Source organism: Leptodactylus fuscus, chromosome 7 (genome assembly GCF_031893055.1).
Source record: "Leptodactylus fuscus isolate aLepFus1 chromosome 7, aLepFus1.hap2, whole genome shotgun sequence".
Lineage (NCBI taxonomy): Eukaryota > Metazoa > Chordata > Amphibia > Anura > Leptodactylidae > Leptodactylus > Leptodactylus fuscus.
In genome coordinates this window covers 139,921,991-139,989,745 of record NC_134271.1, presented here as the reverse complement: position 1 = coordinate 139,989,745, position 67,755 = coordinate 139,921,991, and the positions used below count along the sequence as shown (strand labels likewise).

General features: G+C 45.0%; 2 protein-coding genes across 2 annotated transcripts; both read left to right on the top strand.

Moving 5' to 3' along the window:
- Positions 1–7,347: 7,347 nt before the first annotated feature.
- HJV (hemojuvelin BMP co-receptor) lies at positions 7,348–36,048 on the top strand. The gene is made up of 4 exons (XM_075283180.1): positions 7,348–7,702; positions 31,377–31,521; positions 31,719–32,209; positions 33,546–36,048. Exons 2-4 carry the CDS (start codon positions 31,431–31,433, stop codon positions 34,158–34,160), a joined length of 1,197 nt encoding a protein of 398 aa, XP_075139281.1. The 5' UTR covers positions 7,348–7,702; positions 31,377–31,430; the 3' UTR covers positions 34,161–36,048.
- Positions 36,049–61,663: 25,615 nt separating this feature from the next.
- Positions 61,664–66,141, top strand: TXNIP (thioredoxin interacting protein). The gene is made up of 8 exons (XM_075283174.1): positions 61,664–62,035; positions 62,683–62,755; positions 62,856–63,003; positions 63,258–63,360; positions 63,472–63,728; positions 63,851–64,010; positions 64,101–64,252; positions 64,363–66,141. The coding sequence occupies exons 1-8, from the start codon at positions 61,786–61,788 to the stop codon at positions 64,393–64,395; spliced, it is 1,176 nt and encodes a 391-aa protein (XP_075139275.1). The 5' UTR covers positions 61,664–61,785; the 3' UTR covers positions 64,396–66,141.
- The last annotated feature ends 1,614 nt before the right edge of the window (positions 66,142–67,755 follow it).

Sequence of the window (67,755 nt, the reverse complement as noted above, 5' to 3'; positions counted from 1 at the left end):
ACACGGAGGGCTGTTGTGGGACACTGTACTGTCACGGGGATCTTTGGCGTGAATATGGCGGGTGGGGCTTTCTGAACAGCCTGTTGTCCATGGATTCCTTAATCTTCCCCTGAGCAGATCCACTTATTGTTGGTTTACCTTCCTCTATTACCATCTGAGAATTGGGGATTTTCAACCAAAACTAAGTCTGTTGGAAAAAGTAAGGGTTTGGTGTTGGTATTGCACCTATTTACTTACAATGGGACTGAGATGTAATACCAGTCACGGACAAGTGTGGCGCCATTTTTGGAAAAAAGTACAACCGCTTTAAAGGAAACAGGTGAACACTTATCACTGGGCTCAGGAACCTCATTAATGACCTTTTTCCTATCCGAATATTCTGTCTTGGTGCCGCCATCTTGAGACATTTCCTCATAAGACTTCTACATTTTTACCTTGCTATGGTGACAACCATGCTGGGAGTTGTCAGAGCCCCGCCCCTTTAGAGGACCATGATGATGGGACTTCAGTCTGCACCTTCCATATCACACAGGCTGGACGGGCTGATGCTATACTAGTCTGTGGACATGTCTTTAGGAGTTTCTGCTGTGGATGAGTAGTCAAGATGGTGCAAGACGAATACTCAAGATCTGTAGGTTGCAGACCCTTGGAGTTATGTAAATACCCTTGTAGAGGCTGATAAGTCAGGGACCCATCACCCCTATGGTCATGAGGGGAAGGGATCGGAATCCCACCACACCCTGATAGGTCCTACGATCTGCTGTGCGTTCCTTGGATACTCTACGATCCGCTGGACCTCCTATGATTTCTTCGATCTCTTGGACATCCCACAATTCCTTGGACATTCTGCAATCTGCTGCACATCCCTTGATCTATTGTGCATGCTATGATCTCCTGCACGCCCTAGGATCTCTTGTACGTCCACGACCACTTTGGACATCCTCCGATCTGCTGCACACCCTACTATCTTCTGCACCTTCTGTATGTCTTAGGATCTTGTTGGTCCCACAATCCCTTGGATGTCTTAAGATCTGCCGCACATCCCTCAATCGATTGTACGTGCTACGATCTGCTGTACGACCTGCAATCTGCCACACAAGATCTGTATTTCCTAGGATCTCTTTTATGCCCTATGTCCTATGACCCCTTAGGCAATCTACGATCTCCTGCACCGTCTACGAGCTACCACTCGTCTTACGATCCCGTGGACATCCTATGATCTTCCGCATGTCCTACAATCCCTTGCACATCGTATGATCTTCTTTGCAGAGTACCAGGAATAGGAATTGGAGGGAGCTGGGAATATTTTTTTGTCAACACATTGCCTGTGGTTCACATTTAGGATGACCCGCTCCTCCATCTTGTCCTCACTGGTCTGGCAGTTCAGTGACTATGGCTTAGTGCCTGACCACAGAGCATTGTAGAAGCCGCCGGCTGTGGTTATAGCCTCAAGTAACTCAGCAGACTAATCCCTGTATAATAACTTCTGCAGCATCGATACAGGCCCAGTATTAACATGAGCTAAAATGTCAGGGTATTGCTTGATGTGCAACTCCGAGTCCTTATGTTATGGTTGGAGCAGAACTTGTGGATGATAGAAGAATTGGCAGAACCCCGTGCCATCCTCTGCAGTGTTGGGCTACTTTCACACTTTGCAACTGCACCCTGGCCAAGGGTCGCCATTGAGGAGGCTGAAACCGTATAACATGGAGACCAGTGCTGACAACTTGAAAGGGGTTAGCCAGGAATAGAGAAGGGCCGACTTCTCAGGATTCGTTTTGTTTTGGATTTGACGGCTCTGGTCCATGATTCGTTCTGGGTTGAACAAGTTTGTTGCAAACTACACCATAAATTGGCTTAAAACACTATGTTTTATAGATAGGTTCCTAGGAGCCCTAAGAGTATTCTACACTGTTTTATAGATAGGTTCCTAAGAGCATTCTACAATATGTATAAAACATAGTGTAGAACACTGTCAGGACTCATAGGAACCTATCTATAATACATAGTGTATGACACTGTCAGGGCTCCTAGGAACCTATCTATAATACATAGTGTATGACACTGTCAGGCCTCCTAGGAACCTATCTATAAAACATAGTGTAGAATACTGTCAGGGCTCCTGGGAACCTATCTATAAAACATAGTGTAGAACACTGTCAGGGCTCCTAGGAAGCTATCTATAAAACATAGTGTATAACACTGTCAGGGCTCCTAGGAACCTATCTATAAAACATGGTGTAGAACACTGTCAGGGCTCCTGGGAACCTATCTATAATACATAGTGTAGAACACTGTCAGGGCTCCTGGGAACCTATCTATAAAACATAGTGTATAACACTGTCAGGGCTCCTAGGAACCTATCTATAAAACATGGTGTATGACAATGTCAGGACTCCTAGGAACCTATCTACACTCACCGGCCACTTTATTAGGTACACCTGTCCAACTGCTCGTTAACACTTAATTTCTAATCAGCCAATCACATGGCGGCAACTCAGTGCATTTAGGCATGTAGACATGGTCAAGACAATCTCCTGCAGTTCAAACCGAGCATCAGTATGGGGAAGAAAGGTGATTTGAGTGCCTTTGAACGTGGCATGGTTGTTGGTGCCAGAAGGGCTGGTCTGAGTATTTCAGAAACTGCTGATCTACTGGGATTTTCACGCACAACCATCTCTAGGGTTTACAGAGAATGGTCCGAATAAGAAAAAACATCCAGTGAGCGGCAGTTCTGTGGGCGGAAATGCGTTGTTGATGCCAGAGGTCAGAGGAGAATGGCCAGACTGGTTCGAGCTGATAGAAAGGCAACAGTGACTCAAACAGCCACCCGTTACAACCAAGGTAGCCAGAAGAGCATCTCTGAACGCACAGTACGTCGAACTTTGAGGCAGATGAGCTACAGCAGCAGAAGACCACACCGGGTGCCACTCCTTTCAGCTAAGAACAGGAAACTGAGGCTACAATTTGCACAAGCTCATTGAAATTGGACAATTGAAGATTGGAAAAACGTTGCCTGGTCTGATGAGTCTCGATTTCTGCTGCGACATTCGGATGGTAGGGTCAGAATTTGGCGTCAACAACATGAAAGCATGGATCCATCCTGCCTTGTATCGGTAACGGTTCAGGCTGGTGGTGGTGGTGTCATGGTGTGGGGAATATTTTCTTGGCACTCTTTGGGCCCCTTGGTACCAATTGAGCATCGTTGCAACACCAAAGCCTACCTGAGTATTGTTGCTGACCATGTCCATCCCTTTATGACCACAATGTACCCAACATCTGATGGCTACTTTCAGCAGGATAATGCAATGCCATGTCATAAAGCTGGAATCATCTCAGACTGGTTTCTTGAACATGACAATGAGTTCACTGTACTCCAATGGCCTCCACAGTCACCAGATCTCAATCCAATAGAGGAGCATCTTTGGGATGTGGTGGAACGGGAGATTCGCATCATGGATGTGCAGCCGACAAATCTGCGGCAACTGTGTGATGCCATCATGTCAATATGGACCAAAATCTCTGAGGAATGCTTCCAGCACCTTGTTGTATCTATGCCACGAAGAATTGAGGCAGTTCTGAAGGCAAAAGGGGGTCCAACCCGTTACTAGCATGGTGTACCTAATATAGTGGCCGGTGAGTGTATAAAACATAGTGTATGACACTGTCAGGCCTCCTAGGAACCTATCTATAAAACATAGTGTAGAACACTGTCAGGGCTCCTGGGAACCTATCTATAATACATAGTGTAGAATACTGTCAGGGCTCCTAGGAACCTATCTATAAAACATGGTGTATGACACTGTCAGGGCTCCTAGGAACCTATCTATAAAACATAGTGTATGACAATGTCAGGACTCCTAGGAACCTATCTATAAAACATAGTGTATAACACTGTCAGGCCTCCTAGGAACCTATCTATAAAACATAGTGTAGGACACTGTCAGGGCTCCTAGGAACCTATCTATAAAACATAGTGTAGAATATTGTCAGGGCTCCTGGGAACCTATCTATAAAACATAGTGTAGAACACTGTCAGGGCTCCTGGGAACCTATCTATAATACATAGTGTAGAATACTGTCAGGGCTCCTAGGAACCTATCTATAAAACATAGTGTAGAACACTGTCAGGGCTCCTAGGAACCTATCTATAATACATAGTGTAGAATATTCTTAGGGTTCTACACTGTTTTATAGATTGGTTCCTAGGAGTGTTCTATACTATGTTTTATAGATTTAAAATAATGCTTGAAGGGGTTGTCCAGGCAAAAATGTACAACCTCTTTAAATTTTAAATAGGGTGAGGGTAGCTAAAAAATAAAAAAAAATCATACTCTCCTGTCCACAGTGCTCCGGTGCCTCCTTGCGTAGTCCGGTCCCACACGTGACCATTGAGACCAATCAGCAGCCTCAATGAAGGGCATGCAATGTCTGTACCTGTGACATCTCGGGTCTCTTCCTGAGGCTGCTGACTGGCAGTTTCACTTTTCGAAGACACTAGAGCAGGAGGACCGAAACACACCGTGAGGACATCAGAGGACAGATGAGAATGTTTTTTTTTTTTCACCGCCCCCAGTTGTCCAGGCAAAATAATTCCTGGACAACTTTTTTTTCCCCCCATAAGGGGTTTGAAGCCGTGATCTTTACATACTATATATCCACAGACTATAAAACTATACAGTATAAAAAACCTCGGATTTGGGGCCCGCTGAGTGCTGATGCAATAGTACGGGACATTTTGCAATGCGGTTGTTCAAGAATTAAAAAACGCTGCTCTTATTTTTTATTATTTTTTTTTTGCAACAGCGCCACACCTGTCCACAGGCTGTGCCTAGTATTGCAGCTCAGCTGCCATACTCCCGTTGTCTTAGATATCACACATTTTAATAACCAGTGGATCGCTACTTACAGAGGGTCGCGTTGCCCCTTGTAGGGTTGGCTATATTCTACGTTCCTGATACCTGCGCTTCCATCTGTTTACATCCAAATCTTTCCACATGAGATCATTTTATCAGCAGCTTTGGGGGGGTGTGGAGCGGAGTCCTGTGGATTTTCCACCTGTGGGGGGAAAGAATATTAAAAATAAATTTTTTTGAGAGAACGGGTCAAGACATCTCTACGAGGAATTTTATTTTTTGTTGCTTTTGTATAAAATTGTGACTAAAAGTCTAAAAATACATCCCATGAAGGAAGCTTCGTAGAAAGATCGGGGGGTCCCGGGCGCACAAACACTGCGAGATGAAAGGACGCTGTAGAAATAGAAGGATTCTTCAGGAAGGGAAAGTTCATGTTTGGAAAGTGATGGGGGATCTGCGGGAACAAAAATCACAGGATAAATGAAAAAAAAAAAAAAGTTTATTAAAGGGGTGCTCCACAAATTTTAAAAAAAATTCACACAGTGGAAAGTGACTTCTGCCTCAAAATCCTCTCCACTTTCTGCACCCTCCAGCCTTCCGTGGTGACTTGTACTAGCAGATAAGACGCTGGGCGTAATCGGAGGAATGTCTCGCACCTCGGGAATCTGTGGTAACATTGAGTAAGACACATTTGTTTTTCAGCATTCCGCTACAATCTCTTTTTCCCATTCAATACAATGGGAGGCAGAATCGGGGTGGAAATTGGAGCGGATTTTGAGGCAGAATCCATATATACATATATAATACGTGTATATCCCATATTTGGAGGTGTTGTGTCCCACTCGCACCTCAAGGAGGCGCTAGTATCTCTGCAGGATGTCAGTGGGGGGGTCACAGGGCCTAGGGCAGTGATGGCGAACCTTTTAGAGACCAAGTGCCCAAACTGCAACCCGAAACCCACTAATTTGTCACAAAGTGCCAACACGGCAATTTAACCTTAATACTGTGCGGATCGACAATTACAGACCTGCAAAACATGGTCATACGAATGGGGCTTTATAGAGCTTTCTGCTCCACTGTGACCCCCACACAGTACAATTTGCTGCACAGTAACCCCACACAGTGCAATTTGCTGCACAGTGGTCCCCACACAGTACAATTTGCTGCACAGTGAACCCCACACAGTACAATTTGCTGCACAATGGCCCACACACAGTACAATTTGCTGCACAATGGCCCACACACAGTACAATTTGCTGCACAGTGGTACCCACACAGTACAATTTGCGGCACAGTAACCCCCCCACACAGTACAATTTGCTGCACAGTGGCCCACACACAGTACAGTTTGCTGCACAGTGGCCCACACACAGTACAATTTGCTGCACAGTGGTCCCCACACAGTACAATTTGCTGCACAGTGGTCCCCACACAGTACAATTTGCTGCACAGTGACCCCCACACAGTACAATTTGCTGCACAATGGCCCACACAATTTGCTGCACAGTGGTCCCCACACAGTACAATTTGCGGCACAGTAACCACCCCACACAGTACAATTTGCTGCACAGTGACCCCCACACAGTACAATTTGCTGCACAGTGGTCCCCACACAGTACAGTTTGCTGCACAGTGGTCCCCACACAGTACAATTTGCTGCACAATGGCCCACAAACAGTACAATTTGCTGCACAGTGACCCCCACACAGTACAATTTGCTGCACAGTGACCCCCACACAGTATTTTCTGCTGCACAGTGGCCCCCACACAGTACAATTTGCTCCACGGTGGCCCTCACGCAGTATAATCTGTTCCATGGAAGGGTGCCCAAAGAGATGACTCTGAGTGCCACCTCTGGCACCCGTGCCATAGGTTCGCCATCACGGGCCTAGAGAGTAAAGTGCTTGTCATGACTTATACTTGATGCACATCTTCTATGTAGAGAGGGGTCGGAGTTACTGACATGAACACATCAGTGACCTGACTCCTTATTGGCTCGAACTTCTCTACTGGCAAGGCCCAAAAATCCTAATGGACTCTTCATAGACCCTGTGGAGAATATATCAGGATGGTTTATACATGGGCTCGAGGCCCAATGTTCAATGAAAAGAATAACGTATACGACCAGAAAGCCATAGGCGCCACCTAGTGGTGACTACGGGCACCCAGATTTTTTCTCTTAACCCCGTCTATGTGGGGGCTTTGGAGCTGTATATCAGAGCTATATAGGGTGACATTCTGGCACCATCAATAATGCTCCTAGATGGAGGATCATCGTCTACCCCAAATCATCTATACCGTAAACATAAATAAAGCTTGTCCCTCCGCATCCTCCGTTCGCTCCTTGCATCATCCCCTTCCAGAAATGTCACTTGCATGACTTTAGCCTGAGCTCCAGAAAGGCTTGACATATTGAGCTCGCTGGCTTCCCCTACATCTGTTTCAGTCTTTTTTTAGACCCCTCCAGTCTCTCCCCCTTCGCTCTCGCTCACACACCCTATACTGTGCTCCTTCCATCCTGCAAGTAACATATGCAGCGAGCACCGAGGAGGCCAAACACAGTTGTTCAAGCAAAGAGCAGGTGCCAATGTCTACTGATTTATCTCCCCTCTGGTATCTCCGGAGCCCTGCTGAGACCCCCTGCACCCACCCTCTGAAAAATAGGTGGTCCCACCAGAGGGTACAGAGCAGGGAGAAGAGCACTGGCCTCATTTGATATCACCCTACTTCTAGAGTATTGGGGGACACCATGCAGATTTAATGCGTTCCATTCATTGCTACATGACTCAAGGACACGTCAAGTATCATGGGCAAGTGACGGCGGCAGCCCGACTACAGAGTGCCAGGTAAGTGCAGTGTGTGCGTCAGCAAGAGCGACTAACCTGCACCCGTAGTTTTTTTAGTTTCTACACATTTTTTTTTTTTTTCGCTTGAGTTTTTTTAATCCAATTTTTTGGATTTCGTGAACATAAATTGGAATATATATGTTTTTGGGGGGGTTTTTAAAATTTCTGTTGTATTTTTTTTGTATTTCTATATAATTTTTTTCTCCATTTGCGTTTGTGATATCGAAAAACTTTTTGGATTTCGTGAACACAAATTGGATGTATATATATATATATATATATATATATATATATATATATATATTTTATTTCTGTTGTATCTTTTGTGTTTCTATGTCATTTTTTTCCCCATTTGCGTTCATGAAATCCGAAAAGTTTTTCGATTTCATGGACACCCCAAAAAAAAAAAAATCTTTAAATATATTTTATTTATAATATTTATATATACTTTTTTTTCCATTTGTGTTCATGAAATAGAAAAAAACTTTTTGGATTTCATAAACATGGAAAAAAAAAATATATATATTTAATTTTTTTATTTATTTTTTAAAAAAGAAAAAAGTTTTACATTTTTAAAAGTAACTTTTTTTATTTCTTAAAATATGTAAAATTCATTAATTTTTATTTATTAATTGCACATATATTAAATGTAATAATATTTAAGAGCAACTTGTATATCAGATTTATTCCAAACAGTGAATATATTGTCATGCTAACGTTAAATCTCCCAAAAATTTTTGTCTTTCACATAAAAAAGTGTGTGTGTGTGTGTGTGTGTATATATATATATATAGAGAGAGAGAGAGAAAAAGAGAGAGAAAAAAAAAAATTTTTACCTACACCAACCTGTAGCTAAATCTTCCAGCTTCAAAAAGTTTGTGTAATTTTTTTTTTTTCTGGGATTAACGCTGAAAAAAATAAATAATTTAAATTCCAAAAAATATGTAAACTAAATTTATTTCAATTTTCAAAATTTCGTAAAATTTAAAAAGGTTTTCAGTTCATATTTTCATTCGTTAAATAAAATCCTGTCCTCATTTTCCACGTGGAGGATTATAAGCTGATCTATTGGACGGTGCCCTTGTTATTTCAGTGGTGATGACCAATTTTGTAAAATATTTGTGAAAATTTTGGAAAAATAGAAAAAAAAAACCCTAAGTGGTGTGTAGTGGTTGTGCTGGGAGCTGTAGTCCTCCAGTGTGTGACAGCCATTATCGGCAGGTTCTCTTGCTCTTTCCTCCTCTTGTTATCCTTGGACTATGTGAGGGCTCTGCGGCTCGGATGTCACACATGCGGCCCCGATGGTGTGGTCTCTACCCCAGCTGCCCATGAAACCGCAGAAACAACCAAGCTGTGAATTTTCCCTTCACACCAGTCACTTTGTTCTTCTCCCTATTTGTACAGGAGCTTACAAGCAAACATGAAAACAGCTGTGACCAGGGGGCTGCATTCTACCACCAAAGGGCATTTACACCCAAAAAATGTTTTAATTATATCCATTGTTACCTCCGGCAGCAGCAAATCTGCTCATTTACTACATCACAAGGCCAATATACCATTCAGAAAGCTGGGTGACAATAAAGACTGGGGCGATGGCCATGATTTGGTGAGCGGGGTAAATGCCCTTTGGGTCTTGTCAATGTTTTTTGAGGAATAGTAGAGTCCGGCCATTCAGGGTGGCACAGCAGCTGAGGGGCAACATGGCAGGAATTTGACCCATGGGGGGGTACGACCACAAACTACGAGAGAGGTGACACATGGATCACACCGAGCTGCAAAACCTGCCACAGACAATATGGCACTTAGATGTAAAGAGGATGGAGACCTGAGGACACCTGGTGCCATAACATTACAGTAGTCTACTAGACTACTTGCAGTTTTATCACATTTTAATTGGCTGGGGTGATATGCTGGTTCTAGTGACACTAACCTATCTATCTGCAGGGCTGGGTGATATGCTGGTTCTGGTGACACTAACCTATCAATCTGCAGGGCTGGGGTGATATGCTGGTTCTGGTGACACTAACCTATCTATCTGCAGGGCTGGGGTGATATGCTGGTTCTAGTGACACTAACCTATCTATCTGCAGGGCTGGGGTGATATGCTGGATCTGGTGACAGTAACCTATCTATCTGCAGGGCTGGGTGATATGCTGGTTCTGGTGACAGTAACCTATCTATCTGCAGGGCTGGAGTGATATGCTGGTTCTGGTGACACTAACCTATCAATCTGCAGGGCTGGAGTGATATGCTGGTTCTGGTGACAGTAACCTATCTATCTGCAGGGCTGGGGTGATATGCTGGTTCTGGTGACATTAACCTATCTATCTGCAGGGCTGGGGTGATATGCTGGTTCTGGTGACACTAACCTATCTATCTGCAGGACTGGGGTGATATGCTGGTTCTGGTGACAGTAACCGATCTATCTGCAGGGCTGGGGTGATATGCTGGTTCTGGTGACACTAACCTATCTTTCTGCAGGGCTGGGGTGATATGCTGGTTCTGGTGACACTAACCTATCTATCTGCTGGGCTGGGGTGATATGCTGGTTCTGGTGACAGTAACCTATCTATCTGCAGGGCTGGGGTGATATCTGGGTTCTGGTGACCCTAACCTATCTATCTGCAGGGCTGGGGTGATATACTGGGTTCTGGTGACACTAACCTATCTATCTGCTGGGCTGGGGTGATATGCTGGTTCTGGTGACACTAACCTATCTATCTGCTGGGCTGGGGTGATATGCTGGTTCTGGTGACAGTAACCTATCTATCTGCAGGACTGGGGTGATATGCTGGTTCTGGTGACAGTAACCTATCTATCTGCAGGGCTGGGGTGATATGCTGGTTCTGGTCACATTAACCTATCTATCTGCAGGACTGGGGTGATATGCTGGTTCTGGTGACACTAACCTATCTATCTGCTGGGCTGGGGTGATATGCTGGTTCTGGTGACACTAACCTATCTATCTGCAGGGCTGGGGTGATATGCTGGGTTTGGTTATAGTAACCTATCTATCTGCAGGGCTGGGGTGATATGCTGGTTCTGGTGACACTAACCTATCTATCTGCAGGGCTGGGGTGATATGCTGGTTCTAGTGACACTAACCTATCTATCTGCAGGGCTGGGTGATATGCTGGTTCTGGTGACAGTAACCTATCTATCTGCAGGGCTGGAGTGATATGCTGGTTCTGGTGACACTAACCTATCAATCTGCAGGGCTGGAGTGATATGCTGGTTCTGGTGACAGTAACCTATCTATCTGCAGGGCTGGGGTGATATGCTGGTTCTGGTGACACTAACCTATCTATCTGCAGGACTGGGGTGATATGCTGGTTCTGGTGACACTAACCTATCTATCTGCAGGGCTGGGGTGATATGCTGGTTCTGGTGACAGTAACCTATCTGCAGGACTGGGGTGATATGCTGGTTCTGGTGACACTAACCTATCTATCTGCAGGGCTGGGGTGATATGCTGGTTCTGGTGACACTAACCTATCTATCTGCAGGGCTGGGGGGATATGCTGGTTCTGGTGACACTAACCTATCTATCTGCAGGGCTGGGGTGATATGCTGGTTCTGGTGACACTAACCTATCTATCTGCAGGGCTGGGGGGATATGCTGGTTCTGGTGACAGTAACCTATCTATCTGCAGGACTGGGGTGATATGCTGGTTCTGGTGACAGTAACCTATCTATCTGCAGGGCTGGGGTGATATGCTGGTTCTGGTGACACTAACCTATCTTTCTGCAGGGCTGGGGTGATATGCTGGTTCTGGTGACACTAACCTATCTATCTGCTGGGCTGGGGTGATATGCTGGTTCTGGTGACAGTAACCTATCTATCTGCAGGGCTGGGGTGATATCTGGGTTCTGGTGACCCTAACCTATCTATCTGCAGGGCTGGGGTGATATACTGGGTTCTGGTGACACTAACCTATCTATCTGCTGGGCTGGGGTGATATACTGGTTCTGGTGACACTAACCTATCTATCTGCAGGGCTGGGGTGATATGCTGGTTCTGGTAACACTAACCTATCTATCTGCTGGGCTGGGGTGATATGCTGGTTCTGGTGACACTAACCTATCTATCTGCAGGGCTGGGGTGATATGCTGGTTCTGGTGACACTAACCTATCTATCTGCAGGGCTGGGGGGATATGCTGGTTCTGGTGACACTAACCTATCTATCTGCAGGGCTGGGGTGATATGCTGGGTTTGGTTATAGTAACCTATCTATCTGCAGGGCTGGGGTGATATGCTGGTTCTGGTGACACTAACCTATCTATCTGCAGGGCTGGGGTGATATGCTGGTTCTAGTGACACTAACCTATCTATCTGCAGGGCTGGGTGATATGCTGGTTCTGGTGACAGTAACCTATCTATCTGCAGGGCTGGAGTGATATGCTGGTTCTGGTGACACTAACCTATCAATCTGCAGGGCTGGAGTGATATGCTGGTTCTGGTGACAGTAACCTATCTATCTGCAGGGCTGGGGTGATATGCTGGTTCTGGTCACATTAACCTATCTATCTGCAGGACTGGGGTGATATGCTGGTTCTGGTGACACTAACCTATCTATCTGCAGGGCTGGGGTGATATGCTGGTTCTGGTGACAGTAACCTATCTATCTGCAGGACTGGGGTGATATGCTGGTTCTGGTGACACTAACCTATCTATCTGCAGGGCTGGGGTGATATGCTGGTTCTGGTGACACTAACCTATCTATCTGCAGGGCTGGGGGGATATGCTGGTTCTGGTGACACTAACCTATCTATCTGCAGGGCTGGGGTGATATGCTGGTTCTGGTGACACTAACCTATCTATCTGCAGGGCTGGGGGGATATGCTGGTTCTGGTGACAGTAACCTATCTATCTGCAGGACTGGGGTGATATGCTGGTTCTGGTGACAGTAACCTATCTATCTGCAGGGCTGGGGTGATATGCTGGTTCTGGTGACACTAACCTATCTTTCTGCAGGGCTGGGGTGATATGCTGGTTCTGGTGACGCTAACCTATCTATCTGCTGGGCTGGGGTGATATGCTGGTTCTGGTGACAGTAACCTATCTATCTGCAGGGCTGGGGTGATATCTGGGTTCTGGTGACCCTAACCTATCTATCTGCAGGGCTGGGGTGATATACTGGGTTCTGGTGACACTAACCTATCTATCTGCTGGGCTGGGGTGATATACTGGTTCTGGTGACACTAACCTATCTATCTGCTGGGCTGGGGTGATATGCTGGTTCTGGTGACAGTAACCTATCTATCTGCAGGACTGGGGTGATATGCTGATTCTGGTGACAGTAACCTATCTATCTGCAGGGCTGGGGTGATATGCTGGTTCTGGTCACATTAACCTATCTATCTGCAGGACTGGGGTGATATGCTGGTTCTGGTGACACTAACCTATCTATCTGCTGGGCTGGGGTGATATGCTGGTTCTGGTGACACTAACCTATCTATCTGCAGGGCTGGGGTGATATGCTGGTTCTGGTGACACTAACCTATCTATCTGCAGGGCTGGGGGGATATGCTGGTTCTGGTGACACTAACCTATCTATCTGCAGGACTGGGGTGATATGCTGATTCTGGTGACAGTAACCTATCTATCTGCAGGGCTGGGGTGATATGCTGGTTCTGGTGACACTAACCTATCTATCTGCAGGGCTGGGGTGATATGCTGGTTCTGGTGACACTAACCTATCTATCTGCAGGGCTGGGCTCATATGCTGGGTCTGGTGACAGTAACCTATCTATCTGCAGGACTGGGGTGATATGCTGGTTCTGGTGACAGTAACCTATCTATCTGCAGGGCTGGGGTGATATGCTGGTTCTGGTGACACTAACCTATCTATCTGCAGGGCTGGGGTGATATGCTGGTTCTGGTGACACTAACCTATCTATCTGCAGGGCTGGGGTGATATGCTGGTTCTGGTGACAGTAACCTATCTATCTGCAGGGCTGGGGTGATATGCTGGGTCTGGTGACTGTAACCTATCTATCTGCAGGGCTGGGGTGATATGCTGGTTCTGGTGTCACTAACCTATCTATCTGCAGGGCTGGGGTGATATGCTGGTTCTGGTGACACTAACCTATCTATCTGCAGGGCTGAGGTGATATGCTGGTTCTGGTGACACTAACCTATCTATCTGCAGGGCTGGGGTGATATGCTGGTTCTGGTGACAGTAACCTATCTATCTGTAGGACTGGGGTGATATGCTGGTTCTGGTGACAGTAACCTATCTATCTGCTGGGCTGGGGTGATATGCTGGTTCTGGTGACACTAACCTATCTATCTGCAGGGCTGGGGTGATATGCTGGGTCTGGTGACTGTAACCTATCTATCTGCAGGGCTGGGGTGATATGCTGGTTCTGGTGACACTAACCTATCTATCTGCAGGGCTGCGGTGATATGCTGGTTCTGGTGACACTAACCTATCTACCTATTATGTCCTTAAGGGGGTGCAGTTAAGATGACACTGACTATGGATTAGGGTTGGCATTGGCAATAATATGGCGGCACTAAGAGATGTCCCAAGTAAGACAGGTTGCACAGACCAGTATATATATATATATATATATATATATATATATATATATATATATATATATAGTGTGTGACTAAGCACAGGAACTGGTGTGAGTCACTTATTCTCCAGTGAAAGGTAAGACAGTGACTGTCATGACACTAACGTCGCCCCCACATGTCCGGTCAGTGAGTAACAAGCAGCTCACACATACGTGGACAGTGAGGGCGACGCACAGGTGACAACGTCACAGCATCAGCAAAGACGGGAAATCTTGACCCCAATATAGGGGACATGCTGGCGACTTTAGTCACACATCAAGACGAGTGCCCAGAACATGTGTGCGGGTTGTCCTGAGGGGTGCGCTATTTTGGGTCTGCCATAATGGATATCATACAGACCTGTTCCTTTCTATGACCCCATTCACACGGCCAAATCTGCATGGGCGATGGATTCTTGTCTATTCTATCGATGGGGTCACTGCGCTGTCCTTTCTGTTTTCGCGGACCCCTAGGGACCCTTAGTCACATGCGCCTATGACTAACGTGTAATGGCATCTTTTTATCACAGCCATCTTGTACCTGAGGGGGGGCGCCAGTTTTCATAGAGCCCCCTCTCGTTTTACGGTCAGCTATAAGACAGGACCTATATTTTAAAATGAATTTAAAGGGGATGTCCATGAATTACAGTTTGGGGGCAGCAGGCAGGGTAAGGTGAAGCATAAAAGAAAAAAACGTATTCGCCTGTTCCTGATGCTCCGCTGTCTCCACTGCTGCGTCGCCCCTTGGCCTGTTCCTGCAGAAGTCCTTGTCGTACATGACTATCCTCAGTGGTCACGTGTGTGCGTAACATCCCAGGTCCTTTCCGGTGACCATGTGACAAAGACTTCCATCGGAACAAGGCCCTGTGCGCCGCTGGACAGTCCCCGGGCCCAGATCTGTAATTTCAGGACGACCCCTTTAACGCTGGACGTGACGTCCAGTATTGACTTTCAAGTCGCAGCCAAATTGTTGCCTAAAATAGTCAGAGATATTTTTTGGGTGAGCGATTGAAGTCACCGCATGGCCCCAGCCCCTCTCTGTGCTGCACCACCTCCTCAATACAAGCCACACCGTGCAGTAATATCGCCATTTTGTATTGTACCCCCATAAGGGTGCTGCAATTACGACTTCTAGTCGCAAAAAAGATAGAGCATTGCAGGAATTTTTGAGTCTAGTAGTTTCCGTTGCGACAGGGGTCACATTGGTGAAGGACACGACAATATATGGTCGCATAAGTCGTGGTCTAAGTTATGGTCATAGGTTTAGTCTGAATGGTTCCCGTTGCAGCGATCAGCGATAGGGCTGCAAGTCTTCCATTTCCCTACAGCACCACCACAGGTGAAGTGAGGAATTACACAGTGCCCATTCAAATCAATGAGTTGTTCCTTGGGTCCTCCAGCTCCTTCTTCTGACCGATGGAAGTCTACGGGTCAGTGAAAAAAACTCCATGTGGGCCGAGTTCCCACAGAGTTTTTTTTTGGTGAGGATTTTTGTAGGAAAAAATCCGCTTCAGGAATTAGGAAATGGAGCGTTTTTTGAGTCGTTATTAGTTTTTTGTATGGACCTTGAAAAAACCGCTGGCGTTTTTTTGCGCCTCCTATTGTTTTTTCAGGCGGAATCCGTCTGAAGAAAGATCACGTCGCTTCTTTTTTTCTGCTAGAGGAAATAAAACGATGGCGGTCAATTGGGAGGCGGATTCAGCGTCAAAATCCTCACCGATGACCCTAAGATGGCGGCCGCCTCCGTTACACCTCAGACAATCTATAATAATAGGAAACCTGTGTGATAGACAAATCACCAATCACAGCGCAGCTTTCATTTTCCCACAGCGGTATACAAAATGGAAGCTGCCCCGTGGTTGGATGCTATAGGCAACCCAGACGGTTCTAGATTTAGCCGTCCATGACGGTACGCGGCTAAATATCACCGCGCCGTATTAATATAGGACTTGGCCTCCGGCGCTCAACCTGTTCAACAGCTGCGAGCAGCCCTGATACGAGCGGATTAGTGATGCATTTCATTGCCTGTTCCCCAGAGCTCGACTTGACATATCCAACATGGCCGCTCCCCCTGCTCCTCAGCACCTGGCTGGGGTTAGCGCTGGCCGCCATCCGATGTGCGTGTCCCTCGTAGAAATATTACTAGATCAGATCAATCATCGGTCAGACGCGTTCCATCCCCCGACACCTCGCCGCTGTGTGCGCCGTGAACGGGCTACATGTGAGCGACATCGCTGCTTGTTTATGGCTCCCGCCTGCAATAAGAGGCCGGAACTAGACATGGATTGAGTTGTTGTCACTCAGCTTTCCCAGAGTCCTGAATGGAAAACGTCGAAGGGCTGAGACACATCCGCAGTGTATATGGCTGCACGGCAAAGCAGATTTGTCATTCAGGATGCTAGAAAAGATGGGTGGAAGACCCTTGAAAGATATGTAGCGATGGCTGTGTTCAATGGTTACTCTACTTTCCCAGGATCCTGAATAGCAAACATACCTAGCGAGACTGAGATATATTCCCAGTGTGGATTGCTGCATAGCAAGGCAGATTTATGATTCGAGAGGATGGAAAAGCTGGGTGCTAAACCACTGAAAGCTATGTAGTGATGACTGTATTCATTTGTCACTCAGCTTTCCCAGGATCTGAATGGAAAACATTGAAAGGTTGAGACACATCCGCAGTGTATATGGCTGCCCAGCAAGGCAGATTTGTCATTCAGGATGCTAGAAAAGATGGGTGGAAGACCCTTTAAAGATATGTAGTGATGGCTCTGCTCATTTATCACTCAACTTTCCCAGGATCCTGAACGGGAAACCTCGAAAGGCTGAGACACATCCCCGGCGTATATGGCTGCACAGCAAAGCAGATTTGTCATTCAGGATGCTAGATAAGATGGATGGAAGACCCTTGAAAGATATGTAGTGATGGCTGTGTTCAATGGTTACTCTACTTTCCCAGGATCCTGAATAGCAAACATACCTAGCGAGACTGAGATATATTCCCAGTGTGGATTGCTGCATAGCAAGGCAGATTTATGATTCGAGAGGATGGAAAAGCTGGGTGCGAAACCACCGAAAGCTATGTAGTCATGACTGTATTCATTTGTCACTCAGCTTTTCCCAGGATCTGAAGGGAAAACATAGAAAGGTTGAGACACATCCGCAGTGTATATGGCTGCCCAGCAAGGCAGATTTGTCATTCAGGATGCTAGAAAAGATGGGTGGAAGACCCTTTAAAGATATGTAGTGATGGCTCTGCTCATTTATCACTCAACTTTCCCAGGATCCTGAACGGGAAACCTCGAAAGGCTGAGACACATCCCCGGCGTATATGGCTGCACAGCAAAGCAGATTTGTCATTCAGGATGCTAAAAAAGATGGGTGGAAGACCCTTGAAAGCTATGTAGTAATGACTGTATTCATTTGTCACTCAGCTTTCCTAGGATCTGAAGGGAAAACATAGAAAGGTAGAGACACATCCGCAGTGTATATGGCTGCCCAGCAAGGCAGATTTATCATTCAGGATGCTAGAAAAGATGGGTGGAAGACCGTTGAAGATATGTAGTGATGGCTCTGCTCATGTATCACTCAACTTTCCCAGGATCCTGAACGGGAAACCTCGAAAGGCTGAGACACATCCCCGGCGTATATGGCTGCACAGCAAAGCAGATTTGTCATTCAGGATGCTAGATAAGATGGGTGGAAGACCCTTGAAAGATATGTAGTGATGGCTGTGTTCAATGGTTACTCTACTTTCCCAGGATCCTGAATAGCAAACATACCTAGCGAGACTGAGATATATTCCCAGTGTGGATTGCTGCATAGCAAGGCAGATTTATGATTCGAGAGGATGGAAAAGCTGGGTGCGAAACCACCGAAAGCTATGTAGTCATGACTGTATTCATTTGTCACTCAGCTTTTCCCAGGATCTGAAGGGAAAACATAGAAAGGTTGAGACACATCCGCAGTGTATATGGCTGCCCAGCAAGGCAGATTTGTCATTCAGGATGCTAGAAAAGATGGGTGGAAGACCCTTGAAAGATATGTAGTGATGGCTCTGCTCATTTATCACTCAACTTTCCCAGGATCCTGAACGGGAAACCTCGAAAGGCTGAGACACATCCCCAGTGTATATGGCTGCCCAGCAAGGCAGATTTATCATTCAAGATGCTAAAAAAGATGGGTGGAAGACCCTTGAAAGATATGTAGTGATGGCTCTGCTCATGTATCACTCAACTTTCCCAGGATCCTGAATGGCAAACATACATAGCAAGGCTGAAACACATTCCCAGTGTATAACAAGGAAGATGTGTCATTTAGAAGTCTGGACGGCAAACTCCAAACGACATGGTGGCCGCATTCATTGTTACTCAACTTTTCCAGGATCCTGAATGGCAAACCTACATAGCAAGAATGAGACATATCCCAAGTGTATATTGCAAGGCAGATTCATCAATCAGGATGCTAGAAAAGATGGATGGAGACCCCTGAAAGACGTAGTGATGGCCGTATTTATTCGTCATTCAACTTTTTCAGGGTCCTGCAAACATACCTAGCAAGGCTGACACCCCCCCCTCCCCCCGCCCCGCCCCAGTGTATAACAAGGCAGATATGTCATTCAGGAGGATGAGAGAGCTGGGTAGCAAACTCCAAAAGAGATGGCCGTATTCAATGTCATTCTTCTTTTCCAGGATACTGAATGGCAAACAAATCTAGCAAGAGACACACCCCCTGTGTATATGGCGGCATAGTAAAGTAGAGTTATCATTCAGGAGGCTGGGAAAGCTGGGTGCCAAACCCCTGAAAGATATGTAGTGGTGACTGTATTAATTGTTACTCAACTCTCCCAGAATCCTGACTTGCAACATACCTAATCAAAGATGAGACACAGTCCCAGTGTATAACAAAGCAGATTTGTCATTCAGGAGGCTGGGAAAGCTTGGTGATGAACCCAGAAAGAAATGTAACGATGATCATATTCATAGTCACACTGCTTTCCCAGAATCCTGAAAGGCAAACAGGCCTACACAGGCTGAGCGACCTCTTTAATAGCAGCTGTATTCTTTGAAACTCAGCTTTCCCAGAATCCTTAATAGCAATCATGCCCAACAAAGCTAAGACACCTCCTATTATTATGAACTCGGCAGATTTGTCTTTCAGGAGTTTGGAAAAGTTGGGTTGCTGCCCCTAACGTGTAATGGTGACCATATTCACTTTCATTCAGTTATGGGGGGGCGTCGTTTTGGTTGTCACCCAGCATTCCTAGACTCCTGAATGGCAAATATACCTGCATATGTATCACTACATAACATGGCACAATAGCCATAGCAATAGCAGTCAGAAAAAGCTGGGTGGCAAACCAAGGATGAGCTGTATCAGCATCAGATGTCATGTAGCTTTTCTTGGATCCTGAGAGGTAAACACAGCAATGAAAGCAGAGACACATCTCCTGTGTATGTATCGCTGTGTAAGAAGGCACACTTGTCATTCAGTAGTCTTAAAAAGCTGGGTGTGGTGAAACGAAAATAGCTGTCACCCAGCTTTCCCGGGTACAGATATAAACGGTTCAATAGTATTGATATCTGGTGTAGAAGTTTTGCTCCCCACCCCCTTCCTGAATAGAATAGATATGACATGTTGTATGGCTAGAAGGGCCCAGACTGGGGTGGGCTTAGGGCCCGGAGCTGCCCCCCGCACCAGCTATTTCTACAACCGCCTGCCAGGTGCATGTTTTAATTGGCCCTGTCCGGAGCGGGATCTAAATTTAGCGTCGGCTTGTTGCCTTACCAAAATAAACGTAAGCTGGGGGGCGGCATGTGCCACGTGAGGGGAGAGGGTCTTATAGGAACAATTCAGGGCCCCAAAACATTAACCTGAGGCTCTGGTATTGGGGGGGGGGGGGGGGGTTGCATTATGGGTAATTCCCTTATATAACACCACTATGGCGTATCTCCCAAATTACACAGCAAAGAAATAGGGACAAACTTTGCGGCCATAGCAAATTTACACATGCCAAGATGTGCCCTGAAATCTGCCCAGTCCCGCCCATTCTCCTTTGACTCCGCCTAATCCCACCCTGTCCCTCTGAGGCCCCCTACAGTAATAGTGTGTAATATACAGTTAGGTGTCCCCACGTAATATGTTGCTCCATAGTGCCCCCACACAGTATAATGGCCCCCACATAGTATAAAGCCCCCTTAGTACCCCATATTACATTATAGACACCATAATACCCACATACGTTATAATGTGCCATTAATGTCATTGTGCAGTATAATGACTCCATAGTGCCCCCCACACTTATATTGTCCCCATAGTGCCCCACATAGTATATTGTCCCCATAGTGCCCCACATAGTATATTGTCCCCATAGTGCCCCCACATAGTATATTGTCCCCATAGTGCCCCACATAGTATATTGTCCCCATAGTGCCCCCACATAGTATATTGTCCCCATAGTGCCCCACATAGTATATTGTCCCCATAGTCCCCCACATAGTATATTGTCCCCATAGTGCCCCCACATAGTATATTGTCCCCATAGTGCCCCACATAGTATATTGTCCCCATAGTGCCCCACATAGTATATTGTCCCCATAGTGCCCCACATAGTATATTGTCCCCATAGTCCCCCACATAATATATTGTCCCCATAGTCCCTCACATAGTATATTGTCCCCATAGCCCCCCACACTTATATTGTCCCCATAGTCCCCCACATAGTATATTGTCCTCCTAGTCCCCCACATAGTATATTGTCCTCCTAGTCCCCCACATAGTATATTGTCCCCATAGTGCCCCACATAGTATATTGTCCCCATAGTCCCCCACATAGTATATTGTCCTCCTAGTCCCCCACATAGTATATTGTCCCCATAGTCCCTCACATAGCATATTGTCCCCATAGTGCCCCACATAGTATATCGTCCCCATAGTCCCTCACATAGTATATTGTCCCCATAGTGCCCCACATAGTATATTGTCCCCATAGTCCCCCACATAGTATATTGTCCCCATAGTCCCTCACATAGTATATTGTCCCCATAGTCCCTCACATAGTATATTGTCCCCATAGTCCCCCACATAGTATATTGTCCCCATAGTGCCCCACATAGTATATTGTCCCCATAGTCCCTCACATAGTATATTGTCCCCATAGTGCCCCACATAGTATATTGTCCCCATAGTCCCCCACATAGTATATTGTCCCCATAGTCCCCCACATAGTATATTATCCCGATAGGGTCCCCACATAGTATATTGTCCCCATAGTCCCTCACATAGTATATTGTCCCCATAGTCCCCCACATAGTATATTATCCCGATAGGGTCCCCACATAGTATGATATCTCGATAATACCCTCCATAGTATATCACCCCCAATGGCATTAAAAAAAACAACTAATACTCCCTTCGTCCCATTTCCCCAAAGTAGAAGTAGTGACACCACCACCCCTGTCTCCAAGCCTCCGACCACATTAGCATCGGGTGACTGGCTCCCTGCTCCTCAATTTTATTTAACTCTGTGTCCTAAAAATTAACCTGTTCTAAAAGAATCTCCAAAATACAGGCACCCCAGGACCTCAGACATGCAAAATACTGAGGACTAGCAAGTCTCACCCTTAAGTGACCAAAAACATCTTCTTGCGTGTAGTTTCTGGTGAAGTTCTACACCATCGTCCAAGACCTTACATCAAAATCATGACCCAGCACAACTCCGAGATATACAAGGTTAGAACTCATCACCCAAACATGCCAATTTTGGCTGGAGTGGTCAACCATCTCATCTGTGGTTGGTGGCCCATTCCCTAAAAGATGGCCATGCATGAGATAATGTCTAATTGTCCATGGGGTTGTACACTAGAATGATCCCACCAAAAACATGGCAGACCAGACTGACCCACCAGGGCACTAAACCAAGTGATCGACCAAAGCCATACACATGGAGATTCAACTTGGTCCATCACATTTCTAACCAAAATACGTCTTGTCAGTCATGGTCAGATGAAATCTATGACACTAAAGGACAAATGGTAGGTGGGGCCCTTGCGGCATTACACAACCATGTTTAATAAAAAAAATTTGACCAGTTTGTCCTCCCGTCGTTTCCTCTTCTTTGAGTTGGCATGGACCAGGACTGACAAAGATCAAGGCTTCAGCTGTCTCTCCCGGGAAACCGGTTGATCATTAGCTTTGTTGCATGAGGTGGAAGCAAACTATGGCCATTACTCAATGACTGCAGAAAGAAGACCTTCATCAAACTTGTTTGTAAGGATTTTTGTTCATGGGGTGAATATTTTTGAAAACCCATTTTTTGGTCAAGTGATCAAAAGGTGCCTGGTGAGGTCCTATTTTCCAGATGGACTACCTTGTAGGCTTCAAAGAAGACACTGTAGATGAGGACTTACTTACAAGGTTCTTAATAGTTCAAGGATTGGACAATATTGGGCAGAAGACCCCAGTGATGGTATCATTTTAGGTCCCGATTGTGTTGCTGATGCCCTCATCTGTTGTGTGTGAAGGACAGATTGGTTTTAGATCCAGTCCTTAAACTGACAGCCACCGAAGCTCTCGAAATCCTTGTAGATACACAAAGACAGCTGCTTCTGAAAGTCCCGGATTATCACTCTTATGGAGGAGGACAGGAAAAAAATTGGACTGGGATGAACACCGGCTGTCTTTGAAATATATTTCAGGTGGACGGAGATTGTGTTTTTCCAACCTTGCCAGAGGACACATCACCCCACAACATGAGCTCCATAAAACATTCGCCATAGTAAGTCTGGTCTACAGGAATATCATGGGTACATGCTTGGTGACTTGGTAGCTTTGTAGAGTCCTCCAGTGGATCTTGGTTTGACCCATTTTGGTTGAATTGTTTGGCCAATTATTCAATTTGCATAAATAATCTGACAGTCGGTTCTAAGCCTGGGTAAGATACTTAAAGGGGGGCACCTCAAATTTTTTTTTTTTGAGCAAATATGTGTGTCTCCCTTGCTATAATGACAGATGACAAATGATGATAAGGTTCTCTGCTGCCTTCTTCGTGTTATAACGCTGTCTTGAAGCTTGTGCTTCCGATGACCTGAAGAAGTTCACCGGGCCTCAGAGATGTTGTCAGTGCCGGCCCCTCCCTCTCCCATTAACAGCCATAGGTCTTGGCAGAGGGCCAGGGAACCCTGTTGTCACAATGTTTACATTGTTACAACAATATTGGGATTCTATGCAAAGCCATTAACCCTTTGCGCTACAAATTTTTTGGGTAGTGATCCCATAGTTATGGGTACTAAGTGCTCTAATTAAGTAATTATGTAAATGAGGGTTCTTGTGGCTCCTCCTTCTAGCTGTGCGGACCAATCCTTCTTAGATTTTCCTCGTTTGATTTTTTTTTCTTTTTTTTCTTTTTTTCATTAAAGGGATCCTATCAGTCAGACACAATTTTTTCTAGGTACCACGTCGGAATAGCCTTAAGAAAGGCTATTCTTCTCCTACCTTTCGTCGTCTTCTCCACGCCAACTACAATCCCAGTTCTTGTCGGTATGCAAATTAGCTCTCTTGCAACACTGGGGGCGGGCCCGAGCGCTCAAACAGCACTAGGGGCGTCCCCAATGCTGCGAGAGAACTCTCTCCAGCGCCACCTCCATCTTCGTCAGCAGCGTCCTCTTCAGCCTCTTCTTTGGGCGGTGGCTTGTAACTTCTAGACTGCACATGCCCACAGGCCACAAGAAAATGACCGCTTCCAATACTGTGCAAGCGGCCATTTTCTCGTGGCCTGTGGGCATGCACAGTCTGCTCTGCCCGAGGCCTAGAAGTTACAAGCCACCACCAGAATAAAAGGCTGAAGATGATGCTGCTGAAGAAGATGGAGACGGCGCTGGAGAGAGTTCTCTCACAGCATTGGGGACACCCCCAGTGCTGTTTGAACGCTGGGGCCCACCCCCAGTGCTGCGAGAGAGCTAATTTGCATACCGACACGAACCGGAATTACAGGTGAACGATGAAAGGTAGGAGAAGAATAGCCTTTCTTAAGGCTATTCCGACATAGTACCTAGGAAAAATTGTGTCTGATTGATAGGATCCCTTTAAAGGGGCACTACACTATATTGGGGGAATACACTGTACTGTTTATGGGCATAAGGGATCATTATATGGGGATATTGTGCTTTATGGAGACATACAGTAAGGGGTCATTATATGGGGGCATTAGATGGCACTGTACTGTATGGGGTCATAAGGGGGATGCAAGAATAAGGGTTTGCTGTATGAGCGTATAAGGGGCCATTATATGGGGACATAAGGGGGCCATTGTACTGTATGGGGGCATTATATGAAGGGTATAAGGGGAATGTTTTACAGTATGGGGTCATAAGGAGGACATTATACCTTATGGGGGCATAAGGGGCCTTAGGTATGTGGGACATGTCAATTATAGCTGAAAAATTCACAATATAGAAGGTTACAGAACATTTACAGCGTTCCAGCAGGTCACCGTGGCAAAACTGACCCAATTTCGGTTGCATTTTGCTTCGGGGCCTTATAGAAGAAACACTGCTGGGCATGAGTTGTGCCACAAAGGTGCCCACTGAGGTTCTGTTGCACAACGGCCCACACAGACCTGGAGTCACCCGTGGGCTGAACCAAAATGTGTTGGATGACAACTTCAGCAGTACTACATCTGTTTATCACAGTACCGTAAGGTCAGAGCTACACAATAACACATTGTGACTTATTGTTGCTCAACTGCTTTTTTAGGCCGGGCCTATAAGGTGACGTGTTGCGGGACAAAATCCGTGTACTAGTCATGTAGAAGTCGCGTGACTAAAACAGTTTTACTAGATATTATTAGGCACCTTTATGCCATAAAAACAAAACCCCTAGTAAAACGGCACAAATGCAGTTTTTCTCTAATTCCACCCCATTCTACATTTTTTTCCACCTTCCCAGTATATCGTACGGAATATTAAATGGTACCATTGTAAAGTACAATTTGTCCTGCAAAAAATAAGCCTCTCGTATGGGTTTGTGAGACGAAAAATAAAAAAAAGTTATAATTTTTGGAAGGCGGTGAGTCAAAAACAAAATCAAAAAATGTCGGGAAGGGCTCAAGTCAGGTGACAAGAGTCGTCATGTAGTTGTAGCTTAAAGATATCGACCCGGTTACTTTTCACCGATCTTGAGTTTCCTCCTGTATAGGGTCCAGAAATATGACAAGTCTAATGGGCCAACAAGGTTGCCGGTGATTACATAATCCCATGTCTTGTAAGCTTCTTGATCTCCCAAAGTAAGCAAGGCCTTTGTTATGAGAGAGCCCGGTGTTTTCATGGTAATCTACATCTGCCGGGCCCCCCCTCCTCCCCAGCCCCATGACATCTGGCCACATGTTGATCTGGAAGGAAATACTTCCCAAGTCTTCAGAGAGCAATTTGCTTGACAGAAACAGAGTTTGGCCAAGACAACTCCTCTTCCCAGCTGCGGACCCTCTAGTGTTCAGCAGGTGGACGTAAAGGGTGCCCCTAATTTTAATGCTTTACGTTCCGTTCCCCGTCCCTTTCCCATAGCGCGGCCTGCCTCAGTTCTTTGATGCATAGAAAATTATGGCAGCAAATGGTTTATATTAGACCAAGGTCAAGACAAGTCTGTGGCAAGCGGAGCTTAACTTCTGAGTCCCCAGTGCAGGTGAAAAAAGAGATATATGGAAGAAGGGGTGGGGGGGAGGGCGAGCAGATGTTTCCGATGGAAGAACATGATTTTTTTTTTTTTCTCCCTTCCTAGTTATAACATCTGAGTTCGGACATAAATCTGCAGCGTTTCCCTCTCAGCCGAGGCGAGATGAGGATGGTGAGATGAGTGGAACGCATTCATGCGATTTTATGGTACGCGGCGGGTACGCGGCCTGATGTTTAGGAGGTTCGCCCGACACCAGGGGGGTTATGTGTGGGAATCTTTAATTTTTCCAATTCCCAAAAAAAAAAAAAAAAAAAATTAAAGAGAGTAATGATGTCACCCCAAAATTGTGTCAGCTGGAACTTCAACAGATGGACGCGGTCGGTGCCAAAGAATGTGAAAATAATGAGAGATTAACCTAAAATAACATTTCTAACCTCAGGAAGCCTGGGAGGAATTGGGTTCATGTATATGGCAGTGTACGCGAGGCTGGGAGGAATTGGGTTCATGTATATGGCAGGGTACGCGAGGCTGGGAGGAATGGGGTTCATGTATATGGCAGAGTACACGAGGCTGGGAGGAATTGGGTTCATGTATATGGCAGAGTACACGAGGCTGGGAGGAATTGGGTTCATGTATATGGCAGGGTACGCGAGGCTGGGAGGAATTGGGTTCATGTATATGGCAGCGTACGCGAGGCTGGGAGGGATTGGGTTCATGTATATGGCAGGGTACGCGAGGCTGGGAGGAATGGGGTTCATGTATATGGCAGAGTACACGAGGCTGGGAGGAATTGGGCTCATGTATATGGCAGTGTACGCAAGGCTGGAAGGGATTAGGGTCATGTATATGGCAGCATATGCAAGGCTGGGAGGAATTGGGTTCATGTATATGGCAGAGTACGCGAGGCTGGGAGGAATTGGGTTCATGTATATGGCAGCGTACGCGAGGCTGGGAGGGATTAGGTTCATGTATATGGCAGTGTACGCGAGGCTGGGAGGGATTGGGTTCATGTATATGGCAGCGTACGCGAGGCTGGGAGGAATTGGGTTCATGTATATGGCAGGGTACGCGAGGCTGGGAGGAATGGGGTTCATGTATATGGCAGAGTACACGAGGCTGGGAGGAATTGGGCTCATGTATATGGAAGTGTACGCGAGGCTGGGAGGGATTAGGGTCATGTATATGGCAGCATATGCAAGGCTGGGAGGAATTGGGTTCATGTATATGGCAGAGTATGCGAGGCTGGGAGGAATTGGGTTCATGTATATGGCAGCGTACGCGAGGCTGGGAGGAATTGGGTTCATGTATATGGCAGTGTACGTGAGGCTGGGAGGGATTAGGTTCATGTATATGGCAGTGTACGCGAGGCTGGGAGGGATTGGGTTCATGTATATGGCAGTGTATGCGAGGCTGGGAGGAATTGGGTTCATGTATATGGCAGAGTACGCGAGGCTGGGAGGAATTGGGTTCATGTATATGGCAGAGTACACGAGGCTGGGAGGGATTAGGTTCATGTATATGGCAGTGTACGCGAGGCTGGGAGGAATTGGGTTCATGTATATGGCAGCATACGCGAGGCTGGGAGGGATTCGGGTCATGTATATGGCAGCATATGCAAGGCTGGGAGGAATTGGGTTCATGTATATGGCAGCATACGCGAGGCTGGGAGGGATTCGGGTCATGTATATGGCAGCATATGCAAGGCTGGGAGGAATTGGGTTCATGTATATGGCAGCATACGCGAGGCTGGGAGGGATTAGGGTCATGTATATGGCAGCATATGCAAGGCTGGGAGGAATTGGGTTTATGTATATGGCAAGGCTGGACATTTCACACTCAGAAATCTCTGCGACGAACAGTCAGTTCCAGATGAAGTTGTTTCTGCACCAAGTGCACAGATTAAACCCTGTTCAGATATATAGGACAGTTGAAGAAATTTCTATAACATCTGCAGTTTGTGAACTTAACCTAACATGTCAGCTGTGTGTATATATTTCTGCAGTTTTGGCAGTTTTCCCCTCTGCAAGCTATATCTCTAGTATGCAGTTCTCCCTGAGCTGGTGGTTGGTGGCTACCTGCTATTTACTACACACAGTGAGTAGAGGAGAATCTGCTCTATAGGTATCTCTCTGCTACTCAGAAGTAGTTGCAGGATATAGAGAGAAGTATATTTCTAGTGTGCATTTCTCCCTGAGCTGGTAGTTCGTGACTAGTTGATATTTACTGCACACAGTGAGTAGAGGAGAAACTGCTCTATAGGTGTCTCTCTGCCACTCAGAAATAGCTGCAGGATAATGCAGGACATATAGAGAGAAGTATATCTCTAGTGTGCAGTTCTCCCCAAGCTGGTGGTTCTTAACTAGCTGCTATTTACTGCACACAGTGAGTAGAGGAGAATCTGCTCTATAGGTTTCTCTCTGCCACTCAGAAGTAGTTGCGGGATAATGCAGGACATAAAGAGAGAAGTATATTTCTAGTGTGCATTTCTCCCCGAGCTGGTGGTTGGTGACTAGCTGCTATTTGCTGCACACAGTGAGTAGAGGAGAATCTGCTCGATAGGTTTCTCTCTGTCACTCAGAAGTAGTTACAAGATGATGCAGGACATAAAGACAGAAGTATTGACATGTACTTGGGTTGTGATAGAAAACTCCTATTCAGCTCCAGTATCAGACTAAGGCTACATGTACACAAGCATATGCATGTAGCCGGTCCATGGATAGCACATGGATGAATTTGGTGCCTCCATGGACCCATTAATTTCCTTCAGTGAGCCCAAGTCACAAAATAGAAATGTACAGGACCTGCCCCAGACTCACAGCCTATGATAATACACAGGTGTGTACACGGGGCCCTTTATTCATTTATGCAATGTTTGAATGACTATGAAGTGCCTATTTACCAGAGCGCCACCTATAGGATCCTATTAAGTTTCTTTAGCAAAAATTTGTGTGTGTGGTGGGTTAATGCAAGGATTGCTTAGCGTTGAAATGTCCCTTACCTAAGGATTCAGTATTTTCGGATGGGGATGTTAAGCCTCTTCCCTCATTCCAGCATCTGCAATAGGACTGCAGGAGCTCCTGGCATTGCTTGGATGTCCTGGAGGCCCCACAGAGGGAAGAGAAGACACCAAATGTTAAGGGCAGACTGAGGGCGCTCTGGCTAGAGGGCCATAAAGGTCATAGCCTCCTTACTACCCTGCAATTGCTTGACCAGAATTTACCTCCTTGACTTTTTGTTCAAATTTTTGCAGCCCTTATTGCTTACCTATGAGCGTAATTTACCTAATTTTCCAAAAATTTCAACTTTGTGACGTCAAAATTTTGGTGGTTCACAACCCACGAACTATTATTATACTCTGGGGTCTCTTCCCACCACAGAGTAAGTGAAGGCCCAGGGCAGGTGCAGAAACATATTGAACACTAATACTCACCTCTTCTGGGCTCCCCATGAGATCCGGTGTTCTCTCCTGTGCGTCTTCTGGCCTCCTTGGTGAGATCAGTAGCCCCAGATCACCGTTGAGGCCTATTGATTTGGCACATGGGGTGCGACAACACTTGTGAGGCACCAGAAAATAATAGCAACACATCCAGTTGGGACCGAAGTCGTGGACAAAATTAGTCATTTGAGGTTTGGCCAATTCTACTGTGGATGGCTATATAGTCACTGGATAACAGGCAGGATGGGATCGGCAGAGGGGAGAGGTGGATTAAGCGGGTAACGGTTGAGGATGAATTGTATGGGTACAAAAAAGTTAGATGGGAGGCCATAGAGGAGGATGTTGCAGTAGTCTAGGTGGGAGAGGATGAGGACATGGACTAGGATTGAAGAAATATATAAGATATATGGTGTACTGGGGAGTTGGCGCAACTCTTCGTCTTGGTGTCTTGATACCCAGTGCCCATTTTTATAGGGCAACCTAGTAAGAATATTAGCACTAAAAGTGCTCACGTGCCACATATGAGTAGCAAGACAAGACAGCCCACTTGACACGCGCAACTATGGGGAACCATAAGATATATCAACTCGCAGTTTGACCCAGTCCCCAGTAGTTTATCATAATCATCTCGCTGACCCCCTACATTGAAGGCCCCGTTTTGGTCACTTTTCAGTTGTGTACTATTATGGGCTCCGCACAATATGGCAGTGATGATAGGAAAGTGGTGGAGCTACATCACTCACTTCAGCCTCTTGTGCCCTGCTAAGTGGTGCTGTGTATACGTTCCAGGCTTTGCACCCGTCAGCGCACAACATGTGCACCAGGCAGCTTTCACAGCTGAGCGGTATTAGCAATGCATTCCTCTACGTGACAGGCCAAACGGCACAGTTAATACCCTGAGCTAGTGAGAGTCTCCCAGAGACAGATGGGAGGTAGATTGCCAAATCTGCCATCTAAGGCAGGACACATATGAAGCACACATGCTGTATGGCCGCACCAATACCTCAAATGTGTCAAGACAATTACTGCTAACTAGATATGCATCCTACGTCCAACCCGGAAGGGGCATGAAAAATGTTTTGTCCATATGTGACGGCAATTGTAAGGGTCAGTGATTCCTAAAACACATGTCCTGAGCGTGAAAAAAAATTAGAAGAATATCCAAGGTCACACCAAATATTGATGGGATTTAGAGTTCGCTTTTCTTAATTTCGTTTGACAGCATTTCCCCTGCCTAAAACTTTTGCAATACCATCTACTAAATGTCCTCTGAGGTGAATATTGTAGGATCCAAAACATAGTCTTCCATATCAGTCCCTGGAATATGCTGCATCTCAGTAAGTCCTATCAGGTGTCCAGAAAACCCCAAAACACCTCTGAAGGAAATACTGCCATACGAGTCCAGTCAAAGTTTTGGCCGACCAAAACAGCTCCTGTGTCTTGAAAAAGTTAGTTGCTCTTTTTGTTAATATGTGGTCTTCATTGAAAGTTTAAGAAACAAAAACAGTCCCAAAAAGTTGACGTCCACTTATCCATCATAAGGACTCGAGAGGATTTACCACCGGAGCTATGACTTCACTACAATGGCCAATGACATGCTACGACTGAATCTCAGTCCTACACCCGTCCTTCTTGGCCAACCCTTACTATTCCTCCTTGAACTTCAAGAGGCACTTGAAGAAGACTTGGGCAGCCAGCCAGTCTCCATTGAAAAACTGGCCATTGGCCAGTTAAAGGATAGCGGGTGTACATGGCATGAGGGGGAATCTATCACAAAAAGTTACTGCCAAGTTGCTGAACAGGCACGGAAGCTGAAAATTGAGCAAGGAAACTGAGATGTTGAACGGAGATAGGGGGATCTGGTCTTGGGGCTGTAATAAAAAAACTCTGTGGTCGAGGCGTTCGTAGAGGAAATCTATATATATGTACAGTATGTGTGTGTTTTGCATCTTATCCAAAAATGAGACCGAAAAATAAGACGTAACCTTAATAAAGTTTTATTGTGACAGGTGGAGGATGAACCTGTGAGGAGTGACCATCCCGGATGATTTGAATGGACTGGAATGGGTAGGCCGACCACTAGACGTTGCCTCTCAAGATCTACAGACAGTGTCCTCTTCAAGACCGTGCTTCTGCTCATTTTCTGGGATCAAGGTAGGACTGGAAAATTTTAATTTCCATTGATGGTCTTTGGGCAATGTGGACGCGAACTGCGCCATGACTAACAAGTAGAGCTTAGGTGGTTTCCATCTTCTGGTGCTCCATTGATCACAGGGACAAGTCCATACGGGTGGAGACGATAATGAAGATTTATTCATAGTATTATTAATTTTTTTTTTCTTCCCGTACAGTGGATGCGCAGTGTAAAATTATGAAATGTAACACGGACTATGTTGCCGCCACAAAGATCCCCCACAACAACGCTGCCTTCTGCAATGCCTTACGTGCGTATTCTCAATGCACTCGTAATACAGCCCGGACGTGCCGCGGAGACCTGGTCTACCACACTGCAGTGCACATTATCGAGGATCGTATGATTCAACACAACTGCTCCAAGGTGGGGCCCACCACGCCTCCAAGACGCCAGCCACCGCAACCCCTTCCGGAGGGTCCTGTGAAACAGGCCTGTGATTATGACAAGGTCTACCGTGAAAAGCATGAGACTGATCCCAAGTATGTGCACTGTGGGGTTTTTGGGGATCCCCATGTGCGCACTTTTAGTGGTGACTTTCAAACGTGTAAAGTGAATGGCTCGTGGCCTCTTCTAGACAATGAATATCTGTTTGTCCAGGCGACCAGCACACCGCTCCACCCTTCCTCCAATGCAACAGTTACCAACAAGGTAAAAGTCATGGCAAACCAGTTCAGACAATGGTGTTTGGGAGGAAATGGGAGCAGGGATATGGGATAACGTATAAGCATCATGTACATTGCACATATAACAAATGCCCAATACAGTGCACTTAAAAAATACCGCCATACTGTAGTAATAGAGAGTACCACTATACAGTACTCATAAAGCCTCTATTAACAGCATCATCTCAGTGCTCCACTCAATATCACCATCCCGACCAGCACAGTGTCCCCTGTCTCTTCCCTTGTACTACAGTGGCAAAAACTTATACTCACCTCTTCAGTCTCCAGCTGCTCTAGTGACAAAACCTACACTCATCTCTTTCCACCCCTGTACTCCAGTGCCGAAAAACCTATATATACTTCTTCATTTCCCTGCCACTCTTTTCAAAAATCTATACTCACCTCTTCAATCTGCTGCAGCTCCAGTGTGAAGCCCTATACTCATCTCTTTTATCTCCTGTCATTCCAGTGCCAAAAGCCTATACTCACCTCTTCAATCTGCTACGGGCTAAGGCTCCCATGCGTAAACCCTATACACATTTCTTCAATCTCCTATCACTACATGCCTAAAATTTATACTCATCTCTTCACTCCTCTGTACTCTGCCAAAAACCTACACTCACCTCTTCAATCTACTAAGAGCTAATGCTCCCATGCGTAAACCCTATACACATTTCTATAATCACCTGTGACTATATTGACGAAAACCTATACTCAACTCTTCACTCCCCTGTACTCTAGTATAAAATAACCTTTACTCGCCTCTTCACTCTCCCACACTCGAGTGCCAGAACCCTATAGTCACTTCTTCAGTCCCCCACACCGTCAGTGTTACCATTTGTGTAACTATCATGTGCCATACAATGCTGCAGCCAATCATTGGCCTCAACCTCTTTGGCCAATCATTGGCCTCAACCATGATGCCGGTATATAGCAAGTGACCACTGAGACAAGTGATGTCACGGGAATGATGCATGTGATGTCATAGCTGCAGAAAGTGAGCAGAGATCAGTTGGGACTACTGGAGTAAATATCCAGGGACAGAGGTATTGGGTATATTAAATTTTAACACGCCCGATCCTTTGGCTTGTGGCATGTTCCCCTTTCCCTATGGAAAGCGGGCATTTGGTGTGGCCACATAAGGAGTTTGAGCTTTGACGGAGCCGGAAAGCCTTCTACTATGTTGGTTGTCTTGACTGTACATTTCTGTCCGACACTATTTTGGGGCAAGAAATGTTGTATAAAGGGGGGTCAAAACTGAAAGTTAAATATGGCGCCATATTTAATATAATTTACCACCGTATTTTGTTCTTGTTTTTAAGCTAACTATAATCTTCAAGAACATGAAGCAGTGCATTGACCAGAAAGTGTACCAGGCCGAAGTTGGCAACGTTCCAGCAGCTTTCGATGATGGTTCCGTCAATGGCGGCAGAAGAGCAGGTGGCAGCAGCCTCACCATTCATGAGAAGGAGCCTGGGAAGTACATAGAGATCCACGCTGCTTACATAGGCACCACCATCCGCGTGCGCCAGCTGGGCAGGCAGCTGTCATTCTCTTTACGTATGGCCGAGGAGATCTCTCAAGCGTTCCGGGAAGAGCAGGACTTGCAGCTCTGTGTCGGTGGCTGTCCATCTAGTCAACAGATCTCCAGGACTAAGGACATCAGTAGGACTCACTCTCTGAGCATAGAGAGTGCCAGATCGCTGTGTCGGGAGAGACTGTCCATAGAAGACTTGTATTTTGAGTCCTGTGTATTTGACTTGATGGTGTCAGGGAATGCCAATTTGACGGGCGCAGCTTACCACGCCTTGGAAGATGCCAAAGATTTTCACCCGGAGCCGGGAACGCTACATATATTCAGCAAAGCTGAGAATGGACCGGTTTTATCGCTGTTACTCGTGCTCTTTGTCGTTGGGAATATAGTTCTATTTACTTAAATCTTCCAAAATGGAGGACAAGAGGTAAAACAGATAGGCGCGGCCTAGACATAATCCAACCCAAAGCATCTCTGCGTTTTACAGCCTTTCTATATATAACATTGGTTTTGGCCTATTTACATTGTTTTCTCCGTACGTATACAGAACTTTCGAAATTCTGCCGGTCACCCTTGGAAACAGACACAGATTTATGTCAACCGTGTGACCTGAAAGCCTTAACTGTGTATTACATGAGTTCTCTGGGAGACGGCAAAACATGGCTGCTTTCTTCAAGAAAGAGCTCACTTCCTCTTCTAAGGAAGTGACATCATTTCCGTTGGTCACATGGTTAGTCCCATTCCTTAAAGGAGTTATCCATGGTTTGAAGCCATGGCTTCTTTCTTTCAGAAAGAACTCACTTCCTCTTCTTAAGGAAGTGACATCATGTCCGTTGGTCACATAGAAAGTCCCATTTCTTAAAGGGGTTATCCATGGTTTGAAGCCATGGCTTCCTTCTTTCAGAAAGAGATTCACTTCCTCTTCTAGTGAAGGAAGTGACATCATATCCATTTGTCACTTGGCCAGCTCAGACCCATTCCTTAAAGGATTAGACACCACGGCAGCTTACTTTCAGAAAGATCTTCCTCTTTTCCTCTTCTGAAGTATTGACATCATGACCATCTGTCAAATGGCCATGCTGCAGCTCAGGCCCATTCATTGGACTGGGATTGAGCTGTAGCATGGTCATATGACCAACAACCATGATGTCATGTCCTGAGATGAGGAATTGTTAGAGAATTCTTCAAAATCCCAGACAAAAAAAACAAAATGTCCTCCACAAAGTTACCAGCACCTGCCACTAGACGACACTCCCTACAAACTATGTTACCCCCTAAGTTAGGGTAGGTACAGTATATAAGGAAAGTAGTCAGCACCTAAAAACGTATAGACTCAGCCTTAAAGGGGATCTCCATGACTAAAATATTGATGACCTATTCCTTAGGACAGGTCATAACTATGGTCCAACACCCAGTACCACTACTGATCAGCTTTTCAAAGAGATCACAACATTTGGATGAGGGCTTCGGCCTCTTCATTACTTACTAAGCCCAGTGCCTTACATTGTATAGGGGCTGTACTTGGTATTGAAGCTTAATAACCAACATGGAGACCATGACCATGACTTTTCTGCCCAAATGACACAGGCCTTCTCCCAAGCATCTTATTGTATTATTTTGTGTACCCAAAGGGTGTAATAACCCCAAAGCTGAGTAACCTACCCCTAAAGTTCTTATTTTGTCAGGACAGCTATGTACTAAGACATATGGATTTGTTCACGGTTTATGTCCATGGTCTCAGTGAAATAACAGTCATTTTTGGGAAACTGAGCTCCTCGGGGGCGGGACTTAGCTCAGATATGCTTTACAGAATAAAGGGAAATGCAATTTATGCCAAGCACTTATACTAAGACAAAAACATTATTCTTGTATATTTGGTGATGTGAGCAAGATTTCTATTAGATTGTGTATTATTGAAAAAAGGTCTTCATGTAAATGTCGAATAACTCGCAGACAAGTTGATTCATACAATTCTAATTGTCAAAGATGGAGTTGCTTGCCTGCAGTTCACCTACCTGTATAGTCTTTCTTCTGTTATGTAATTCACAGTTGAACCACTAGGGGGCAGCAATGTCCAAGTGATTTCATAGGCCAACATACCTCTGTAAATACGTGAAAATTGTCTATAAAGTTCTAATATATTGAAGTAGAGAAGGGACTACTTATATTTTTGAACTGTTTTTATATTAGACCGGTTGAAAAGAGGGATTTAGTTTTGTATAAATGTAGACGTTTTTGTGGTTGTGTATTATTTTGTGCTGACTTGTAAATAATAGTAAATCTATTTAATGCAGAGAAATATAAATATATATATATAAACCCGAAAACATCATTTTTTTGGATCTTTTTTATTGTCGTCATAGTGTCTATAACCCAAGGCCAAGTCTACACAGCGGGTACTTACCCATGATGGTGGAGCAGTGCTCGGGGTAGGACATGAGGGATGGCCGACACCACAGACACACATTGGGAATCCCTCAGGCAGTGGCGTAACCAGGAATAGCAGGGCCCCGTGGCGAACTTTTGACATGCCCCCCGACCGACGCTGAAGACCTCGACCAAGACACCCCTACTGCCGACCCCCCCGAGAGCGCACTTCTGCACACACTATAATACCCCATACTGGCCCCAGTACACAGTATTATGTCCCCATACTGGCCCCAGTACACAGTATTATGTTCCCATACTGGCCCCAGTACACAGTATTATGTCCCCATACTGGCCCCAGTACACAGTATTATGTCCCCATACTGGCCCCAGTACACAGTATTATGTCCCCATACTGGCCCCAGTACACGGTATTATGTCCCCATAATGGCCCCAGTACACAGTATTATGTCCCCATACTGGCCCCAGTACACAGTATTGTGTCCCCATACTGGCCCCAGTACATACAGTATTATGTCCCCATACTGGACCCAGAACTCACAGTATTATGTCCCCATACTGGCCACAGAACTCACAGTATTATGTCCTATACTGGCCCCAGTACACAGTATTATGTCCCCATACTGGCCCCAGAACTCACAGTATTATGTCCCCATACTGGCCCCAGAACACACAGTATTATGTCCTATACTGGCCCCAGTACACAGTATTATGTCCTATACTGGTCCCAGTACACAGTATTGTGTCCCCATACTGGCCCCAGTACATACAGTATTATGTCCCCATACTGGCCCCAGAACTCACAGTATTATGTCCCCAAACTGGCCCCAGTACACAGTATTATGTCCCCATACTGGCCCCAGTACACAGTATTATGTCCCCATACTGGCCCCAGTACACAGTATTATGTCCCCATACTGGCCCCAGAACTCACAGTATTATGTCCCCATACTGGCCCCAGAACACACAGTATTATGTCCTATACTGGCCCCAGTACACAGTATTATGTCCTATACTGGCCCCAGTACACAGTATTATGTCCCCATACTGGCCACAGAACTCACAGTATTATGTCCTATACTGGCCCCAGTACACAGTACTATGTCCCCATACTGGCCCCAGTACACAGTATTATGTCCCCATACTGGCCCCAGAACTCACAGTATTATGTCCTATACTGGCCCCAGTACACAGTATTATGTCCCCATACTGGCCACAGAACTCACAGTATTATGTCCTATACTGGCCCCAGTACACAGTATTATGTCCCATAGTGGCCCCTGCACACAGTATTATGTCCCATACTGGCCCCAGTACACAGTATTATGTCCCATAGTGGCCCCACTACACAGTATTATGTCCCATACTGGCCCCACTACACAGTATTATGTCCCCATACTGGCCCCAGTACACAGTATTATGTCCCATAGTGGCCCCAGTACACAGTATTATGTCCCCATAGTGACCCTGCACACAGTATTATGTCCCATACTGGCCCCACTACACAGTATTATGTCCCCATACTGGCCCCAGTACACTGTATTATGTCCCATAGTGGCCCCAGTACACAGTATTATGTTCCCATAGTGACCCTGCACACAGTATTATGTCCCCATACTGGCCCCAGTAACCAGTAACACAGTATTGTGTCCCAATGTGGACACCCATGAACAATTATTATACTCTGGGGTCTTTTCAGACCCCAGAGTATAATAATCGAAGACCCAGAGGGATACAAACATAACAAACTACTGTTACTAACCTATCTGCCAGGATCGGTAAATATATAGTGTTCATAACAGCCTATTAAAAAAAAAAAAAACACAGCGGTAGCGGCTGTCGCCGGGCCCTGTGGCAGCTGCTACCACTGCCACCACGGTAGTTACGCCCCTGCCCTCAGGTTTAAAACCTGATGTGATAGGACCAAACTTCTTCATTAGAGATTCTGAAGGGGCCAGCTTCTGGTTCTGAAGATATCAGAGAAGTGGTGATGGCTGTCAGCAGAGATTGGTGAACCAGTGTGAAAGTTTGTTACAATTTTTCCAAAAATTTATAATTTGCCCGAATCCAAAATTTTGCGGGTTTGCCCAACACAAATACAGCAATAATTGATAGCTATTAAGAACAAATCAGGTTTGTTCCGACTTTTTGAAAAATTTCGAGTTCAGCCAAATCCAGAATTTTTGGGTTTTGCCTGGTAAAAAAAAATATTATACTTTGGGGTCTCTACGGGGAAGGTGTAACTCCTACCTTTGATGAGTTCTGCCACTTCATACGCTGTAGGGTTGAGTGATCGGGATCGGAAAAGATCAGATCCCGATCAGTGATCGAGCAAATTTCACGATCGTGATAAAGATCGTCTGGAAAATGATCGGAAATCGGATTTTGAAATCTCAAGCTCGGCTCAAGTCCAAAAGTAATTTTTCCCATAGAGAAACATTGACTAGGGTTGAGCGATCGGGAAAAATCAGATCCTGATCAGTGTTTGAGCAAATCTCACAAAATGAAAATGATCGGAAATCGGATTTTAAAAATCGATCCTGAAATCTCAAGATCGGCTCAACCCTATACGCTGTTTTTTCCTCGAGCATTCTCAATATCAATACCCCCCCATGTGACCACTGAGTTCTAATCACAGGCTGTGAGATACAGACCATATGTTGGCCATATTACCTGCACCGAACACTGAGCAGGGTCCTGGACTCCGAGCATTAGAGCCATCTGAGATTCTAGCAGTCTCTTCATCCTTGTGAATCCTGTTTTTAGCTTGGGATAGTAGTCCAGGGGAAGACAGGGACTATGATGTTTGGATTCTGTGTGCGGTCCAGTTCATGTAAATGCCCCGATGCAGCATGTACAGTATGTATGATTTAAAGATCAATTAACTTATTGTGGACAACCAGTAAAACCTACACGTGAAATCCGCACAGGTTTCTTTAGTGAGGGATCAATGATATCTACAGTAATGCGGATATGGGATTACTAGAAGCTTGAGACTAAAGGCGGCTGCACACCTTCAATCACTGTCCGTCGAATGTTGGTTGACTGACAACTATTCCTCCCAATCCCTTCCACGTTCAAATGTGTGCTCTCAATAGGGAGAGGAATTTAAGTGTCTATCAGACACCTCTGGTGGTAGCTTACCTCCCTTCAGAACAAAAGGATTGGAAATATGAAAACACAACACTGACTTGATAACAGATGTAGTGAGAAGAGTTACATATACATTGAATGGTGACTATAGATGGGTGAACCTTACAGGATTTGTTACGGGTGGCTCGCGTCCAAGATTTGTTTGGGGAAGCCATGAAATTTATAATGAAATGGATAGTTCCTAGGAACCTATCTATAAATCATAGTATATAACACTGTCAGGGCTCCTAGGAACCTATCTATAAAACATAGTGTAGAACACTGTCAGGGCTCCTAGGAACCCATCTATAAAACATAGTGTAGAATACTGTCAGGACTCCTAGGAACCTATCTATAAAACATAGTGTAGAATACTCTTAGGACTCCTAGGAACCTATCTATAAAACATAGTGTAGAACACTGTCAGGGCTCCTAGGAACCTATCTATAAAACATAGTGTAGAACACTGTCAGGGCTCCTAGGAACCTATCTATAAAACATAGTGTAGAACACTGTCAGGGCTCCTAGGAACCTATCTATAAAACATAGTGTAGAATACTCTTAGGACTCCTAGGAACCTATCTATAAAACATAGTGTAGAACACTGTCAGGGCTCCTAGGAACCTATCTATAAAACATAGTGTAGAACACTGTCAGGACTCCTAGGAACCTATCTATAAAACATAGTGTAGAACACTGTCAGGACTCCTAGGAACCTATCTATAAAACATAGTGTAGAACACTGCCAGGGCTCCTAGGAACCTATCTATAAAACATAGTGTATGACACTGTCAGGGCTCCTAGGAACCTATCTATAAAACATAGTGTAGAACACTGTCAGGGCTCCTAGGAACCTATCTATAATACATAGTGTATGACACTGTCAGGGCTCCTAGGAACCTATCTATAAAACATAGTGTATAACACTGTCAGGGCTCCTAGAAACCTATCTATAAAACATAGTGTATATCACTGTCAGGACTCCTAGGAACCTATCTATAAAACATAGTGTATATCACTGTCAGGGCTCCTAGGAACCTATCTATAAAACATAGTAGAATACTCTTAGGGCTCCTAGGAACCTACCTTTTTTTGTTTTTTGTTTTACTATTTTATTAGCTCCCTTAGGGGACGAGCCCTGGGGAAAACTTTTCATATTTTGGGAAGGCACAACAGAGTACAATGCCCGCTATCAGAGTGGACTCTAATCATGGGCATTAGCTCTGAACGCAGGACATTATGGTGGAGACCCAGTAGGTATGGCACATGCTTCATCTTTAAAGACCATCAGGTCTGTCCATCTACTGTAATAGTACGGCGGTGTTGAGGTTAATGTCCCACTCCAGCTGCATCCACTGTATGAAGTCCCTCTTACGTTGCCCCCACAGTATTATGTCCCTGTCCTGGTACCCCCACAGTATCGAAACAAACATAGTTGTTGCCTTTCATATAAACAAATATGCATTATTCCAACAATTTGTCAACCCCATTTTTCAATCCACTTAAAAAGCCCTATAAATGCACACATAATCCACATACATAAAGGCACAGCTTCTATGGGGGAGGAGTGGTTATGGCATCACCAGTCCCAGTTAAGGGGTTTTCCAAGAGTTAGCCTTAGCATAGTCATCAATATCTGATCGTGGGGGAATACGACACTTGAGACCACCACAGATCAGCTGTTTGAAGAAGCTGCAGTGTTGAAATTAGCATTGCAGCTTCTTCACTGAATACCAAGCACAGTACCGTACATTGTGTGGGGGCTGTGTGTGATATTGAAGCTCAGTCCCAATCATGTGGGACTGAGCTGTAAACAAGCCATAAGCCAAGCCAAGGAGCTTATGAAACAGCTTGCCCAAAAAGTTGATCTGTCAGGATCCCAGCTGTCAGATCCCCACCCATGTGATATTGAGGAGTGGTCCTAAGGAGGATATAAACATTGGGACAACTAAACCACAAGCATAGTGTCATGCACCTAAAGCCTAGGATCCCAAATAGGGATTGGAAACTGGTCATAATGAGGAGAGTTTGTTACAAATTTTCCCAAAATTTTGGGAACCAGCGAACCTAAAATTTGGGATATGTTACCCAAAAACCTCTATTATTGTCTATTCAGGGGTATCCTCAATCTCTATAGTATAATGAGTGGAGGCCCAGAGAAGGTGAGTAAGCATAACAGTCACTCATACTCGCCACTCCTGGGCTCTGTCATGGTGTCCGGTGTGGATCCCTGTCCTCTTTGGGCCTTTTCTGTCCTCCTGAGATCCAGACACTGTCATGACATTAATATGCCCCACCTGGGCCGCTGAAGTCATTCAGGAGGCTAGAAGAGACACAAAGAGATGATGACAGTCACCAGACACCACAACAGAGGCCAGGACAGGTGAGTATGACTTTGTTATATTTCCTCACCTCCCCTGGACTTGTACTTATTATACTCCGAGGTCTGACGGGAGTCCAGAATACAACAATAGCAGTTCTGATTTGGGCCAAATGTCCACAATCTGCCATGCGAACCCTGCGAATAGTCGTGAGACAAACTATATCCACACGATGGAGCAAAACATCTGACTCACATTATGGACCATAAATCCCTGTATTGTCACACTGGGACCTTAGGCCTGAACAATTGTGAGCTCTGTTGACAAGCTACATCTGATAGTCACACGTTGTCAACGTCGTTTCTTTGTATTCCACCTATATGCCTGTAGAGGTCGCCATTTTCTTCTAAACTGTAACTGCAATGACAAGATTTACCAGTAGGTGACGCCATTGCTCTATATACTGATAGTCACTTCCGTTCCGCTTCGTATTTTGGCCTCTCTCGGTATCATGTTTATGAGAACAGGTAAAATTGGGTGGCCGGGGGGGGGAGGAAATTTTTTCTTCTGGCACAGATTTGCAAAACTAAACACGTCATTCGTAATGGAAAACTAATAAATGCACTTTTATGTATTCGCAACAGGTACGACAACAATACAATAGCACGAGGGGACCTATAAGACGACAACCATATACAGTACATGTATCAGTCTACGGTTCCTCATCATCGACTTCAGGTGTTTCCTTCAGCCCCATTGTCCCCGTGTACCCAACCTCTCGCCCTGCAGTCGCCTTTACAACCATTAGAGACACAATGGGCGGTTCTCGGGAGGTCAGTGATTGAATCCCAGGGTGGTCGTGTAATGGGCGTCACCTCTGACAATGTCTTCCTCCTAGATATTCCACCATATCCTCTAAGCGGTACTATTGAGAAGTGGAAGGAACCACAGACTATGAAGTAACAGAGCGGGGGCGCCACCGAGTGCCAGTTTGGTGTAGAAGAATTTAACCAATCTGCAAAGAGTCCTGACCTCAACCCCATCCAATACCCAAGGGATGAACTAGAACGAAGATGGCGATCCGGATCCTCTCACCCAGCATCAGTGTCTGGCCTCACAAATACTCTTCTAAGTTCCTACAGACACCTCCAAAATCTTGTAGAAAGCCATCTCAGAAGAGCGGTAGAAATGGTGGAGAAAGTCCATGTTAATGCCTATGGGTTTACTATGGGATATCATAGAAGCTCCTGGAGGTATCCTAATATTTTACCCCATATAGTGTATAGCAGGACACTTGCCAAACAGATTCTTAAAGGGGGTGTCTAGCAATCCATTTTGGTTAGAAGGATTCTCCAAAAATAAGATCGTTACAGGATGTCGTCAATGGGATCTCCAGCAATCACCTGGACAGAAGAACAAGTGTTCAATTTTTCAGCAGTGCCTCCACAGGAGAAAAGATGTATTACAGGATGCTCATTGAGATCAATTGACTTTCTGTGTACTGTAGGGATTTTAGATCCTCCAAAAGAGACACTTTGCGTTATTGCAGCCGAGAATAACCATCTCGTATAGAAGTATCATATACTGTCTGTGGCTACAACATCCCAATGCACATAAGCCCGGAGCTACCAGATATGGGTCAGGGACCTCTTCAATGTTTATATCCCAAGTCCCCTGTTTCATAGTGGTCATGCGATGTAATTACAGCTCCAGCTCATAGAAGTCAGTAGATGGAGAGGCAACACGGTGGCTCAGTGGTTAGCACTGTAGCCTTGCAGCGCTGGAGTTCTGGGTTCAAATCCTGCCAGGAACAACATCTGCAAGGAGTTTGTATGTTCTCCCCGTGTTTGCATGGCCTTCCTCCCATTCTACAAAGACATACTGATAGGGAAAAAAATGTACATTGTGATCCCTATATGGAACTCATAATCTACCTAAAAAAAAAAAAAGAAGTCAATGGACGGAGACTTTAATTATATCGCATGGACGCCTTGAATCAGATGGCGTGCGAAGAGGTGATGAGTGAAAAGGTTCGAAATGGGCCCCTATACACAGTAGAATGCATCATATTAGCCCACTATATACAATATAATGATCCATATTGACCCCTATACACAATATAATGCTCCATATTGGCCCTCTATACACAGTATAATAATCCATATTGGCCACTATACACAGTATAATGTCCAAGTATACGTTCCCCACACAGTATGTTGCCCTATTTGTGCTCCACCAGAGTATTAAACCTATTAGTGGCCCCAACATATTTTAGTCCCCCTCACTATTTCCTGCCTACCTTGTGCTTCATTCCTGATGACCCCTCCGCCCCATTATCTCAGCCACCGGTACCCACACCCATAGCAATCCCGTCACATGCCAAATTATGATGAAGGGGATGTGTTGGGTGCCGGAGACTGACAAAATGGGGGTGACAGCACACAGGTTGGAGCTACTGTACCACAAAATTATGGCTCGCATTCCATTCTTGGCACATTACCCCATATCTATACTGAAGATAGGTCATCGATAAGAATTGTGGGCAACCCCTTTAATGCCAGTCGGCTGCATATAAAGCCATTAGAATATTATACAGCACAACAAGACTGTGTACTGTAAAGTTATATCAATGGCTCGTACAAAACTTATTACCATGTCCCTTTCGCAATGAATGGTTTATAAATAGTTCTCGCGTGTTGATCTAGGATCCCATAAACTTTACATGCAAGGTTCTATAAACTCTCATTATTAAAATGGCTCCCATGGGGTCTCGGACACAACTTAAGAACAGTCTGTATCCTGTTTACCCTACAGAACAATGTGCGGAATGTTTCCTGGAGGAGTCTAGAACAGTTCCTAGCAAAGGAGAGATTTTCCAGTCTATTCTGTACACACCATACTAGTCCCACTCACTTTAATGGGGCCATGCTGCAGTTCCCTGGACAGTGGGGTGGCCAATGCGTAATGCCAACACATTCGATTTGGGGATTCCGTCCCCCCATTCCGCTTAAACAATGCAGAGAAAAACGTTCTCCTTTCCGCAGGTAACCACTTTTAAAGGGGATTGAGTTTTTTTTGGGTCCCCATAAGGAATGGAAATCCCAACAAGGTGTAAACCTAGTGCCACTGTTCATGGGAAAATAAAGTGATGCTACCGCAGCAAAAGCGACCTCATCATCAGTGGGGCTACCATAGGTCATATATCCACTGATTATATCCTAGCAATACACAATGGGATACCCCTTAACCCCGTACTGTCACAAAATAGGAATCACCATATTCTGACTCCCGTCATTTTTTCATGTTCCCGTGTACAGGGCTGCAGAAGGCGTCTTTTTCTCCGAGGCCAGGTGTACTTTTTAGTTATACCATTAACTAATCATATCCTTGCATAGGCTTTAGAAAGGCTATTCCACACCTTCCTTTAGTATGTAGATTGCCTTAGTGGTTTCTGAATAAGTCTGTTTTTATTCATATGCTAATTAGACTGGTGCACGATACATGGTGCACCCTTTGCTATTGTTTCTTATGGGTGTATACAGCACAGGCTGATGATGATGACGACTCAGCTTCCTGTTTGCACACACATAGGAGATAATAGGAGAGACGAGTGCTGCTGGGAACTTCCTGTGCTGGCTGGAAGCTCATTAGCATATGAATAAAAACGGACTTATTCAGAAACCACTGAGGCAATTTACATACTAAAGGTAGGTGTGGAATAGCCTTTCTAAAGGCTATGCAAGGATGTGATTAGATAAAAATGACTTTTCCCAGTGATAGAGCCCTTTAAACAGTTTTCTATCACCTAGAGAAGTGATTGTGGTGTTGTTTGACACCTCTCATGTACTAGTTATCGGCAGCACGTATATATCACACTCCGGATTTGTTTTGTAGTCTTATAACTTTCACACAACACTATAAGCACTTTACTAGGTGATATAGAATCGGAGATATGGAGATTTGATGTGGCCATCCCCCATTTGCTATATCTTTATATACTGGCCATACAACTGAATGTCTCATCGGGTCTCTTTTACAACATTGGCTCCTGGCATCAACAGTTGTCACAAAAATGTTCAGCAAACTACACACTATACCCATGATGGTGAACCTATGGCATGGGTGCCAGAGGTGGCACTCAGAGCCCTCTCTTTGGGCACCCATCCCTGGAACAGATTATACTATGTGAGGGCCACCGTGGAGCAAATTGTACTGTGTGGGGACCACTGTGCAGCAGATTATACTGTGTGGGGGCTACTGTGCAGCAGATTATACTGTGTGGGGGCCACTGTGCAGCAGATTATATTGTGTGGGGGCCACTGTGCAGCAGATTATACTGTGTGGGGGCCACTGTGCAGCAGATTATACTGTGTGGGGGCCACTGTGCAGCAGATTATACTGTGTGGGGGCCACTGTGCAGCAGATTATACTGTGTGGGGGCCACTGTGCAGCAGATTATACTGTGTGGGGGCCACTGTGCAGCAGATTATACTGTGTGGGGGCCATTGTGGAGCAGATTATACTGTGTGTGGGTCACTTTGGAGCAGATTGTAGTGTGTGGGGGTCACTGTGAAGCAGAAAGCTCTATAAAGCCCCATTCGTATGACCATATTTTGCAATTCTGTAATTCTGTGAAATTTTGGATCTGCACATTATTAAGGTTAAATTCCCATGTTGCCACTTTGTGATAATTTAGTGGGTTTTGGGTTGCAGTTTGGGCACTCGGTCTCTAAAAGGTTCTCCATCACTGCCCTATACAATAGCAAAGAAAGTGAAATGAGACTTACACTTTAAGGATATCTCACTGTGGTGCAGCCTTTAGTTTCTACAGAAGGAATAACAATTCACCATTATCTCGGTGTTCAGGTAATGTTATGTACACTGTGATAAGAACCTCGAAAAATCAACACTGCAATGAGATAGGAGGAAAACATCCAAAAATAGACAACGGGTGGCGCTACAATATCCTGCGCCAGAGGTGTAACTTGGGATCCAATGCAAAATATGTAACAGGACCCCCTACTTACCCACTAGCTACAATATTAGTGGCTTCTATTGTAGGGAGGCCGTGGCCCCCCTGAGGCTCCAGGGCCCAGTAGTGTTACCTCTGCACCCCTTATAGCTACACCTTTTTGGTTTTCAGGTTTATAATATAGTATATACAATAAAGAGGGCGCCATTATAAAGCTTCTTATCTCCTTTGGAGGACTAAACAAATCCATGTATAACACAGACAACTCACTGATTTACTGTAATGCTTCACTGGACCTGCGGAGGTGCTCTTATCTTTATTGGCAATCCCAAGATAGGAACATGTGGGAACAATTCAGCCCATATTACCATGGATTCAGCAATATTTCCTGTACTGCGAGTCAAGCAATAGCAAGATTGTTAAATATATGTAGAATATTGCAAGAGCAGAGGTCACGCTCCTAACAGGTCACCTTGTAGAGTAGGTGCCCATTAAGTTTAATGGATGATATAGGTCCTAAACCTATATCTCCCATGTCTGGCTAATACAGGGGATGGGGGACCATGTTTATACCACCTTTAATTAAAGGAGAAGTGTTAGATCCATCAGTAGTGGATATAAATTACCTATCCACAAGAACGGAATGGGCCATTGGACACCCCCTCGGGACATGGTAGCCAGATGTTTCTTAGTATGGGGTGATTTTAATAGGGGTGTCTATTATAGTAGACTTTCCATCACCCCCCCCCCAGTGTCCCTTTTCTTGACGGGGCAGATCTTACTTTTGACCCAAGTTCATTTTTTGCTCCTTAAAGGAACCAATCAAGTCAATATGGGACCCTAAACTACTGACAGGTTCCTATTGGCTCGGTGTTGCGTCCCATATAGACCTACGTCCCGGACAACCCCTTTAATCATTTTGCACTGTAGGTTATGGGGTGGAGAGACCTTTGTACAGTGTTTACTAGCTGAGTGTTGCTTTCCTCTCCCCGTAGACTCGGTAACTTGTGATCTGATGTTCTAAGTGCTTTTTGTTCCTTGCCCAAACCACAAGACGCTGATGTGCAGCTCGGAGACCTACGCAGAGCAGGGGATGTTTACCCAGAGCTCAGAAAAAAAAAGTGTCTTCTTCAATATCTAACTGCTGGAACGTTTGTGTTGTCTTTGTGCTGGACTAGTGTCAGAGACAGACGTCACTTGTGTGTCCCTTTGGTTAGGGGCTTCGCATTTGGGGTCAATGTCATAGGAAGTCCATTAAGCTATCAGTATGTTTTTGGTGTGTGCGGAAACCGTAGAAAGCACAGGAAGAAAGTACTAGCTCCAGACAGATGTCAGTCAGCTGGCAATACAGCTCCAATAGCTGACAGCCTATTGCTATTTCTCCAGATACATGCACACTCGGCTGTAAACAAAAATATGCAATGGAAAGCAGATGTCTCAAAAACGGTGAGGAACTCGAACACATAGTGGATGAGTTAGTGGCAAAACATGCATGAAAAGCCCCTTTAACTTGAGCACATTATATGCAAAATGTGCTGAGAGTGCGTGTCCTCTCAGTAGGGACAGGGTACTAAGCTACTGTCATACATCTCTGACCATAACTTATCTCCCTTTAAGGGATTTTCTGGGACTTATATATTGATGACCTATTCTTAGGAGAGGTAACCAATATGTGATTGGTGGGGTCCAATACCTGGAACGCCCACAGATCAGCCAGCCAAAGAGGCCGAAGTTCGAGTGTAGTATGTATTGTAGTGGTTTGTACTTGATATTGAAGCTCAGCCCCATTCACTTGAATGGGACTGAGCTGCTGCTGCGCATGTGACTAATGAACGCAACGTTATCAGCACCAAGAAAAAGCTGTAGTGTTCGTGCCTCTTCAAACAGCTGATTAGTGGGGGTCCTAGGTATCTTGGAATCCCCCACTGTCTTATTCTCCAAAGATGAGCACACCTGGAGTCATCACTGTTTCACCATTTGGCCCCTGTCTCTATTCCGAGCAGTTTCTAAACATACAGGGGTGGAGTAATGACATCACTGTACTGCGCCTTGGGCCATGGGGCAGGGTGAGGATTGCTTTTATTTTTTTGCTTCTACACTTTCTGTGGGGGCACCAGTAGGGTACATTACACTGTGGGGGCCAAATTAAGGGGGGTATTATCTTGTAGAGGCCACAATGAGTGAGGAGTTACATTATGGGGACCACATTAAGGGGACATTATAATATAGGGCCACATTAAGGAAGATATTCTGTGGGGGTCACATTAAGAGGACATTATACTGTGGGGGTCACATTAAGGGGACATTATACTGTGGGGGACACATTAAGGGGGGCATTATCTTGTAGAGGCCACAATCAGTGAGGCATTATATTATGGGGACCACATTAAGGGGGATATTATATGTGGGAGCCACATTAAGGGGACCTTATAATACCAGGCCACAATAAGAAGGACATTATACTGTGGGGGTCACATTAAGGGGACATTATACTGTGGGGGCCACATTAGGGGGACATTATAATATGGGTGCCTCATTAAGGGAGGTATTATAAAATGGGGGCCATATTAAGGAGGACATTGTACTGTGCAAGCAATATTATGGCAAATATTATACTATGGGAACCAGATTGAGGGGGACATTAAACTGTGTGGGCCACAATGAGCAGGGCATTATACTGCGAGGGGACACATTAAAGGGGAATTATACTGTGGGGGGTCACATAGAGAAGGCATTATACCATGGGGGATATATTAAAGAGGACATTATACTGCAGAGGCATATTGAGGAAACACTATATACCGTGGGAGCCAAATTAAGGACATAATATTGTGGAAGCCATATTAAGGGGGCATTATACTGTGGGGCCCACTTTGAAAGGTATATTACTGTGGGAACCAAAATGAGCAGGGAATTATCTTGCACTGACCACAGTAAGGGAGCATTATACTCTGTGGGGACCGCAAGGTGATTGATACAATGTTGGGCCACTAAGGGGGCATTGCACTGTGTAGAGGAACAAAGGATAGGCCATCAATTTTTATAGGGTGGATACCCCTTTAAGTTTCCGGCAGGAGATGGAGACGCAAACAACATCTAATACCATACAATAACACAGCTTGTAGTCGATGGAATATGGATATGGAATTGGAAGGCTACTATATCATTTTTCACATTAGCTGCATCTACGGAGGGAGATGTTTGGAGGGTTCCTGTTACATAACTATCCTATATATAAATTCATGGTAATTCTCAGAATAGAAACACCGTAACTCGTACATAGCAATCCATACCTGAAGGACGTATGGGCGGAGCAATGTGTGATGAGGCTGCAAATGCAAATTATTATTCTCATTATAATAAATAATTTATATAATACATATCAGAGCTGTACATTACATAAGAAATTATATAATATGCATTTAATTGGAAATAGCAGGGAACATTCGGCATAAGCTCGTGTCTCCGGAACGCTGTATTTGCTCCATCAAACATAACGCAACTTCAGGAGAAATGTGAACACCGCCTAATTTTTAGAGGGATTTCAGCCCCTACTTTTCTAGCACTGATAAGTCCACCATCCAATTCGACATAGAAGATAATACCATGATTGGCGGGGGTCCGACCACTCCGACTGTACTGGGGTAACTCCATGATGTTATCCCCCTACTTTATAAATAGGGGATAACTTCTAAAGTCTAACACACAGGTAACATACCTAGTGCCCTTTTTCAGTCCCCTCTAATAGGACTGACACTGGCTCAGACAACGCCAAAAATCTGAGACACTTCGTTCTGCTTTCCTATTGGCCAATACACTGCCAGGAAATGGGCAGGAAGGGGTGTGGTCAATCATAAAGGGGCAGGGTTTGGGCAAAGTTAACCCCAAAGTAGGCAGTTTGGAGGCATTCCTGAGGGTGAAAGGGGTGTTCCAGTGTGGGGCCAGGGAGGTGCTGGAATTTTTTTGCCAAGTATGTCTGACACCAGTGTTTGGGACTATGATAGTCCTCAAATCGCCATAGACTTTAGATAGCTTGTTTGGCCATCAGTTATTTATTTGGACACCTGGAAACAGGGGCGTAGAAGTAGTAGTCAATTCCAGGCTCTGAACCTGAGGAAGCCCCAAAGAAACTTCTGGAGGTGACTTATCTCTCGTGAGAAATCCAACACGTACGACCATTGTTTCCTCTGACACATGCCAATAGGTTGAGAGTTAGAACAACCCAATACAGGTTAGTTGGTCGATTGGTCTTCATTCACCCAATGTGTATGGTCACCTCCAGTCTCTTAATCTACTGGCCCTTCCCTATTGTTGACCACTTACTGTCCAGTTTGGCTCTATGTTGCCCTATTGTTATTCCTTATTCTTCTACGTTCTCCTCCAGGGACATTGTTCTTGTTCCTGACCTGCACTGTATGACTAGGCCCTCTCTTTCCCATCCCTCAATTACCACCAGTAGGGTTGAGCCAATCTTGAGATTTCAGGATTATTTTTAAAATCCGATTTTCGATCATTTTCCAGCCAATCCCAATCGTGAAATTTACTCGATTGCCGATAGGGATCCGATCTTTCCTGACCACTCAACCCTAACCACCAAGCTTTATGTCTTCTGTAGCAGTGCCACTAGAAAATTGTGTGAGTGTTCACATGTATGGAAATAACCACACTAAGCTGAGGTTTTGAGGCCAGATGAGTACATACAGTCCTATGAAAAAGTTTGGGCACCCCTATTAATCTTAATCATTTTTAGTTCTAAATATTTTGGTATTTGCAACAGCCATTTCAGTTTGATATATCTAATAACTGATGGACACAGTAATATTTCAGGATTGAAATGAGGTTTATTGTACTAACAGAAAATGTGCAATATGCATTAAACCAAAATTTGACCGGTGCAAAAGTATAGGCACCTCAACAGAAAAGTGACATTAATATTTAGTAGATCCTCCTTTTGCAACGATAACAGCCTCTAGTCGCTTCCTGTAGCTTTTAATCAGTTCCTGGATCCTGGATAAAGGTATTTTGGACAAACAATTCAAGTTCAGTTAAGTTAGATGGTCGCCGAGCATGGACAGCCCGCTTCAAATCATCCCACAGATGTTCAATGATATTCAGGTCTGGGGACTGGGATGGCCATTCCAGAACATTGTAATTGTTCCTCTGCATGAATGCCTGAGGATTTGGAGCGGTGTTTTGGATCATTGTCTTGCTGAAATATCCATCCCCGGCGTAACTTCAACTTCGTCACTGATTCTTGAACATTATTCTCAAGAATCTGCTGATACTGAGTGGAATCCATGCGACCCTCAACTTTAACAAGATTCCCGGTGTCGGCATTGGCTACACAGCCCCAAAGCATGATGGAAACTCCACCAAATTTTACAGTGGGTAGCAAGTGTTTTTCTTGGAATGCTGTTTCTTTTTGGACGCCATGCATAACGCCTTTTTTTATAACCAAACAACTCAATCTTTGTTTCCAAAATGAAGTTGGCTTCTCCAAATGTGCTTTTGCATACCTCAGGCAACTCTATTTGTGGCGTACGTGCAGAAACGGCTTCTTTCTCATCACTCTCCCTGACAGCTTCTCCTTGTGCAAAGTGCGCTGTATTGTTACCGATGCACAGTGACACCATCTGCAGCAAGATGATGCTGCAGCTCTTTGGAGGTGGTCTGTGGATTGTCCTTGACTGTTCTCACCATTCTTCTTCTCTGCCTTTCTGATATTTTTCTTGGCCTGCCACTTCTGGGCTTAACAAGAACTGTCCCTGTGGTCTTCCATTTCCTTACTATGTTCCTCACAGTGGAAACTGACAGGTTAAATCTCTGAGACAACGTTTTGTATCCTTCCCCTGAACAACTATGTTGAACAATCTTTGTTTTCAGATCATTTGAGAGCGGGCTGTCCATGTTCGGCGACCATCAAACTTAACTGAACTTGAATTGTTTTGTAGAAAGAAATGGTCCAAAATACCTTCATCCAGGATCCAGGAACTGATTAAAAGCTACAGGAAGCGACTAGAGGCTGTTATCTTTGCAAAAGGAGGATGTACTAAATATTAATGTCACTTTTCTGTTGAGGTGCCCATATTTTTGCACCGGTCAAATTTTGGTTTAATGCATATTGCGCATTTTCTGTTAGTACAATAAACCTCATTTCAATCCTGAAATATTACTGTGTCCATCAGTTATTAGATATATCAAACTGAAATGGCTGTTGCAAACACCAAAATATTTAGAACTAAAAATGATTAAGATTAATAGGGGTGCCCAAACTTTTTCATAGGACTGTATGACAAGTCCTGGCAAGCAACTAGATATTTCCTCCTCCGATTTCCTCTTAAGCCGTTACCTTGCTGAACCAAGCTGTGGCTCTCCTCTTCACTGTGGCTTTACCTCTTCACTTTCGCTGAGACAATTGGTGCCCACTGATGACCCCAGGCGTATTTCCTTCTAACCCTTCCTTTGACCTTTGTCTTGTTTCTTGCCTCGACCTTGGGAAATGTTTGCCTGATACCCGTTTTCCTATTCCTGACTCTAACTTCTGACTGTCTTCTTGTAAGGAGGTAAAGGATAAATTCCTTAGTTTGAAAACCTGGGTGACCATAGATGGCCCTATACTGTATCCTTGCTGGCCACTATATTGCTGTGTAATGCAATGGGTTGTGTTCTTGCAGGCAGAACTAATGGTTGTACGCAGGGGTTGTAGCATGAAAGGAGTTACTTGGGCACCTTCTGTGGTATGACCAGGCGCTAATAACAGTGGGATGCTTAAAGGGATCCTATCTTTCAAACACATTTTTTTTCTAACACATCAGAATAGCCTTAAGAAAGGCTATTCTTCTCCGCGCCGCCGTTCACTTGAAATTCTGGTTTCTATCGGTTTGTAAATGACTTCTCTCGCAGCACTAGGTACGGACACCAGCGCTCAAACAGCACTGGGCGCGTCCCCAATGCTGTCAGAGAACTCTGCAGCGCCGCCTCCATCTTCTTCTGGAATGAGGTCTTCACTGCGTCTTCTTCCGGCGCTGTGTTCTAACTTCTAGGCCTCGGGCAAAGCCGACTGCGCATGCTCGCGGCCACAAGAAAAACGTCCGCTTACACAGTATTGTAATTGTAGTATTGTAATATTGACACTTATTATAAATACATTTATAGTGGTTTGTTAGTGTACACGTGTATCGTACTCATACATAGGCCTGGTCCTTTTTAAGTGAGTCCCCCTTGGCAGCCCTCCAGGATCTCCTCACATGTCTCCTGCACGTTACCTTACCTAATAGTAATTTAGTAAGGCTCCGGAGCTGGCATGCCAGCAGTTAATAGTTATAAATACTCCAATGGTCAGAACGGACCTGTTTTCTAAGGAGGGGATTTTCGTGCCTGTAAAACTCATCCTGCAAACTGGAATTCACAAGTCACCAAGAGTGAATTCAATACTAGGAAGAGGGAGCGGCGATCGGATGACACACAGATAACGGCTGGGCGGTGGGAAGGCAACGAGAGAACTGTACAATCAATGAGAGGAAATCGATATTAAATTAGATTTTTAACCTCGTTCCGTCGCAGGCTGTGAATTTTCAATTTCGGACTCCTACCTTCCTTCCTTTCTGTTCAAAGTCATATGAGCACTTCATTTTTGCAGGACAAATTGAACTTTATAATGGAATCATATAATATACCGTACAATGTACTGGGAAGATGAAAAAAAATCAGAACGGTGTAGAATTGGAGAAAAAACATGTTTTTGTGACTTTCTTAAAGAGAACCTTTCACCATCTAGGGCACATACGGTTTTATATACCGCTAGGAGGCTACCATGAGGAGGGGCCCTTCTGACAGTGAAAAGCTATGGTACTGTCACCGATAGCTCTTCACCGGGGGCACCGAACGGGAAAGCTGATAGTTCACTGAATTAAGCGCACTGTCAACTTTCCAGCGGTGTATTAAAGGGATCCTATCTTTCAAACACATTTTTTTCTAACTAACATGTTGGAATAGCCTTAAGAAAGGCTATTCCTCTCCTACCTTTCGTTGTCTTCTCCATTGTCATCGCCATTCGCTTGAAATCCAGGTTTTTATCAGTATGTAAAGTATTCGCTCGCAGCACTGGGGGCGGGCCACAGCGCTCAAACAGCACTGGGGGCGTCCCCGATGCTGCCAGAGAACTCTCCAGCGCCGCCTCCATCTTCTTCTGGAACGAGGTCTTCACCGCGTCTTCTTCCGGAAGTGGCTTTTAACTTCTAGGCCTCAGGCGTAGGGCAAAGCCAACTGCACATGCTCGCAGCCACAAGAAAAATGGCCGCTTACACAGTATTGTAAGCAGCCACTTTCTCGTGGCCGGCGAGCATGCGCAGTCGGCTTGCCCTAGGCCTAGAAGTTAGTTTGACTTATTATAATAAGTCAAAATCTGTAAAACCTCAGTGTGGTGACCACCATGTAGATGTATATCTGTTATATCATTATTATTATTTTTAAATTTTATATATATTATTCATTTTTCACAAACTAATATTTACCAAAAAATTTAAAAATTTTCAAAAAAAGGAAAAAATGTTCAAGACCTTTCTCTAATCTGCCACGTTCGCTAATGTATGAGACAAATCCGTGATAAAAGAATGAATAACGTTTCCCATAATACATAAAATTATATCGCAGGAAATATCACCATCCTCCTGCTACTGTATCTAAACACTGCCACGGTTGTCACATCTGAATAGGCCTCAATCACTCTTAGACAGCGCAACACATCAGATAACAGCACAGACTCAGGGGGCACCCAAATGTTTACTACATACAGGGGGCTAAGTTCACTCGGCCCCATAGGCAAAAGGATTTTTACAAACATAAGACCCATCTATTCCCATCAATTTTCTTTGTGCCCCATTATATACCCCGTCATTATAATTTCCCCCTCCAGTGGAATGGTCCCTTCCAGTTGCCCCCACAGTATACTATACAGTTCTCCATCCAGTCGCCCCTAAAGTATATTGTCCCCGTCTAGTTGTCCTCTTCCAGTTGCCCTGACAGTTTATAGCCGCCCCTCCACTTGCTCACTCAGCATACATACTCCAATAATATGATGGATCAAACAAAAAAAAACAACTAATACTCACCTCACCCATTCCTCTGCTGTTCTTGACTGACTCCTGTTCCTGGACCCTTCAGGGAGCAATAGGCGTTATGTAAGTGACATCATTATATCACATGCTCTCAAGACTCCTGAAGCAATAAAAAGGGGCTGAATGGTGAAGCAGGGAGCAGACATGCTCAGGACACAGATGATTTGAAGCCATGACATACCAGGACAGCACCCGGAATCCAGGACTGTCCTGCTGAACCCAAGACGATTGGGAGGTATGCCTAAAAACTCTTCCATTTATAATAGGTGCAATGGGCTAAAGCACTACAGATATAATATAATTTATGATTGGTTTGCAAGATATACTGCAGTTTTGGTTGTGTTTTCCTATTGCCACCTGACCCTGGTTACTTATATCACACGTACAGCTTCACTATACTTCTGGAAATGAACGCAACAAAACATAATATAATCTAAATGTGTTGCCTAAGCCCCATATAGCACACCCTGACTATAACACTGTGCACTTCTGCTTTTCATTATGATCATGTTACAAGTAAAACCACTATACGGCAGCTTATTATGACCATGTAATTGCTGTGAAAATTGACGCTTTATGACTTTATGGCTGTCACAATACTTGGCCTTGGCTCTGTCTGTGCTGTTGTATTCCACGTATCTGAATGGTGGCTCTTACCCACCGCACTATTTCTCTTTCCGTCAGTTTATTTACAGGGATTTTTATGAACAAGCATCCTATAGATCATTCCGGCCAACCTGTCATCGCCGTTCCACTTGGAATGGCTACGTGTGTGGTGTACTTATAGGACATAACTTGTAGGGTGAGGTCTCAGTCACCACTAGTTAATGTGTTCCAGGAAACGAAATGGATATAGTTTATCTGTTACTGCACAGAACAAAAATATTGTGGGGCAGGCCAAGTCAACCAACAAGAAAAACACTAAAAAGAAATAAAATATACATAATTATATAGATTTACAACACGATGCAGCAATACAAAACACTTCCTAATATACACTATGTGATCAAAAGTATCCAGACACCCCCAAAACATACGTTTTTCATATTAGGTGCATTGTGCGGCCACCTACTGCCAGGTACTCCATATCAGTGACGTCAGTAGACATTAAACATCGTGAGAGAGCAGAATGGGGCGCTCCGCAAAACTCACGGACTTCAAACGTGGTCAGGTGATTGGGTGCCACACATCACGCAGGTCAATGCCAAACGACGCCTCGCTTGGTGTAAAGAGTGTAAACATTGGACGATTGAACAGTGGAAAAAGGTTGTGTGGAGTGACGAATCACGGTACACAATGTGGCGATCCGATGGCAGGGTGTGGGTATGGCGAATGCCCGGTGAACGTCATTTGCCAGCGTGTGTAGTGCCAACAGTAAAATTCGGAGGCGGTGGTGTTATGGTGTGGTGGTGTTTTTCATGGAGGCGGCTTGCACCCCTTGTTGTTTTGCGTGGCACTATCACAGCACAGCTTCTTTATTCCCACTGTTGAAGAGCAATTCGGAGATGGCGATTGCATCTTTCAACACGATCGAGCACCTGCTCATACTGCACAATTCTTGAATCGTAATTTTTCAGCTAGGAAAAATTCCTGAATCTGAATTTTCAGTAGGACAAATGTCCACCATGTGAACAACCCCCTAAACTATTAGTAAATCTGAGCCAGTGTTTTAGTGGCTAGCACTTCTCATAATGCTAGGGTCCAGGGCTTGAATCTAATAGCAACAGCTACGTGGAATTTGTACATTCTTCCGATGTTTGTATGTGTCTCCTCTGGATACTCTGGTCTTCTGCCATACACTGCATAGGGTTAGGGGGATATCGTCACTCCCTTAGGGAGAGTTTTATTAAGCCCTTTGCGCTCCACTTGTCCAAAGGAACATGGGAAGAATATGCAAATCTGTCTTCCATGATGTAATTAGGAAGTCAGTGCCTCAGTCATGCAGCCCAATAGAGCATACTAATAGGTTAAGGCCTCGTTCACATCTGCGTTGGTAATACGTTCGGGGGAGTCCACATGGCGAACCCCCCGCAAGAAATATCAAATGCATTGGCAAGCGGTAGGCAGTGAAAGCACACGGACCCCATAGACTATGATGGGGTCCATGTGCTCTCCGTACGGGACATGCGGACAGAAAAGTACTTCATGATCTACTTTCCTGTCTACATGATTCATGCGGGCAGTGCGCGGAGAGCACACAGACCCCATTATAGTCTATGGAGTCCGTGTGCTTTCACTGCCTACAGCTTGAAGTGCATTTGGTAGTCCATTCGGGGATCCCCATGCGGATTCCCCAAACGGATTACCAAACACAGATGTGAACCAGGCATAAATTCTGGATTAGGCAGGGTTCACACTACCTTTGGATTTCATTATGAAGGTGTCTGTTAAAAAAAAACAAAAAAAAAAAAACGGACACCTATCATAACAGACATTAACAGACACTAAGAGCTCGTTCACATCTGCATCCCAGGTCTCCGTTGTGCAGGTTTCCATTTCCTGCCCGAAACTGGACAGGAGATGGAAACCTGCAGGCATTTTTGAAGCCCATTCGAATTCCCAATTGAATGGGTCTGAAAATTGTCCGGCCGTGAGCACCGGTGAGCATTTTGTGCTCTCCGCGGCGAAACAGTTTTTTTTTAACCAGACACAAAGTCGGACATGCAGGACTTTGTGTCCAGTTTAAAAAAACTGGTTTAGCCGTGGAGAGCACAAAACGCTCACGGCCAGAGACAGACTGACAGATTTCCGTCTTCTGTCTGCAGAAGACGGAAACCTGAGAACGGAGATCGGGCACAGATGTGAACCCAGCGTAGCTGAAGTTAATGAGACCGTTTTTTAACTGATCCATTTAATGGATCAATTAAAAAAACGGACACACTAGCATCAGTTTTTTTTATTTTTGCTTTCTGAGCATGTGCAGAAAATAATGGACACAAAATAATAGACAGTAACTGATGGCTAAGGCAGCATTCACACTGCTGCTGCTGTCCGCCCTGGGGTGTCCGCTGTAAACCCCGGGGAAACCAGACAGCAGACGGCTTGCGAGTGGTCGGCTACAAAACCCATTAATTTCAATGGGTTTTAAAAGGTGACCACCTGTAAGCGTTTTCACCCTCTCCGCCTGGAAACTGTTTTTTTTTCAGCTGACACGGAATCCTACATGCAGAACTTTGTGTCCGACTTAGTGTCCATTGCTAAAATCTTGTGACGGACAATAGCTACGGACACTAACGGTAGTGTGAACGCCCCCTAACAATCCAAGTGTGCCAGGGAAATTCACACATTGCACTATGACGCAGAAAAGGGTCACATCTTTCTCTTTCTATCTGTTCAAATCCTACTGGGTTCGTTAGGGCTAGTTCACATGGGGGCAAAGAGGCTGATTTTGACAGCGGATTTTGCTTCAAAATCAGCCCCTTTACAATAGTGGTCTATGTAGACTGCTAGCTTTTTTTTTCTGCTAGCAGAAAAAAAGAAGCGACATGACATTTCTTCAGGCGTTTTCCGCCTGAATAAAGCAATAGATGTGAATGGGAGGCAAAAAACGTCTCTTTTTTTGCATAAAGCCTAGCTTTTTTTTTTCAAAAAGAAAGCGACCGAAACAGCGAGGCTTTTTTTTCCTGGCCCATTCACTTTACAGGAGGGAAAAACAGCCTGGCTTTTTTTGAAGCTGTTTTTACAAAAAAAAAAGGTCTAAAAAAAGCTCCTAAAAGCGCGGCAAGGTCCAAAAAAAAGCTTCCTAAATTAGGAAGCTTTTTTTTCAGGACCAAAATAAGTCACACGTAATTTACATGTGAACTAGCCCATACATGAGGTATTAACTACCTATATGGCTACTCATACGACAGACCATTCACAATAACAAACACCTCAAGGTATCAAATAACTAGACGCTTGTTTATCGTTGAGCGTGTCCTTTATGATGACCTGATCATTGCTTGCCAGTAAGTCCACACGTGTAAACAGGCAGCTGACTGCCATCTAAAAAGGTTAGAACACTAGCCACGGGATAAAAATTAAATTGCCGATTGGTGGGGTCCGACCACTGGGACAACCACCAATTACGATGATGTGTCAGGTCGGTCATGTGCACCGCCACTCCATTCATTTCAATGGAATCCATCGAAGATCGCCGAACACTAACTTTCTTTGATTGGAATACCCCATTAACGTAAGCTCTATCAACAGGGTGAATAAAGCGACTGTATGAAGGACGGTACTTATGGAAGAACGTGCCAGTGTACAAGGACTAATCCACTTTCTCATTGTCGAGCAGTGTTTCCTACAGTTTTTTTTAACCAGGCACAAAGTTCTGCATGTCCGACATCGTGTCCAGCTAAAAAAAAAAACATTTTCGCCGCGGACAGGCAGAAGACGCACACGGGGGGTCACTTTACAAACCCGTCGGATTGACTAAAGTGGAGACCAGGCACAGGGCACTCACATGTAGGAATTTTGACGCTTTGTGCTTGACAATAAGGGCTAGTTCACAAGGGGGGCAAGGAGGCGGATTTTGCCTCAAAAGGCAAAATCCGTCTCCATACAATGGTGGTCTATGGAGACCAGTAGCACTCTTTTTTCCGCTAGCGACATGTCGCTGCAAAAAAGAAGCGAGCTGCCCTTTCTTCAGGCGGATTCCGCGGCTCGCTGAGCCGCAGCGTCCGCCTGGCAACAGCAACCTCCGGAGTTGGCCCATTCATTTGAGCCGATTCCGGAGGGGGAAGCCGCGACACTCCCCGCGTCACTCTTAGTGCCAAAATCTGCCCCACCGCCCCCGTGTGAACGAGCCCTAAGCAACACAAATTTTGATGCTGAATTTGGCAATTTTTTCGGAATTTGAAGAAGAGTGCCACTGTATTTTGTCTATATTAGAAATTACGCAAGTGGATTTTGACAGATTCCGACGTAAAAGGTGTATTTCCCACTTCCCATTCATTTCAATGGGTGTTCTCGGAACGAAACCGCCTAAAGAATGAACATGGGGCTTATTTTTTCCGCTAGCCAGATTTCAGGCGGAATTTGAAGTGGATTTTACCTCAACATCCAATTACTGTGTGTGAACAACCCCTAAGGGGCAAAATGGTGCAGATACCGCGCGTATTATGGCGCTTTCCAGGCGGCCAAGTCCGCGTGGTAAAAAAGCCTCCCCATAAACTCTATGGGAAGGCTTTTCTGCCACACGGACTCAGCCACCGATCCCGCCCGGGAAAGCGCCATTATATGTGCGGTATCCGCGCCATTTTATTCCATGTGAATGGCCCCTAAGAGGGCCAATTGTCGGTGGACCTCGGCCCACACTTTTCTGTGTATTTTTGGGACCAAAACGTCGTAAAAACGTCGAGAACCGCAGGTCAGGCGCAATAATAACGCAACATCGCAACGAAGGTGAGGAAAATGGCGGTATAACGTGGCGGCTTCCCTCACATTTTGGATAAATGAAGGCAGCTGACAGTGGAACTACGCATTCAGACTATCAAATGTGAACTTAGCCCTAATAAGATGACGTTTTTACTTCAGAATCTCTTAGCCATGGCTTCTATAACGGAGAATCCCGTCATCTTTCACTAGCACGTCCTATCCTCGGTCTACCTGAGAAGCGGAGAGGAATTCCAGTCATAAACATGTCAGCCTGACAGGCCAGCTCTCGTTTCACCTCCCTGTGTTTCCCACACTCTCCCCCCCTCACGTCCCATCCGCCGCCTCCTCTCTGTGACAAACAACCCGAGGAATGCCCGCCTAGGCCACGCCCACCTCAGTCTTCCCGCGGCCTCCACGCTCTGTCCACGCGCCGCTCCGCCGCCTCCCATTGGCCGGGAGCTCGGGAAACAACCCCGCGCCGGCCAATGGGCGCGCTGTGCACGAGGCGAGCACGACTTTCGGTTCTGGCTGCACGTGGAGGCGGGGGCGGGGCTTGGAGAGGGGCGGGTATATATAGGGGCAGCTTCCGGGTGTTGTTTACAAGTGCTTTGGCAGCAGCTAGTAAGGAGCTCATGCCTTTGTGCCTTAGAGACAATACCAACAACAAAAACACAACTTTTTGAGTTGTTTACCCCATTTTTTTTGGGAAAGGAAAAGCATCACTCATTCACAGTCGCCATGGTGGTCTTCAAGAAAATCAAGTGCTTCGAGGTGGTCTTCACCGAGCCTGATAAAGTCTACTGTGGAGGAGATAAAGTCACGGGGAAGGTGATGGTGGAAGTATGTGAAGTTACACGGGTGACGGCGGTCAAGGTGTTAGCCTGCGGAGTGGCCAAGGTCCTCTGGTCTTCTGGACCTCAACATTGTAAGCAGGAGATGGAGTACCTGAGATATGAGGACACCCTACACATGGAGGATCAGCCTACAGGTGAGAACCTGGGATGGGGTACATGGGGGGGGCAAGGGTAGCGCGGAACGATAATTTGTGTATTTTTGCCTTGGCGTATTCAGCGTATATGTTTTTGCTATATTAGTATCCTGGATTTTAGCTATTGTTAGGTGGTACTACAAGTCCCAGCATGTGGACTCTGCAGCTAGATCTTTGTCTACATGTGACTGTTTCGATTGGATTACCCCGCTCTATATTTTAAGAATTTTTGGACAGTTTTGTAACATAGTGCCTGCCTAAATGTAATGCATAGGTTTAGGCTATTAATGACTCTGCAGGTGCCCATATAAATCACTGGTGGCCTCGTTCTCCGTATCAAGCGCAGGTCTTGGCTCGAGGCTCGTTGGCTGGGATCGTAGCATTAGCTCAGTACTGTATTACATACTGTATACGAAACCTGATGCAGTGACTCCGCAGTGATGAGACTTAGGGTTCCCCTAGAGGACGTTGGCAGAACACAGCGATCCTAAGACTCAGTGCTGCGGTGGCAGTATTTCCACTATTCTGCTCCAGCTGTTGACCCACATCCTAGTGATATTGTATACCGTTACCGTCATGTACAGTCAATGGATATATGATTTTAGTCAATGCAATTTTTAAAAAAAATTTTTTAATTTTTCCTGCAGATTCTGATGGCTCTGTAATCCTGAGACCCGGTAACCATTACGAGTACAAATTTGGATTCGAGCTTCCTCAGGGGTAAGTTATCCTATACACCCACGTTACAAATGTGATGTCTAAGTGATATCTGTTGGAGAGGATGCAGGTGGACTAACCTTGTTTCTTCATCCTTTTCCAGGCCTTTGGGTACCACTTTCAAGGGGAAATATGGATCTGTGAAATATTGGGTCAAAGCATTCCTGGAACGTCCCTCACACCCAGCCCAAGAAGTGCGAAAGAAATTCGAAGTGGTTGACTTTGTGGATGTGAACACCCCAGATTTATTGGTAAGTAGCATCTCAGGTTGGGGGTTCTCCATTGTAAATGGTCAGGAAACATGCGCGGTATCGGAAGAGGCTTCTGTTTGTTGTCCTTGTAGCTAATCGACCTGTACGAGGTCAATCTAGATCTGTTAAACCAAGTAATTTGGGTTAAAAAATAACGGCACAGGTCAAGAGGTCAATGTTATTAGACTATGGTCTGTTCTGCTAGTTTTCCTGACCAGTGAACAAAGACTAACCGGGCTTCCTCCTTTCTACAGTCTCCCATTTCTGGCAAGAAGCACAAGAAGATGACCTGCTTGTTCATTCCTGATGGTCACATCTCCATGAGTGCCAGCATTAATCGCAAAGGATTCTGTGAAGGTAAGTTGACTCTTGTGATGCCTTCAACTGTCTTTCGAGACTCTAAAAGTTGCTTCGTCTTAGTAGGTTATGTCGTTTCTAACATTTTTGGCCCTTTTTTATGGATTCTAGGTGAGGATATCTGCATCTCCGCAGACTTTGAGAATACCTGCTCTCGTATTGTGGTCCCCAAAGCTGCCATTGTCGCAAAACACACCTATCTGGCCAATGGCCTGACCAAAGTCTTCACTCAGAAGCTCTGCAGCGTGAGGGGAAATCACATAATCTCTGGAATGACAGATTCTTGGAGAGGAAAGAGCATCCGTGTCCCAAAGATCAAGCCTTCCATCCTTGGGTGTAACATCCTGCGAGTGGAGTACTCTTTACTGGTACGTAGTTCCTCAACGTTATCCCAATTTTATTTTATTTTTCCCTATTCTTACCATGTGTCTGAAACGTCTTGATTATTAAAGGTCACACATTAATGTAACTTTTTTCAATTTTATTACAGATCTACGTCAGTGTTCCCGGAGCGAAGAAGGTCATTCTTGATCTGCCTCTTGTCATTGGCAGCAGCTCTTCTGGTTTCAGCAGCCGCAGCTCAAGCATGGCCAGCCAGACAAGCTCAGAAATGAGCTGGGTCGAATTGAACATCCCTGGAACTCCAGAAGGTAAATATTTTTAGCCTAATTTTTTGATAATTTTTGTAATGTTTGGTCTTGTGTAGAACCATAATCTAATCATTTGCTCCCTTTCTATAGCACCACCATGTTACTTGGACATCGTTCCCGAAGACCACAGAATAGAAAGCCCAACGACTCCTCTGATCGATGAGTTTGACAGTATCTGCGACAGTCCCATCTTCATGTATGCCCCAGAGTTCAAGTACATGCCGCCTCCAACCTACACAGAGGTAAGAATACTTACCCTATTTCGTGTATTTTTGGATGCAGTTTTAACTTGTTCTAGTCTCTCTTGCGTGTAGAAGTAGATCTAAACAAAAAAATTTTCTTTACGTTCCAGGTTGATGTCAATAAGAACACCTGCGTGCATTAAACAGAACAAGAAGCACTTGGCTGGTTTCTCGCCGGTCTTTCTGAACTGTACCATAAAGCACTGTTACGAGCAGTGTCTCGACCTCGTATGGCCTTATCCTTCTGGGGGTTCACTTCATGAAGATGAAAACAATGCAAAGTCAAATTGCTGACTAACCAATGCCACCCAAAGACTATCCATTTTCTTCAGGTGTGCCATGGCAATGCAAAGTCTTAGGGATAGGGCTGGTCTGCTACACCCACCACCTGGCCTGGCGTGGGTGTCTAGTGGATGGAGAGGACACTCCAAAGCGCACTGTTAGTTCACTGAAAGCAGTGTCTGGACTGTGACTTAATGCCAGTCATGCATCAATCGTGGTGACTGGCGCCCAACATCAAGATCAACCATTTTGTGTGTTTTTTTTATATTTATACGCTGTGTCAAAGTATTTCAATCTAAGTAAGAGCAAAATGTGTAAATCTGCCATGTTGTACGCGCTCTGGTGCCTTTTTTTATATACATGTCACTCCAAGCAGATATCATTCCAACCGAGAGGCAAATGGACTTTCATCTGCCATGCTTTTGTAAATGCTCTCTCTACAAAGAGATTAGCCGAAGATGCAAAGAATTTTTGTAGTCTTAGAACTTTTTGTAAGGTATCTTTTTGCTCCTGATCTCGGTATTCATGGCGCACGCTTAAAATCCTGAGCACAACTCTTATAATGCTCTTAGTGCGGGAAGATAATGTGCCGCATGATGATGTAACAAGTATTTTGTGTCGTGTCGAAGATGTCGTAGTGTTTTTTTGTATTGTAGTCGAAGCAGTGTTACACTTGTTTTCTTAAGCACTTATGTTTTTTTTTGTTGTTTTTCAATTGTGTAAGCTAATACTTTTCTTTAGGGCTGATAATTAGAGATGAGCGAGTAGTATTCAATCGAGTGGGTATTCGATCAAACACTACGGTATTCAAGATACTCGTACTCGGTCGCCTTTGCGTTTTACCGCGTGGTATTCGACAGAGTATGAGTATTTCGAATACCGCAGTATTTGATCGAATACCTACTGGATCGAATACTACTCGCTCATCTCTGATAAGACTCAACCACTACACTTCCGCTTTAGCCTGAAGGTCTTCCAGGTAGCAAAAATTTGTCTTACGGTAGCCCAAACGGACTGCTGCTTATTTTTCTACTATGCCTTTTTGTAAGCACAAACTGTGACGCTTCCAAGAAACTTTTTGGTATCTCTAGAACAGATCGGCAATAAAGGGAAGGTGTATGCTCCTGAAGTAAGGGGTATATACGGCATTTTTAAAGGGCTATATAAAAATGCTGCAGTGTAATAGAAGCCATACTTTATTTTTTCAATGCACTTTGGTCTTGGATTGGTTGCGTGGAGATTCGCGGCAAGCAAGTTGCGGCGTAAGGGATGGTAGGACTTGCCACCGTTGCTTGCCGTGTTCCTCTGGTAAACAGTCGTGACTTTTTTTTTTTTTTTAACTTTATTTTTTGTTCAGATGTCTGCCTGCTTTCAAGTATTGTTACTTCGCGAAAGGATGCACTTACGTATTTGTACTGTACCATGGCACTGCATCTCTGCAAGTCTTCTTGTACACTATTTCTTGAAGAATGTATGCTTGCACCAAGGAGAGTTTCTTTATGTATAATTTGACTGTGGTTGTTTTTTTTTTGTATATCTGTTACAGAGGTTTATTCTATTTTGTACTGTGATATTTGCCCCAGTTTTGGGCATGTTGTTTTTTAAAAAAATATTAAATAAAAGTTACAATATATAATAAACTTGACGGCTCTTGTGAATGAAAAGTTTGACATTTAGCGGTCGAGTGGAATAATCCAGTTTGAACTCCAGGCCAAATATCCTCGAATAACCTAGGCTGAAGTTACAGCTACTTCACCGAACGTCTGGCATACAGCCTATGCCGTAACACGTGGGATAAGGAATATGGGTCACCAATAAAACGTCTGGCTTGGGATCCAAGATATTAACCCAACCCTGTAGATTCAGGTGGCCTTAGCCTTTCTGTCTATGGGGATGGTTTGACCCTATTGTTTCTAGTAGATTGGTTTCATTTGGGAGCCTTGAGGTGATCGGGTCTCTTAGAGGAGATGCTATAGGATTAAGGAGGCTTCTATGTAATAGAGCCGTTTGTTGCTACAAACCCCATTTGGACAGCTGGGGAAAAAAAACCACACAAGATCGATGGAATAAACCATCGTAACATAGAAAATGGGACCACCAACAGTTGACGACAATCACTGGGGATCCAGGTAGTTTTGTTGAGCTTTATCCATTTGCTTATGATGTGGGACCAGTGGCGAGTGATAGAAGAGATGAACATTTTAGGTTCTATCGAGGGTTTGCTGCTCCTTGGTCTACTTTAGTGGTGGTATTGCCAAAGTGAATAGAGATGAGCGAGTACTGTGCGCATCAGCCGAACAGCACACTCGCATAGAAATGAATGGACGTAGCCGGCACGCGGGGGGTTAAGCGGCCGGCGTCAAAGCGGAAGTACCAGGTGCATCCATTCATTTCTATGGAGCGCGCTGTTCGGATCGGCTGATCCGAACAGTACTCGCTCCTCATCTCTAAAAGTGAAGTCACCTACCCCTTTTAACAATTGAGCAGATTTCTTTTTGTCTAAGACTTTCTACCTCAGCTAGCTCTCCACAAGGAGAAACCTGTACCCCATAACACTTTGGCAGAGAAGTCTTCTCGAAACCTGTCAACTATTCCCGACATGTTATTGACTTGGCAGCAGTATCTGCTTCTAGATACCTTTTGCCAATGTTGGCAAAGTTTTTGTTCATGGAAACAGACCCCTTTCAAAAATTACGAGTATATTATTGGTGTTTCCAGTCAACTTTTTAACTCAAAGATGCTTATAGTCCAGAGAAGATAAATCTGAGTAATGCAAGAACATGGTGTCAAAATGACATCTTCTTGAAGGGAACTACACAGTCCAGTCACATTAATGTGACCACTTGTCAAAATCCAGAATAACCACCTTTGGCAGAGCGGACCGCTGCGAGACGTGCAGTAAGAGCGGGGATGTTGTGGTGATGTTCACTGGGATGTTGAGCCATGCCGACTCGAGTGCCATGGCCAGCTGCGCTAGATTACGCGGTTGAGAGTCCATGGCGCGAACAACCTGATGGGGTGGTCCCACAGATTCTCAATTGGGTTCAAGTCTGGGGAATTTGCTGACCAAGGGAGTACGGTAAACTCATCCTGGTGCTCCTCGAACCACACACGTACACTGCAAGCTTTATGACACGTCGCATTGTCCTGCTGGTAGATACCATCATCCTGAGGAAAAACATTTCACATGTAGGGGTGAACATGGTCCGCAAGGATAGATG

What these genes read in the sequence shown, in the direction of transcription:
- HJV (XM_075283180.1), top strand. Translation starts at nt 31,431, where the DNA reads ATGGGTAGGCCGACCACTAGACGTTGCCTCTCAAGATCTACAGACAGT. An exon ending in GCTCATTTTCTGGGATCAAG is followed by an intron (nt 31,522 to 31,718) that starts GTAGGACTGGAA and finishes CTTCCCGTACAG; the next exon opens with TGGATGCGCAGTGTAAAATT. An exon ending in ATGCAACAGTTACCAACAAG is followed by an intron (nt 32,210 to 33,545) that starts GTAAAAGTCATG and finishes CTTGTTTTTAAG; the next exon opens with CTAACTATAATCTTCAAGAA.
- TXNIP (XM_075283174.1), top strand. Translation starts at nt 61,786, where the DNA reads ATGGTGGTCTTCAAGAAAATCAAGTGCTTCGAGGTGGTCTTCACCGAG. An exon ending in GAGTGGAGTACTCTTTACTG is followed by an intron (nt 63,729 to 63,850) that starts GTACGTAGTTCC and finishes ATTTTATTACAG; the next exon opens with ATCTACGTCAGTGTTCCCGG. An exon ending in CATCCCTGGAACTCCAGAAG is followed by an intron (nt 64,011 to 64,100) that starts GTAAATATTTTT and finishes CCCTTTCTATAG; the next exon opens with CACCACCATGTTACTTGGAC.